At 41.3% G+C, this 72,089-nt stretch overlaps 1 protein-coding gene across 1 annotated transcript; it reads left to right on the top strand.

Annotated features, from left to right (window-relative positions):
- The first annotated feature begins 16,115 nt into the window (after nt 1-16,115).
- Nucleotides 16,116-66,966, top strand: EMB1241 (Co-chaperone GrpE family protein). The gene is made up of 3 exons (XM_010247490.3): nt 16,116-16,559; nt 52,900-53,415; nt 66,500-66,966. The coding sequence occupies exons 1-3, from the start codon at nt 16,320-16,322 to the stop codon at nt 66,725-66,727; spliced, it is 984 nt and encodes a 327-aa protein (XP_010245792.1). The 5' UTR covers nt 16,116-16,319; the 3' UTR covers nt 66,728-66,966.
- The last annotated feature ends 5,123 nt before the right edge of the window (nt 66,967-72,089 follow it).

The raw sequence follows: 72,089 nt of genomic DNA, 5'->3' as shown, positions 1-72,089 counted from the left end.
ACTTAAAGATTGTCTTTTCATACCTAATTTAAGAAGAAATTTAATTTTTGTCTCAAAGTTGAGAACTTGAGACAAATTCATCGCATATGGAGAACTTGAAAATGGTCTCTATGTTCTTCATCCTTATCTGTAAACAAACATTACCGGAACTACGTCAGAAATTATCCCCAATAAGAGAACTTGTAATATACTTACTCCCACGTGCCTGTGGCATTACCGACTTGACCACATTAATATAGATCGTATCACAAGCTTGGTAAAGGATTGTCCTTTAGATTTTCTAACTGTGAAAGATCTTCCAACTAGTAAGCCTTGCCTTCAGGGGTAAGATGACGAAACGGCCATTTACGGGACAGCCTGAAAGATCTACAGGCACACTTGACCTTATACATTCTGATGTATGTGGTCTCATGAATGTTAGGACATATAACCAACACTTTTATTTTATAACACTTACCGATGATAATTCATGGTATGGTTATGTGTACCTAGTGAGATATAAGTCTGAATCTTTTGAAAAGTTCAAAGAGTTCAGATAAGTGGTCGAGAAAACAGTTAGGGTGAGAAATTAAAGCCTTCGATCAGATCGAGATAGCGAGAATCTCTCTGACGAATTCAGGGACTAAAGGAAAACGGGATTGTATCACAACTAGCTTCTCCTGCTACACCATAATTAAATGGTGTGTTAGAGAGGATAAATCGGACTTTATTAGATATGGTCCGTTCACTTCTTGTCCACTCAGAGTTACTCACATCCTTTTAGGGTTTCGCATTAGCGATTGCAATTTACGTGCTAAATAGGGTTCCAATAGAATCCGTTCCAAAGACTCCATATGAGCTATGAATCGGTAAGAAATCAAGTGTGAGACACTTGAAAATTTGGGATTGTCCGGCACATGTTAAAAGAACTAGTACTGACAAATTGGAATGCCTATTTGTTGGTTACTTCGAAGGCTTTGTAGGTTACTTGTTCTATGATCTAAAAGAGCAAAAGGTGTTTTGCAGTCAAAAAACCTACTTCTTAGAGGAAGATTACTTCCTGGATAATCTTCAGAATGAAGTTTTTCTTGATGAGGAGAGCCCAGGGGTAGTGGGAGATGTCCCACGAGTTGCAGCAGAAAATAACCAACCTATAAGATCTACTCGGGTTTCCAGGCCTCCAGTTCGTCACGGCTATGACCAAGAAAGGTATTTGGTGGAAGCCACGACTAGTGAGGAGGATCTCATGACTTATACAGAAGCTATGTTGGATATAGATTTCTTAAAGTGGGTAGATGCCATGAGAGTTGAGATGGACTCAATGGAGGCCAATGGAATTTGTACTATAGTAGATCTACCCCCTGTGGTAAAAGCGATTACTTGCAAATGTATCTATAAGAGGAAGAAGGACCCCGATGGTAAGGTTAAGACCTACAAAACTCGTCTTGTTGCGAATGGGTACACTCAGAAAGAGGGAATAGACTTTGATGACACATTTTTGTCTGTGTCCATGCTTAAATCCATTAGGATCCTACTAGCTATAGCAGCATACCATGACTACGAGATTTGGCAAATGGATGTCAAAACCACGTTCTTGAACAGAGATCTTGCTGAATATATCTACAAGTAGCAACCGCAAGGATTCATTGTTGCAGGTTAGGAACACATGGTATGTAAACTTAATCGATCCATACATGGTTGTAGGAGCTGGAATATCCGGTTTGACTCTACCATCAAATAGTTTGACTTTTAGCAGAATCTAGATGAGCCCTGTGTTTATAGGAAGACAATGGGAGATAAGGTTACGTTCCTGATACTGTATGTAGATGACATCCTACTCATTTGGAATGATGTAGGGATGTTAACTATGGTGAAAGTATGGCTTTCACAACAATTCTCCATGAAAGATCATGGAGAAGCTTCCTACATCTTGCGTCTTTGACTGTATAAAGATAGATAGAAGAGAATAATATGATTATCACAGTCTACCTACATTGACAAGATTGTCAAAAGATATAGTATGGAGAACTCCAAGAAAGGAAATGTTCCTTTCAGGCATGAAGTCACTCTCTCCAAGGGTATGTCTCCCAAGACTCCCGAGGAGATTGAGGTCATGAAAGAGATTCCCTATGCCTCAGCCGTAGGGAGCATCATGTATGTCATGCTGTGCACTCGCCGTGATATTGCTCAGGTAGTGAGTGTAGTAAGTAGATACCAATCTAACCCAGGACAGGAGCATTGGAAAGCTATGTAACACATACTAAAATGCCTTCGAAGGACAAAAAGAGTTTTGTCTGGTATTCGACGGTAGTTCACTACAGATTGTCGGGTATACTGATACTGATTTCAAGTCAGACCCAGATGATAGCATGTTGACATCTAGTTACATCTTCGCGATGGGGTCCTGAGTAGTAAAAATAGCAGATTCCACAACCCAAGTGGGGCACATTACCGTAAATGAGGCTGCCTAATGAATGAAGGTGTTCATTTTAGAATTTGGAATTCAGCACATCTCCCATTCCACTATTGTGTGACAACAATGGATCAACGGGAGATTGAAGTTAAAAGGTAGCATCAGCGGAGAATGTGACAGACCCATTGACTAAGCCAGTGATACAGAAAGTGTTTGAGAAACACGTGGAAAGTATGGGACTCCAGCTTATACCCGATTGGACCTAAGTGCAAGTGGGAGCTGTTAGACAGTGTATGCCCTTAGCTCCAATCAAATTGATGTACATAATGTCATTTATGAAAAATGAATAAAGTGCATAATTGATTCTTGTGATTTGGTGTGTTTCTGTGTAATATGCTTAAACTAGACACTTATGATACTTGTATTAGTTTAGAATCTTCACAGCCATTGAATAGATCTGGGGATATTTATCCTGCCAAGGCTGACACTGATGTGCCCCCAAGTTGGTTGGAATGGCTTGTCCCAGCTACTAGGGTGAGACCTGAGGTACATGCAGTGTGGGTTTTCTTAAAACCTTGAATCAGACCAAATTCTAGAATTGGCTTGGACCTTGGAGATAGATGGGCAAAACTAGAATGTTACACCTTACCCCTACACTCGATTATGGTACTACACAAAGTGTCAGATTGGACTGTCTTTGTTATGCCAATCAGTGAGATCCTTAAAGGTGGTCAAAACCTAGGTATGTTGGAACAATCCAAGAATTCACCTGAGTGGGTGATCATAGTGACAGGATCAACACTTTGTCGAAAAAAGTGAATGATCGGGGAATGCACTCTCTCTGATGGAAACCTAAACTGTCGATAGTAGATTTTAAATATGTTTGAACTTTGGTTTTTGCAAAATATATTTATATAAATACATACTTATATATTATGGTTTCAAAATGTTTGTTAAAGGTTTTAATTCCCGAGATCCATGTGAGTAGAGAGTGCAACACTATACCTTGCAGCCGAGAGAGAGGTCATCTCTTGTCGGGTAGTGTTTGATCATTACGGGCTGAGAGGTTAAGTGTAATACCATTGAGGATAATGCCTGATGGGCTAATCTTGCATCCACCCACAGTTCTTGGGTTTTCATAAGGTGGCTGCATCCAAGAACCATTTAGTGTAAATCTTGGGCCCACTCAAGGGTTCACTATCTCCTATAGTGAATTCGGCCAAGCCTTGTAACAAAGGCTGGGTTAAACTCATGTGGCTGATTTGTATATCAATGTTAGGGTCCCACACCATACAAAGAGCCAACTGGGCAGAAGGTTAAGGAGTAAATGAGTGCATAAGCTTAATGGGCCTAAGGCCCAATTCAATCTGGGCTTAAGTTAGTTAATTAAAAGGGGGCAAATTCAGTTTTTAAACTGATTACGATTATCTGAAGGATAAGATAAGTTTTATCCATTTAAGTGTCCATATCCAAATACAAGATTTGGATTAGGAAACTCTCTCCTAATTATATTAGGCGGTTGATCCAAGAATGCTATAAATTTGGGTCGAATTCCTATGATTTTCACAGCAGCAAATTGCAGAATTCTTCCCATGTTATAGCCGCCCCTACCCAGTTCAATCTCCACTTGTGGATCTGATCGAGAAGAGTTGTTGATATTGATTCTTGGTAGAAGAAGCAATCTGAAATCGGGCTCACTAACCCTTGCTTGATTCTTGCTGAAGAATTCAGATTCTTGCTGAAGAACCATCCTGATAATCCTGCTTCACTACATACTGTGTCATCTTCAGTGGAAGCGGGTTTTGATCTTTTCTTTGGGCGTGAACACCTGCGTTGGGAATTACTGCTACTTCATAATAGGTATATCCCTCACTTCCTAATGGTTTCAGATTTGCTCCGGTTTTGGTTTCAAGAATGAACCTTGAATACGCAATTTTCTAAATTAGGGAATGCAATTACCGGATGGGAGAGAAAGAAATTTTTGAAATTTCGCCCAACTTTCCTGCAAGGTTCGACCATCCATATGATGGATCTCCCATCCCTTCAGAATCTCCTTAAATAGGAGACTTTCCTCAGGAAAGTCTTCAGTTGGGACTAATTTATTGGCAGAGGCAAGTCTAGGATGGGTTTAACTTTGTTCTCGTCCGGGTGTATCCCGGCTTGGCCTACTCGGTAACCGAAGAATTTGCTTGACTGTACTCCGAATGCACATTTCAATGGGTTCAACCTTAGTTTGAACTCCTTACATCTAGTAAAGATTTTCCTCAAGACTCTAAGGTGCTCCTCTTTCTTCTTAGCTTTAACAACTATGTCATCCACGTAGCATTCTATTTTCTTGTGGATCATATCATGGAAGACACTACTCATTGCCCTTTGGTACGTGGCCCCAGCATTCTTTAACCCAAAGGGCATCTTTTGGTAGAAGAAATTTCTTATGGGTGTCCTAAAGGTTGTGCGAGGCGCGTCCTTGGGATCCATATAGATTTGGTTGTACCCGCTGTAAGCGTCTAGGAAAGAGAAGATTTTGTGCCCTGTCGTTGAATCTATAAGAACTTCAATATTAGGGAGAGGGAACTCGTCCTTGGGCAAGCCTTGTTTAAGTCTCTAAAGTTGACGCAACATCTTAGCTGCCCGTTTTTCTTTTTTACTTGGACCACGATGGATAGCCACTGGGGGTGCGCTATGGGCTTGATAAAACCTACTTTTAGAAGCTGCTCCACTTCCTCCTTTATTTCCTTGCAGCCGAGGGAGAGTCCTCTCTTGTCGAGCAGTGTGTGATCATTATGGGCTGAGAGGTTAAGTGTAAGACCATTGAGGGTAATACCTGATGGGCTAATCTTGCATCTGCCCACAGTCCCTGGGTGTTACAAGGTGGCTTGGCCCGGGGACCACTTAGGGTAAGTGTTGGGCCCATAGAGCCCATGTGATGGGTTTCAGGGGGTGCACTGTCCATAACAGTGTATTCGGCCAGGCCTTGTAACAAAGACTGGGTTGAACCCATGTGGTTGATGTGTAGATCAATGTTTGGGTCCCACGCCATACAAGGAAGCCCAACTGGGCAGTAGTTAGGAAGGCTAAGGGAGCACATAACCTTAATGGGCCTAAAGCCCATTTCGAACTGTGCTAATTTAATCAGTTAAACAAAGGGGGCGAATTCTAAGATTGGATTAGCAGATAGGATTGTGTCTTAACCCTATCCACTCAGAGAGACCAGATATAAATGAGATTTAGATCTGGAAACACTTCTAATGAGATTAGGAGAAGGCTGATCCAATCTGCAGATAGGATAAGGGTTTACCCTCATCACTTAAAGGGAATTCTGATCCAAATATGATTTGGATCAGCAACTCCTAATGAGATTAGGAGCTGATCCCTTTAAGGTTATAAAAGGAGGAGGGGGTGGCAGCCTTTGGATACATCACAGCAGTTCACATCCTGTCTTCAGAGCTGAAATTACAGAAAAGAGAATTCAGCACATCTACAGAAATTCTCTCTTGTCGCCTCCTTCCTGCCGCCGCCTCACCTGCCAGTTCGATCTCCAGTTCAGTGGGAGAAATCAAGATTCGATCTTGACATCAGTTTCTTGTGAAGGGGCTGATAGGAAGCTGTGCTCACGTGCCATCCTGTTAATTCTTGTGAAGGATTAGGTTCTTGGAGAGAACACTACTGATTCTGCTCCATCCTACACTGCGCCATCTTCAGTGAGAGCAGTCTTTGGATCCTTCCTTGGGCGTGAACACCTTCGTTGGGAGATATTATTTCTCTGTATCAGGTATAATCCTCTTCTACTGCTTCTGTTCAGATCCGGTTCGGTTTATGGTTCAAGATTGATCTTTGAAAAATGTGATTTTTCTAAAATAGGGAATGCGATTCCTAGTTGAAGGGAGAGAAATTTTTGAAATTTGCCCACCCTATTCCGCAAGATTTGGGCGTCCATACGATGGATGTCTCATCCCTTCAGTACCATGGCTAATGCAGCCCCCACATTGCTCCTCAAGCGTCTCAAGGCCAAGATTTATCGCATTTCTGTTCCATAGAAGTGGATCCGACGCCTCAGCTGGGGTCTGACGTGGTGGTGGTGTATCTCGTGACAATGCTAGTAACCCTTATGGGGGGTTTACCCACAGTCTGGCTGTGATGATATGCCAATAGCTGACTTTTCCGAAGACCAGAAACACTGTTCAGGGAATGAGGATGTGGAGGGGGAGTTTGCTTCCCCCTTGGAAGGGTTGTACGAGGAAGAGTTAGGACAAATACGGTAGCAACTATTGGGATACCGCGAGAATCATGATATCCTATTAATGCACTTCCCATTGACGGATCCTGTGTATGTTCAAGGTAAGGAGGTGCGTTATAGTGTCTCCAGTACGGTTGCCCAAGTTGGAGCTCTACGCCTCCAACTTGCTAATGGAAGTGGCAAGTTGGCTGATTTGGTTCCCCAAATTCTGAATGTTGGCTCTTGTTTCCTGCTGAAATTGCTGAGTGTTAATAGCAAGAGCCTTAACGATTTCATCTAATGACATACCTAAACTTGAGGGTTGACTTTGCGCTGTGATAGGTGCTGAATATTGGGGCTGTCGATTGAAATATTGGGGCTGATATCTCTGCTATCCTCCTTGGTTCCTGTAGCTTAGATTTGGATGATCCCTCCACCCCGGATTGTAGTAATTGGAGTAGGGGTCATAATTTCGTTGGGGCTGCCCCGGGAATCCTCCTACGGCATTGACTTGCTGCATCGAACCATCTTGCAATGATGGGCACATGTCCGTAGGATGCCCAGGAATCGAACAGACACTACATACCCTAGCTGTCTGCAATTGTCCTGTAGCCAGTTGTCTAATCAAAGCAGTTAGATCTGAGATTTGATTTTCTAAATTAACATGACTTACCTCATTAACACGCCTAATATTGTCATTTGTTCTTGCGCCGAACTGTTGTGAATTTTCGGCCATGTTGGAAATTAATTCCCTGGCCGCTTCGGGTGTCTTGTTCACCAAGGCTCCTCCATTGGCTGCATCGACCATACTTCTATTCGTGGGTTGTAGCCCTTCATAGAAGTACTGGATTAACAATTGTTCGGGTATTTGGTGGTGTGGACAGCTAGCAACAATTTGTTTAAACCTTTCCCAATATTCATATAGTGTCTCACCACCAAACTGCCGAACTCCACATATTTCTTTTCTTATATTTGCAGCCCAGGATGCAGGAAAATATTTATCTAAAAATATCATATTCATCTCATTCCATGTGCGTATTGAACCGGGAGGAAGAATATACAACCAATCATTTGCTTTATCTCTTAAAGTAAATGGAAAGGCTATGAGTTTTACCTGATCCTCGGTCATACCTTGGGGCTTCATGCTCGAACAGATGACATAGAATTCTTTTAGATGCTTATGAGGGTCCTCACCTGGAAAACCATGAAATATAGGCAATAGTTGAATCAAACCAGATTTGAGTTCAAAGGCTACCTCAAGAGTGGGATACGTTATGCATAAGGGTTGTTGGTTCGAAATCGGTGCAGCCAACTCCCTCCATTTCCTCTCTCTGTCAGCCATTCTTTCTCCTTCGAAAATGGGTAGATCACAAGCTGGTAGATCGAAATCTGAATTCACCCTTTTAGGTGAACGATCCTTCATTTGTTTCGCCTCCTTCCTTAAACGACGGGTAATCTTCTCAATTTCGGGGTTGTATTCGAGTTCACCTCGTTGAGAAGCACGAGTCATAAAACAAGAAGGTTAACAAAAAGAATGTAATAGCTAAGAAATTAAAGTTGCTCCCCAGCAACTGCGCCAAAATTTTGACGGGTTTGTTGAAGCCCTCAAAATTAGTACTAGTCCCATAATAAGATATTTGCAGTAAAAGTGGTACTAGGTCGAATCCCACAGGGAACTAACAGTAATCTCTTAGCCGAATGGATAATATTACTGAGTGGGAAAATTAATTACTGAATTAAAAGAAGAAATAGCAAACTTAAACAAACAAGAGAAATTAGTCTTACCGAATTCTGGTTCAGGGGTTCGGTTTAGCCAATTGGCCATCGATCATAGGTATCCCTGGTAATCTTGCATTTCAAGCATTTAATCTTATATTTATTAGGATAGCCATAATAAACCTTGTGTTTTCCTAAATCAGCTGACCAAACCCAACATTCGATCAACACTTATCACTAATTGACTGGGTACCATAGCGTTCCATATCAATTAGTGATAGCATTAAGCTTTGTTAAAACAGTTAAACCAAAACAACAATAATTGAGATAGCTACAATTATCGAATCTTGTTCCATCGATTCCCTTAGGTTAAACCATGCCAATACATTAGTCAAAGTCTGTCACGAACAATTGACCCAAAAAGATATTAACCTAATTGCTACTTGTACCACTATTCGTGACAATTACGGATCACCAAAATCATGGATAGCAGTAGGAAAATCTGTTAAACAGTTTTTTTGCCCTTAGTTTCAATCTGAATTGATGTACTTTTATATTTAGTGTAAATAAATAAAGTGCATGTTTGATTCATGTTGTTTGGTATAATTCTGTGTAAAACCCTAAAACTGGACACTTATTGAGACTCGTGTTAGTTTTAAATGTTCACAGCCATTGGATGAGTCTGGGGAGATTCATCCTGTCAAGGCTGATGCTGGTGTGCCACCAAGTGTTGGGATGGTTTGTCTCGGCCACCAGGGTGAGACCCAAGGCGCATGGAGTATGGGAATACTCGAATCCTTAAATGGGACCAGATTTCCAGTATTAACTTAGACCTTGGAGACAGATGGGCAAAACTGGAAAGTTACACCTGACTCCTAGACTCGATTATGATACTTCACTGGGTGTTGGATCGGGTTGTCTTTGATATGCCAATCAGTGAGATCCTTAGCGGGGGTCAAAACCTGGGCATGTTGGGGCAGTCTGAGAATTCATCTGAGTGGGTGATCATAGTGACAGGATCGGCCTCTTTGTCGGACAAAGGTAATGGTCGGGAATGCACTCTCTCTGATGGAAACCAAACTGCCGGCAGTTGATTTCAATCGTTGGAATTTTGTTTTGCAAAATTAATATACATATATATATATATATATATATATGTACGGTTTCAAAATGTTTGCAAATGGTTTTAATTCCCAGGATCCATGTGAGTGGAGAGTGCGGCATTGTTCCTTGTAGCTGAGGGAGAGGTCCTCGCTTGTCGGACAATGCTTGATCATTATGGGCTGAGAGGTTAAGTGTAAGGCCATTTAGGATAATACCTGATGGGCTAATCCTGCACCTGCCCACAGTCCTTGGGTTTTTATAAGATGGCTTGGCCCAGGGACCACTTAATGTAAGTGTTGAGCCCATAGGGTCGATGTGATGGGCTCAGGGGTTCATTGAGTTTTACAGTGAATTCGGCTGGGCCATGTAATAAAGGTTGGGCCGAACCCATGTGGCTGGTGTGTAGAACAATGATTGGGTCCCACGCCATACAAAGAAGCCCAACTGGGCAGCAGATTGGAAACAAGGAACAGTGCCGCACTGTTCGACAAGATCTCTATGTCGGCTTGGATAGGTGTTTCTGTCTCAGGTTGGTTCTCAACTCTGGGATTGTCATTCTCTTGAACGTCGTTTAGTTCCTCAGGGATGGTAATAAGGTTGATTTTTCTTGAGGCCATCCTTCGGGATCAAAGATGAAACCAGAGATTCTACTGTTGGGAGGGGGTGTTAGGCTGGATTGAAAGTGGTCTCTCTTTGAAAGATGAAGCAGAGCCTCTAAAGGGAACAAAAGTCTTCTAGTATGTGTTGGAAGAAGAATGAGAGGGTTGCAGGGGTTTAAGGGTATCAGTAGTAGAACGCTTAGGATTCGACAACCTCTGACACGAGGGAGATCCTCTATTTATCAAGAAGATCCCGAGATCCCAAAAGGTAGGAGATGAGGATCTTCGCTCCGTATCAGGAGGGAAGTACATCCTTTGCTGGCAATCATTGGATGCGCCACTAGGCATCGCAACGTGTCTCATGAGGATCTTCTCAAAGTTCGCCACATCACTCATCGGAGGCTGATGTTTCATCGATGCTTCATGGTGATTCACGTAGTGCTTTGTTGTCATGGGTTCACGTATGTCTGGGCACAAGCGGGCCTCGCCATGGGCTCGGCCTACTGTCCTCTCCGACCCGTTATCCAAAGTAGGTCCACAGGCTATGGGTTTATCGTAGATTTGCTTAGCTTGTTGTGGGTTTATCGCAACATGGGGGTTGATCGTAAGCTGTTCGTGAGTGCTTCCGTGGTGTTACTCTTGGTATACAAGTGTTCTTTGAGGGTCTGAGTGAGCTATACATACCTACAATTACTACTACTACCACTATTACTAAAGTTTGTAATATTTAATGTGATGATTATATAACATTAGTTATGTTCCGAAATTTCTTTGACAAAACTCTATATTTTTTATCTTTTGTGTTTTATCATTTTATTAAATATTTATTATTCAATTAAGACATCATGAATTTCTTTGAAAAGTTGGACCATTGACCCACCATTTAAATAAGAAAATAGCTTTGCTTTCAGATCAATGACCCACCATTTAATATATAATTTTTATATATTCTTTTGATTATTTGTACTTTTTTATTATTTTTAAATATTTATTATTAAAGTATTATATCATCGATTAATCCATTTGACCTAAATGACTAGCCCATGACCCAAAAAGAAAAATAGTTTGATTTCTAGGCTAACATTAAATTTTGTATAACATTTCCATTATTGATAAAATTATATCTTATATATAATATTTGTTTTTGTGATTCTTTGTATTTTCTATTTTAAAAATTTTATTATCTGACCATGACATCATTTCATTTCTACGTTGATTTCAATTTTGGCATTCCATTTTCATCATTTACAAAAATACTTCTTACATTTTAAACTTATTTTTGTTCAGTATAATGAATATACAATATTAAGGACATGCCCAGTTCTGCTTTGTATTATATATTTTATTTATTTTAATATTTAATTAATTAATAATGGCATTATTTATGAACGGATTTGACCTCAAATCGTTGAATTGCTTACCCACCATAGAGAGGGAAGAAAATGGTTTTGTTTTCAAAATATTTTTTTTATATTATTAAAATTAATGTTATGGATTTAATTAGTAGAGTTTAATGTTGAGAAAAATATATATAAAACATTTCATATTTATAATTAATGTTTTCAACTTGTTGTTGACTTGCTCGATTGAACCGTTTGAACTATGACTCGGCCTTGATTCTAGGTTTTTTTTTTGTTGAAACTCCCCCCACCTTTTGGTTAAAAACCGTCTAACTTGGGTGGTTCAACCATTGACCTCTTTGACCCAGTAAGCAAGTCATAGGTTGCGCACTTAATTATGTGCAAACTTTTGAAAGTCATAACTCTGCACTTCGATGTTCGATTGGGGTTATCTTTTTTTTTTATTTTTTAGTAACTTTTCAAGATCTATACGTTCCAAGGGCATTATGTGTCTTGCCTTGCTATTTTCACAAAAAAAAACCCATTTTTTGGCCCTAAATTATAATTTTTAATATTTTATAAATAAAAAATTAAAATGGAATTAAAAAAACATAAATAAATGTAACATAATACATATATTGTGTGTAATATATGTAAAACATAATTATAAAATATATGTAAAACATAACTATGATATATGTAAAATATAATTATACTATTTATTAATAAAATATATATTTTTACACACACACACACACATAGTGATGATGCAGAGCAGTTTGACTCGTTTGACCTTCATAGTCGAGCTGGTGGCCTATGACTCGAAGGCAAAAGTGGGTTGTCCTCCAGGGTCGGTTTTTAAAACATTGTTTATCATATTTATTATTGTTTAATTTGTCAAATATATGATGTTAAAAACATTTTCATTTTTTTAATTTCTATATTTATCATTTTATATATTTTTTCATTTTATTATTTAAGTGTGGCAACATGTATTTAACCATTTGACCCAAATGGTTTAATTTCTTACCACCACCTAGATGAAAACGCTATTTCTTACCACCACCCATAACTATAATTCGTATTGCCTTTTGCTAATTTCCTTCCTGTCAACAGCGAGGGGGCTGGAACACATAATTAGTGTGCGACACTAACTGCCGCCAGAAAGCAAATCACCAAAAGACAGGGGGCTAAGCCATAGATTATAATGAACTGTCAAATGCGAACACAAGGTACACGGGATTTACACAAAAAATATATGGCAGGAAAAACTCCAGACCCAACACACACAAGCAAATTTATCACAAAATCCAAAGACGAATAGACAATGTGCTTATCGATAAGCTTCCACTTACTGATAAGCAAGGGGGCTAATGTAGGTATAGCGCTCACTCTGACCCTCAAAGAACATCAAACATCAAGATTAACACCACAAAGCACACGTGAGCAACTAACAACCAACCCCCACGCTGTGATGAACTTGGAGCACACTAGCATCCCTGCAATGAACCCGAAATACGTATCACAGTAATCGTGATAAACCCGCGGTTCACCGAGTAAAGTTAGTGTTAGAACCCAAAGAAACCACAGCCAAACCCATTCGAGAGTACCATGCCCACAAGAATGTGCGATGAAGCCACACCCGCTAAGGCGTGCAATGAACCCACAACCCATGAACGCGCTTGTGGCAACGGGTCAGGGGGACCCATGGCGATAGACCCTCAGAGAACATCAAACATCAAGATTAACACCACAAAGCACACGCGAGCAGCTCACAAGCAACCCCCATGCTGCGATGAACTCGCAGCACACCAGCATCCCTGCGATGAACCCGAAATACGTATTGCAGTAATCACGATAAACCCGTGGTTCACCGAGTAAAGTCAGTGTTAGAGCCCAAAGAAACCACAGTCGAACCCATCCGAGAGTACCAAGCCCTCAAGAATGTGCGATGAAGCCACACTTGCTAAGGCGTGCGATGAACCCGCAGCCCACGAACGCGCTCGTAGCGATGGGTCAGGGGGGATCCAAGCTGAGCCCATGGCGAGGCCCGCATATACCCGAAGGCATGCGGAACCCACGACATCAAAGGATGAAGAGTTTATATACTCTATAGAAGAAGTTAGATACCAAAAATGGTATTCAAAGATTACCATTAGAATTAAAGCTTTCAATCTTTCAGTAATGGCCTTAATAGACTCAGGTGCGGACATTAATTGTATTAGAGAAGGAATTGTGCCTTCTAGATATTTTGAAAAAACAACCCAACAAGTTAATGCAGCGGATGGAAGGAAATCGGAGATAAAGTATAAGATCCCCGTAGCCCATATCTACAACCAAGGAACTTGTCTAAAGTCCACCTTTCTTATGGTAAAAGACCTAAGACAAGAAGCTATTTTGGGAACTCCATTCTTGTTAGCCATCCTTCCTTGCCAAATTGACCCTGCAGAAATCACAACCACAATAGGGGAAATTTCGGTAACTTATAAGTATTGTCAGAAACCCAAAACTTCATCCATCAATACCCTTAAAGAAAATGCAAAAGGCAAAGTAAAGCTTATAGCAAAATTACAATCCGAAATAAAAGAAAGACAACTAATTAAGTAGCTTGAAAAACCAAAAATGCAATTAGAGATTGAAAACTTTCAAAAAAGGATCGCATGCGACATTTGTACTGAATCACCCAACGCCTTCTTGCATAGGAAAAAACATACAGTAGAACTACCGTATGAAGAAGATTATAGAGAATAAAAAATTCCTACGAAAGCCAGACCAATCCTAATGAACAATAGATTATTAGAAATCTGTAAAAAGGAAATCCAAGATTTACTGAACAAGGGTCTAATTAGACCAAGCAAATCTCCTTGGAGTTGCCCTGCTTTCTATGTGAAAATGCAGTAGAAATAGAGAGAGGAGTACTAAGACTCGTTATAAATTATAAACCTCTTAACAAAGCATTAAGATGGATTAGATACCCCATTCCTAATAAGCAGGATTTAATAAACCGATTATATGATGCAAAGATATTTTCAAAATTTGACCTAAAGTCAGGGTATTGGCAGATTATAATAGAAGAGAAGGATAGATATAGGATTGCATTTACAGTACTCTTTGGTCATTACGAATGAAATGTAATGCCTTTATAGCTAAAAAAGGCATTACATTCTTTGGAATGAGAAACAATCTTTGAACCTCACTGCGAATCTGCAACCCCGTGAGTCTGCAACCTAAGGCATTACATTCTTTGGGCTAAGAAAGGCATTAAATTCTTTGAACCTCACGAGTCTGCAACCTAAGGAAGCTCCATTGCCACTACTGTCATTGCACGTCACTGCGAGTCTACAACCTAACTTGAATCGAAACTCACTCCGAATTTGCAACCTAACAAAGCTCCACCGCTTGCCACCGCCGTTGCAACTTGCAAGGGTGGTTCCTTCTTTCTCTCTGTCTCTCTCTCCTGCCTTTCCGTCACCGTTGCTACAAGTTGCAGCACGACGATTCCTTCTCTCTCGCTCTCTCTTTCTCTCCCCTTTGTCTTCTCGTCACCGCTACTGCAACTTACAATAGCGGCGGCGGTTCCTTCTCTCTCTCTTTCGCCCCCCCTCTCTTGCCATCGCTACCGCTGCAAGTTGCACTGGTAGTGGTTCTATGGTTCCTTGTTTCTCTCTCGCTCTTGCTCTCGCTCTCGCTCATTCTCTCTCTCTCTCTCTCTCCTATCTTCTCGCCACTACCACTACCGCTGCAAGTTGCAACTTGTAGCGACAGTTCGGTGAATAGTAATAATAATAATAATAGTATTATTAATTATTTTAATGTTTTTTTATTACACATTCATTTTTTATTAATTATTAAATATTTGTTTATTAATGATTAATATTTAATAATTATTTTTTATTAAACATTACTAATTATTAATTATTTTTATTAACTAGTAACTTTTAATTATTTCATTAATTTTTAAAAATTATTTTAATTTTTATTTGTATAAATTATTAATTATTTTAATATTTTATAGTCATTAATTATTTTTTTTAATTTTAATCGTTTCATTTAATGATTAGTAATTATCAATTATTAATTTATTATTTTTTATTTGTATTGTTACAATATTATTTTGAGGTTGAAAATTAATTTTTATGAGAAAATACAAATTGAATTCAACATTTCCAACTAGTATATTATAGGGACAAAATAGTAAAACAGTAAATTTATGATAAAAGATTGATTGAATACAAACAAACTTGTAGATTCAGAGCCTCTAAAAAGTAGAAAAACATTTATGCCCTATTTTCAGATTTTAGACATTTTTAATATCTTTTTAACTTTTGAGACTTCAGATTTTAGATTTATCAAATGCCACCTAAGAATTTGCTCGCTTGCGAAGCTCACATTGCTACTTCGGATTTCTTATCTTTTAGCTTTTCTCCTCTCCCTCATTCTCTTCTTCTTGTTTGTCTTGTTGACTTATGCGTTGCATTACCCCCGTTTTGTGTAGTGTTCTTTGGTTTCCGGACATAATACCAAGCACCTACTATTAATTCGAGAAGAGAGGTTAGTTAAACAAGTCTTGGGATATGGTTGATCGTCCGTAGGTTGCAAAATGGTTCCTGAGCTCGGGTTTTGGGTCGGATCCAATAAAATTTTAATCCTAATCCGCCCAAATTGCACCCCTAATTCACAGCGGATCCGGATCGGCTGGTTCTTGCGGCTGGATTTTTAGTAGAAACGCACTTTCAAGCGTGCAAATGCACACATCCAGAAAACACTTTCCGGAGAAAACGTTTTCATCTTCAAGAAGCTTCCAAGCTCCGATAATCCAATCAATTCTAATCTCCACTATTCAGTACTCCCCACACCTTGTAACTTTTCTAGCTTCGTCTTCCTCTGCGTATGGACATATAACCAATTAGCCATTCGTCCTTGCTCGTTCTTTCCTTCCATCTCTCCTCCCAATGGCTAACGCAATCTTTAGAACCCCTGCCTTCTTCGTGCCTCTGTCTGATCTAAGCACCACATCCTTGGAAACCCCGAGATTCTTACGTTTTTCTTCTAAACAGAGAAGTAGAAGACTTGTCCAACCAAACATTTCTCGTTTCTCCAATAAATTATCACTTCATTTTCCAAAATTGCTACCTTTTGCTGCCTCTGGAGAAGCTACGGAGACCGACCAATTTGAAGAAATTGAAACAGAGGTAATGAGTCTTAGCATTCTTGTTTATATATATTCTTTAGCTTTATGGGTAAGATTTGAAGTTTGACAAGCGCTTAACTGGCAGCATTGAACGTCAAGAGTAGTTCGACTATGATATGGAAAAGATATGATAACTGAAAAACAACTGACCAATAACACAGAATCTTAAACGTGGTTAGGAACATGGTGTGATTTATCAAAATTCATGGGTGGGTTTTGATTGGTCAAAACTCTTTCCATACCATATCTTTTCCATATCATAGATTTTCCCATTTTAAACATAAGTGGTTTTATGTTTTATGTTGTAGGTTATTGTTCTTTGGAATTTTCTTTTAGTCTCGAGAGAACTAGGGGTTGTTATCTGTTTTTTTTTTTTTCATGAACATTTCTATTATTGCTGTTATTTTTATTTTGGGTTCTATTTATATGAGTAGCTTCATTGGAAATGTACGAGCAATGTTTATGGCTTTTGGGTGCAACGGAAGTTGTATTATTCTTATAAACTCAATACGGTACCACCAATAAAAAGAAAAAAAAACCTTAATACGAACCTTAATGTTTATGGCTTTTGGAAATGTTTTGCCTTATGCCCTTATCTATTTATCTTTAGTTTCTAAAGAGGCAAAGGAGATTGAATTGTATTAATGAGGAAAACGACTGTATATTAGAGTATATACAATTGCGTAGAACTGAATGATTGTTTTAGAATATAGATTTTTATGTCCCTTTAACTTTCTTTTCTGAGATTTCACATGAATGTTGCCTTTCTTCCTGAATTAAAGATTTGATTTTTTTTAGTAAAATAGTTTTTTGTTGCTTTCTTTTTCTTTGTATCTATAGTTCTTGTATTGGGGGCTATCGCTTGTTGTAATTGTAAAATCTCTGGATTGCAAGCATGAGAACTTGAGTTCTAGTTGGAGGACGGCAACTTTGTGTGAAAAAAATGCAAAGGTTAGGACTATACCCAATCTACCCCTACCAAGACCCTTGATAACCGGGAGTCTGGGACAAGCGTTGGGTAATGGCCTTTTTTATTCTTGTTCCATTTCCCTTTTGTGAAGTGGTAGCTACTCGTGTACATATAATTCGGTCTGAACTAGATATTTGTAGTAGGACCATACTAGAAAAATAAATTAGTATATTAATAAAGTATGGTTCTGTTACTTGAAGATATCTCTCTTCTCTGTCATAATTTATTTTTCTAGTAGGACCATACTAGAAAAATAAATTTGTATATCTTCTTGATTAATAAAATTTAAGTTACCAGTAAAAAATGTATGCTTTGAAACAGAAAACTCATAAATCTGTTCCTTTATTTACTTTTTTTTTTCCAATTTAGAGACATTCCTTTGATTTCATAGGTGTTGTATGGTTAGAAGCTTTTGAGTTTTATTACCTTGTAGAGCTATCCATAAGAAGTGATAGGCTATCATGTATTGCCAAGGATTTATTGATACCATTAGGTTGGTGATCTTCTAAAGATTCTGTTGATTGTATGATGTGCAATATGGTGTCATGAATATGAAATGAGCAAGGTCAACTGTCAAAATTTTGAATAGCTTCTTTAACTTTGAATATATGATTTTTGTAGATCCATTGCAGTGATGTTGCTTCTATCTGCATGAATATGATGAACAGGATCTAGTTTTTGTAGATCCATAAATTTTCATGATATATTTTTTTAATAAGAAATAAATTCTTGTTATCTATTATTTTCTTTTTTCAATAACTAGAAGATTGTATTGCATATAGAAGACTAACCAGATACGTTGGCAAACTTAGGTGTGATTATAGAAAGCTTATTTTTGGGAATGGGGTGAACTTAGGTAGAAATTAATGGGGGTGATTTGAGATGATGCCAGTTCATCTTTATCTTTGGTACCTTGCCACTTCAAAATATCTTGGTTCCTGTTCTTTAATCAATAAGTTCTTTCACTTGTAAAGAAAAAAAAATCCAAGGCTTAAAAGAGAGGGCCAAGGAGAAAAGCACATGACCATTGGAATAAGGAGTGGTGAAGAAACCAAAAAGATACAGGAACAGACACCTTTGCTTGGAGAATATATTCAATCAGACTAAAAGGATAAAAAAATTATTCATTTGGTTCATGTAGACAAGGCTTTATTTCATTTGAAGGATGGTTTATATGTGGCAGGTCAGTTTAACAAGTTCAAAAGGGTATATATCAGTGGAAGGGTGAGAAGGATGACCCCTTGTCACGGGGCTAATCGGCGAGGCCCCGTGCGGCACTCGAGTGGGTCGAGTAAGCCTAAGAAAGCAAGCAGACACACACAAAAAGCAACAAAGATGGCACACGAATTAGTAAAAAGGCACTTTATATTGCAATAGATGGCAAGCACAAGCACACAAGTCTGTGTCGAGGGGACCTCGTGCTTAACCTTTACACGGTCTTGGCACCTCTCAACTACTCACCTCCCCTCAAAGAGTAGCTTAAGGTTTTGGTGCTCTGACAAAAGATTACATGGAAATACTGGAAAATCATACTACATAATTACAATAATGCCATCGGCAATCCCCCCATACAAAGTACACAAGTTGCCCCACCCAAGACACACTAGACGACACTCCGTTGGCGAGGCATGGGCGCAATGAAGGCACTTGATGGCGCGACAAAATTGTCACTTGTGACAGTCTCCCCCACTCAATTTAGTCTTCGTCCTCGAAGACCAGCTTCAGCTTGTGACTTGAGTCCGATGTTGGTGAAGGAAGGTTCTTCTGCTGCTCCACGAACTTCTTCTCTTCCAAGGCCTCAACAGGTGCTTGGGTAATAGGTTTGAGGACAGTTAGGATGATGGGGAAACCTATGGCTAGGTCCTAAGTTAAGTCCTTGGCTAGCGGCTTGGAGATAAGTCATGCATGGCTTAGATTGTTTTATGCTACTAGCTAAGGTAGGGATTTGTGCAAAAGATGAATTTTGGTCAAAAGGGTGTTGGATACTGAGGGGTGTCCCCCAAGGTTCTCTCCTCACCGGACTACTATGTAGGTTAGATGGAGGCCAAATGCTGGAATGGCTCCTAGAGCAAATGGGTGGCTCTCTCTTCCCCGGGTTATAGGTACGACTGATGTTGGAGTTGGCCTTGGGTCTTCTCTTGGGCCCGTTGATTGAGGGCGCTGGCGTCTTTTGCTGCAGATGAAGCTTCTGCTGACGTTGTGGCGATGATGGCACTGTCTTCTTGTAAGAGATGTCACAATCACTTCTGACTACGGTGACGGTGGTTGCTGCTGCCGAGCTCTTTGGTGTCCCTTGATGTGGAGGTGGAAGTTGGAGTTGCAAGGTTGAAACTTGCTTCTTCTTCAAATCACCAATTGTAATCAGGTCGACCATGCAAGGTGTCTGCTCATCCATGATCAACAAGGTGTTGAGGTGAGGCGCTAGTGCAGCTTTTGCCTGGGTCAGGAAGTCCATACCAAGGACGATAGCAAAGTCATCCAGTTGTGCTACAGAGAGGTCAATCTCCTGGTTCCAGGTGCCAACTCGGAGTCCAACTCGGCGAGCCATGCCTTCGATTGGTTTTGCACCTGTGTTAACAGCTTTGAGCCAGTCTGGCTCTCTTGAGATGGCCAAATTAAGTCTCTTGGCCTCTGCAATGGATATAAAATTGTGAGTGGCCCCTGTGTCAACTAGGGCCCGGGTTGGCTTCCTGCCAAGGTATATGTCAACGTACCTCAGTCCTCTCTTGACTGAGGCGGGCTGTTTGGAGGTAGCCCCTTTTTTCACCATGGCATTGAAAAGTTGTAGGGCGCCCACTCTTGGCGCCTGGGTACTCCGTTCCCCATCACTCTGCTCATCATCACTTAGTTTGGCAATGAGGTCATTCAACTTCACTCGCTTTGGGCAATTCCTGGTCAAGTGCTCCCCCCACAAATGTAGCAAGTGGGAGGACGGCTGGGTCTCCCTTGATATCTGTTGTTGTAGTAGCTTCGTCTTCCTTGTGGCTGCTTCCCTTTGTGGTGCTCGACTGGTTTGTGGTTGAAGGGCTGCTTCTCTTTTGGGGGACTTGGTTGTCTATCTCCCCCACTCGAATGTGTGGTACGTGGGCTGGCTGGTCTGCTTCCTTCATCATCCGACAGTCTCCGTTCACTAAGTTGTTTAGCCACGGCCATGGCAAAGGCAAGGTCCTAAACATTACGTCGTTGGAGCTCGAGCTCGGCCCAAGGCTTTAGGCCATCCATGAAGTTGAACAATAAGTCCTTGTCTGACATATCGGTGACTTCTAATGTGAGGGCTGAAAACTCTTTGACATATTCATGGAGCGAGTTGCCATGCTTGAGAGTCTTCATTTTGCGACGAGCGATGTACTCCACGTTCTCTGGGTAGAACTGTCTCTTCAGCTCTTGTTTAAAGTCAGCCCAGGTACGAATAACACACGTACCACGTTCTATGTCAACACACCTTCTGCGCCACCACAACATAGCGACATCAGTCAAATACATAGTAGCAGTACGCACCTGAGTCGTTTCATCAATCACATTAGCGGCGGCAAGGTACTATTCCATTTTCCACAAGAAGTTGTCAAGCTCTCGTGCGTTGCAGGTACCCGAATAGGGTGTTGGCTCCCTAATCTTGATGTGGGAGGGAGTATGTGCAAATGAGGTGCTGGCTGGATTGGCGACGACCCTCTTCAGGATTGCGCATTCAGCTTTGAGTTCCTCTAGTTGAGCTTGGATGTCGGAGGAGGCACACGTGGCTGACTTCATTGAGGCCCACTCCGCTTTCATTTCATCTAATTGGGCCTGGACGACCATTGATGTGGAGATGGTTCTTCTCCACGTTGCCTGTTCTTTCTTCATCTCATCGAGCTGGGCTTGAAAACTGTCAAGCCTGTCTTGGACCTGCGAGTTGGATGAGCTTGCTTCTTGTTGGCGCGCATTGCTGCAAATTTCCTTGAGCGTGCCATTGATTATGTCACGGACCTCGTCCACGACTCCACTCAGGCGACCATCCATCTCGACCAATGTAGTGTCCATGGCTTCCATGTTTTGATGCAACCCGTCTATCGATTCTTGCATGATCGCATCTCACCTACGGTGGCTTCGCAATGTAGCATGCGCAAGTCAATGGCTGCATGCCTGTTGGAAGGTTTCTCACGTTTGCTGGGCTTCAGTGCCTTGTCCGTGCCGATGTCGTCGGCGGGTGCATCGTCGGGCTCATGGGATGTGGAGAGTCCATGCTCAATCTCCTCCATGATGTCCCTGTTGTGCTTCATGCTGTCGCTCGCGTCACGGGTCGAATATCTAGGAAGGAGCTCCTGCTCTGATACCAACTGTCACGGGGCTAATCGGCGAGGCCCCGTGCGGCACTCGAGTGGGTCGAGTAAGCCTAAGAAAGCAAGCAAACACACACAAAAGGCAACAAAGATGGCACACGAATTAGTAAAAAGGCACTTTATATTGCAATAGATGGCAAGCACAAGCACACAAGTCTGTGTCGAGGGGACCTCGTGCTTAACCTTTACACGGTCTTGGCACCTCTCAACTACTCACCTCCCCTCAAAGAGTAGCTTAAGGTTTTGGTGCTCTGACAAAAGATTACATGGAAATACTGGAAAATCATACTACATAATTACAACAATGCCATCGGCAATCCCCCCATACAAAGTACACAAGTTGCCCCACCCAAGACACACTAGACGACACTCCGTTGGCGAGGCATGGGCGCAATGAAGGCACTTGATGGCACGGCAAAATTGTCACTTGTGACACCCTGGCAGCTCAAGGTTCAAAGAAAAATCCTGACAACTGATCATCTGCATAAACATTCTGTGGTGCCTCTTTGGAGATCGATTTCAAAGATGCTTTGGTGGTTGTAGAAGATAAAAAAAAATGACTTAGAGGAAGATGAGGAGCTTACTGCAGTATGTGGGGAAGATTATGAGGGGAATTTTGATAGTTGAAAAGGAAGTTCTAGTAAAATTTTGGACCTTTTTTCTTGGGAGGTGAGGAGTTTGCTAGAAAAGCTTTCACGGAATTGGAGAAGAAGGATCAAGCTGCAGTTGTGATTCCATTTTCTGAGCCTGATGAGGTGGGGGAAGGTAAATAATATAAATGATTCAGAGCTGATGGTGAGTGTTATGAGCAGTCATTGGAGGATTGGGGGGGGGTGATCATTGTCTTTGTTATGCAGATGGGAGGTACTTGGTGGTGTTGTTTGAGAATCATGGTTTGATGTAAAGTTTTTTCCCCCTCTTTTCTGCCAAAGGATGATTAATTGGGATTGTTTTTGTGGAGTTTTTATATTATTATTATTTTTTTATTTTAATTAAGCCTCCATAGACCTAGATAGGAGTATCTGATCCAGTAACACAGAAAAATCTTCTTAGATCGGAATCAACTCAACCAATATTGTCTATTAAGGGTTTTCATTATGCACACACGCAGACAAAAAGATGACAGTTTCAGGTGTTGTGGTGAACGATTTCAGGAAGTTAGAAGGGTAACTGGAGGTGCTACAAGCCTGCTTAGTTGCTATGATGCACTGTTCAACAGAACAAATTTTGTTCCTTTCTCAATACTGTAGACCTCCAAAATTTGAGTCTTACCCCTATGTTTAGTGGGGTTTTGCTCAAAAACTTGTTTTGATCTCCCTTTGGATCTATACTTAATTGGGTTGAGATTTAGAAAGAACCAAAGCAAGAGATTTTCCTAAGAAGTCTTAGGAAGATGAAAACAAACTAGAAAGAAATCCAAACAATTTTTTTTTTATCAGAAAAGAAATCTAAACAATTACAATAATGTTTAGAGGTGCAAATTAAGTTCCCTAACAAAAAAAAAATCCAAAACTCAGAACATGGTTTTCAAACAAAAACAACATTTTCTGTACAACTTTGCAGTTTGTCATATGGTTGTTATGCATAGAAGAAAAACAACATTTTCAGGCATGGTTATTGAAGACGTTGGGAAGATTGAAGGAAGGATGGCGATGCTAGAAGCATGTTTTGTTGGAAGATATCTTGATTCAGACCTAAACAAAAAGACATTGAATACTAGGCATGGTTCAAATGGAGGAAGAAAGGGTTGCAGAGGATTAGGAAGTTGTATGTTTGTTTATTTTGTTTATGTTCACAAAAAAGAAGAAACTATTGAGATTTTAAAGGAAGAAGCAAGGGGAAAATATAGATACCTAGAGCTGAGATTGGGAAGATGGTATCCCATGATCAGGCAAGTGTGAAACACTAAAGGAAAATGTTTTGTTTAAATCAACATATATGGAATTCCATTAAATGCATGGTGCATCCAGACTTTTAAAGCAACTAGAGAAGCATGCGACAATGATTTCCAAAGTAGGAAATGGGATGATCTCTTTGCAAGAATTTTGGTGGAAATCGAAAATGCACAGGAAATACCTTCAAAACTTGATTTGTATTTTGTAGGAGAAATGTATGAAGAGTAATGATTGGGGGGGGGGATGGAGAGGATGACAAGGGGAAACAGGGGGAGGAAGGTGAATAGTCGGGCAAGGAATGAAGGAAGAAGGCGGGGGGGGGGGGGGGGGGGGGGCGAAGAGTCAAAGAGAGAGAAGGGAAAAGATGCCATTTAGGGTAAAAGAGGGATGTTCATCATAGTTTTCAAGGCGTCTAGGCGATTTTGGGCGACACTAGGGCTCCTAGTCACCTAGGTGATAAAAATTTTATAATATGAAAAACTGACTTTTGGCTAGTTTCCTAGTTTTATGTACCATTCAGCATGTATGCTAATTGAAAATAACAACTCTCTTTATTAAGAACATTAAATTTCCTCTAAAAATGTGGCAAATCATCACATCTAAAAGATAAAAATCTTTTACATATATTAATTTCATTATTTTTAAAAATAATACTACTATAATAAGTATTTAATAGGGCAAGTTCATTTTAATTAGCAGCTAGAGAAGGTTATTAACTTTATATGATAAATATTCAAGATGGAAAGTGATGGTGCGCAATCCAGTCACTCTTAGCTGGCACTCACGTGGCTCATGGAAGATACCTGAGATGGAGAAGAAGAAGAATCCCCAGGGGTTTACCCGGTGGGAACACTCCAATGCTTAAGTTAGTACTCTGTAGGAGAAGCAAGGAGAAGACGAAGGCTAAGAGTGCAGATAGCGCGAGTGTAGAAGGTGATACTTATCCTCCTTGATATAAAGTCCCTTATAGCTGAAATTCGTTGCCTCTGGCCCCATGGCTTCTGACAGGGCGGGTATAACCGCCACTGTCAACCTGCCGCAGCTGTTATTGGCAGGGTGAGGTGGCACGCGTGGGGCCGTCACCGCAGGGTACGTGCCTGTCAGGTGTAAGGCACCTTCTAAAGGTGGTAGGCACAATGCTGCCTGACGAGGGACATGGCTGTTGTCCCCAGATTTGTCGGGTACGGTGGTCGGGCAAAAGATCTTCCTGCCCTCCACTTCTGCAGCTTGCCGAGCTGCCACATACCGGGCTGCTTGGGGCAGATCTGTCCCTGCCTCGAAGCACCGAGGTGTTCCCTCCCGGGGGGGGAGGGGAGCTTGGGGTTCCTTGGGGGGAGCCCGGGCTCTCCGAGCTAGGCAGGAGGCTGAGTTACCGAGGTGTTAGTCCTCGGCGAGTTGTTAGTCCTCGACTTGACGTGTCCTTCCCGCCGAGTTGAGATCATGCTGTCCGGCTGAGCTGTTCACCAAGCCAGGTTATGCGCACGTGTCCTTGGGCCACGGGGTCGGGCCAAATCGTCTTCCATCAATTGCCCCCCACTCCCCGTGCTGGGGACGGGGCCCCAGTGCGAGGAGTTCATGATTTGCCGGGCGGATTTGGCTTGACCGGTTGGGTATTCGGTTTGCACGGGAAAAATCCATGTCTCGTGCAATTCACGCGCGGACGTCACGCGCTTTATGCTGCACGGACGCCAAAAAAACGCGCTAAATCAAATTCGCATCGAGAATCTCGTAGCCGGTTTCTTTGAGGTCCGTTGGATTGATTCAATCTTGACCGTTGGTCATTGGGCCCTGTGTCTATAAATAGCGGGATTCTGGCCACTTTCTTTCGCTACTAAGTGTTCTTTGCCTTGAGCTCGCGTCTAAGGTCTTCAGCTCGGGTCTTTCAGCTCGGTTTCGTCTATTTCTGGTGAGTCCCTGAGTCTTTCCTTCTTTCTTTTTTCCTCAGTCCGTTCTCCCTTATGTCTAGCGAGAGCAGTTTCTCGGATGAGCCCGAGGCGGGCACCTCGGGTCATGGTAACCCTTTTGCGGCCCGGCCTTCCCGCGAGGCACGGGCAGCCTCGGGTAAATTGGCGTCCACCTCTCATCGAGGTCGGGTGCCGGACCAGTTCGGTCCCTCTACCCTGACGCCAGGGAGGCTTCAAGACCTCATCCAGCAGTTCAACCTTCCTTCAGAGTACTCCTACAACCTTTCTACCGGCAATTTCCCCTGGGAGCACGGTCCGGATGAGGTCGTGATCTTCAGAGAACAGCTCATCGGTGGGCTTCGTCTCCCTCTTCACCCCCTTATCCCCGAGGTGTTGGGGTGTTTCAGCATCACGTTGGATCAGCTTCACCCCAACTTCATTCGGAATTTGGTAGGAACCATTTCCCTCTGTCACGAAAGGCGGTTCTCTTTGGACGCGGACATACTCTGCTCCATACTGCTGATAAAAAAGAGCGCCTCTAGCGCTCCCCCCAAGCATGGGCAGGTCTACTACTTGTCTCCTCGCCCAAGCTTCAAGCTACTGCACAAGTTCCCGAGCAAGGTCCTAACTTGGAAGCGGGACTACTTTGTGGTCTGGGCTAGCACAGGGTGGCCCTTCCTCACTAGCTGGAGGGTGGCTACCCAGGCTACCAGCATCGCCCTCAACCAGCAGATGTGGGAGACCTTCCACTCGTGGGCTCAGGCTAAGCTCGATCATCGGGAGTACATCACCGAAGAGAAGCTCGTTCAGGCCGGTTTGAGCCCGGGTAGGTCTATTTCTGTCTTTTGGCGCTTTGCTTTTATCTGCTTGTTATCTTCGGGTTTGCTAACGCCAATTTTGTTGTAGGCCCCATGGACGAAGAAGAAAGGATTACGGCTACCAGGCTCCTCAACCAAATGAAGAAGAGGAAGAAGCGGACTGCCAAGAAGGCAGCCAAGAAGGCTCACGTGGAGTCGCCGAGGGCTCCCTCTCCCGAACCCGATCAATCTCGGGCTCCCGCCCCTGAGACCGAGCTCAACAATTCCCCTCCAGTGATAGATCTGGAGGGTGATTTTCCACCCCAAAAGCCTGAGGCTGTGGGGGGGCTGGAGGACGAGCCAGCCGGGGCTGCCGCTGAGGCTCCGAGTTCTGCTGGGGCGGCTGCTGAGGCCATCGAAGAGTCGGCTCAGCATGCTGCAGAGGCGGCGGCGTCTAGTTCAGGGACTGGAGAGGAGTCCATCTTGGATCCTGAGGTCGGCCTTGACCGAAGTAAGAGGGGCATCATTAGTGCAGAGGTCGTGAGTTGGACCGAACTTTCCCCAGGTCAGCTCGGGGGCCGCGCTGCAACCCACATCATGGTGGTAAGTTCATGTTCCGTGAACCAGCACTCTATTCTCCCCCCTTTCTTTCTTTTTTTTTTTGGCTGACCAGTTTCCTTATGCCAGGCGAACACCCCCGTGCATGCCTTGACTTTACAATTTGACAGACACCTAAGGCGCGCTTTGGCTGCTGAGGAGTCGTCCCGCGTGGCTCATGCCGAGCTGAAGGCAACACAGGACAAGGTCCATCAGTTGGAGAGTGCCGCTGCCGCTCAAAGAAGCCTGAATGATGCCTTGGCATTAGAGAGGGAGGATCTGGCCCATGAACGAGACAGGCTGAAGGCCGAGGTGACAGGCTCCGAGTTGGTCAGGAAGCTCTAAAGGTCGAGGTGGAAAGCCTCAAAATGGCCCAGAAGGCTTCACAACTCGAGATGCAGGCTCTCAAGGAAACCAAAGAGGCCTTAGAGCGTGAGGTGGAGTCTCTTAAGGCTGATATAAAGGAGAAGACGGAGATCTTTGACGACGCTTTGGAACAGACCAAGGTTCAGTCCGTCGTCGACTACGTCAAGTCTTCGAGGTTCGACAATGTAATGTCAAAGGCCTACCGTAGGGGGTTTAAGCTCGACCGATGGTGGATAAGGCGTGCCTACCCCAACTTGGATATAAGCGCCTTCACTTCTTTCAACATCACGGATGACATGGCACGCCAGGCTGCGGATGACCCAGACTCTGAGGATGATGGCGGCAACGGGGAGGTTGACGCTACCGATCTGACTAATTCTTCCGAGGAGACCCCTGAAGAAGCCCCGAGTAAGGCTGATGAGCCTCCCAAATAGTCGGGTGCTCCTTGTACTCTGGGCCTGCGAGCCCGATTCCCTTCTCTTTTGTACTAAGCATGTTTAAGTAATGAAATTTATGTAATGAAGCCTATGTAATGAAGGGATATTTTTTGCCAAGTGTTTGTGCAATTTATTCTTGCTGAAATGGTTGTCTCACTCCAAGCTATTATCCTATCGAGTTAAATTCCCGAAGTGGGTGTCCCTTAACTGTTATCACCTCGAACTGTACTCCAATACTTGGTAGGGGTAGCCTTGTGTACACCGAGGCGAGTGACATAGTAGGGTACATGCCCGACCTGTCTGCACCCGGGTTAAGTTGACATCAGTTTGTCCTTTACGGGTTCAATTTGTTGCATGCCAGGGCAGGCTATCCGTCACCAGGTTCTCGCCCGAACTGCCTGTGCCTTAGGCATCGCAAGTATTTAGCCTATGCCGACGAGGTAACTAGGTCTTGTATGCTGTCGAGGTCTTTCATTAGCTCGACATTTTAGCCCTTAGGCTGGGGGAGTGTCTCGTGGCCCACTCTTGGAGTTCACCCATGCCATAGAGGCGACTGGGTCCTGTTGTGCCGAGGTCATGTTAGCTTGGTATTTTGGCCCTTAGGCTCGGGGAGTGGCTCGTGGCCTACTCAGTTGTTACAGATAGTATTGTCTTAAGTTGACAATATTCCATGCCCGAGGTACTTGTTTCCCTTCAAGGGTCTCGAGCTCGTACGTTCCTTCCCCGAGCACTCGTTTCACTCGGTAAGGACCTTCCCAGTTAGACCCAAGCTTGCCAGCGCCGGGCTCAGGTACCATAACCTTACGAAGAACTAGGTCGCCAACGCGGAGGTTCCGCTTCTTGACCCTGGCGTTATAGTACCGAGCTACTCTCTGCTGGTAGGCTGCGGTCCTGATGTATGCGAGGTCCCTTCGTCGAGCAGATCGAGGTTGGTACGGATCTCATCTTCATTCGTTTGGTTACTGTATGCTTCTAGTCGTAGCGTAGGGACTTCGATCTCTGCGGGGATGACTGCTTTGGTGCCATAGGTGAGGTTGAAGGGTGTTTCTCCCGTGGCGGTCTTCTCCGTGGTCTGGTAGTCCCATAGAACACTGGGTAGCTCATCTGCCCACAACCCTTTAGCTCGGTCCAGCCGTGCCTTCAGTCCGCGGAGGATGGCTCTGTTCGTGACTTCTGCCTGACCGTTTGCTTGAGGGTGTGCGACTGAAGTAAAATTCTGTCGGATTCCCATGTCTTGGCACCGGTCTTGGAATTTGATGTCCTCGAACTGCTTGCCGTTGTCAGAAATCAATACCCGAGGTAACCCGAAGCGGCACACAATGTTCTTCCAGAAGAAGTTTTGGATGTTCCGGGCTGTACAAGGGGTTCGGCTTCTACCCACTTGGTGAAGTAGTCCACTGCTACTACTAAGAACTTCCTCCCACCCGTTGCTGGCGGGAATGGCCCGAGTAAATCAATCCCCCACTGTGCAAAGGGCCACAGGCTGGTGAGATACTTGAGGTCGGTAGCGGGTTGGTGGTGAATATTGGCATGCCTCTGGCATTTGTCACATTTTCTAACAAGCTCAACAGCATCCGCCTTCATCGTTGGCCAATAATACCCCTGTCGAAGTGCCTTTTGGGCGAGGGCCCTGCCCCCCAAGTGCCCGCCACACTACCCCTCATGAGTGTCGCGGAGTACGAGCTCGGCTTCGGTAGGTCGCAAGCAACGCAGGTAGGGGAGTGTGTAGGATCTCCGGTATAGCCGTTCGTCTATCATGACATATTTGGTTGCCTGGCGCTGCACCCTTCTGGCTGCATTGCGATCTGCAGGGAGGGTCCCGTGTAGCAAGAAGCCCGCAAGCAGGTCAATCCAGCTCGACTCTGCTTGAACGACGGGAGCAACCTTCTCTGCCCCCCCGAGAATGCTAGTTCGAGGCAGGTCCTTTATGTACACAGTTCTCATGGTGATGTCGCTGGCGCTGGCTAATCTGGACAGGGTGTCGGCTTCAGCGTTCTCCGACCTAGGGATTTGCCTGATAAAGTGTGACTGGAAGTTGAGCAGGGCTTCTTTGACTTTGGCTAAGTAGGCGATCATGGTTGGCTCGCGAGCTTCGTATTCGCCAGTGACCTGGTTGACCAAGAGCTGGGAGTCATTGCAGATAACGACGTGCTTGGCTTTTACTTCTCTGGCTAGAGCTAGTCCAGCTATCAATGCCTCGTACTCCGCTTCATTGTTAGATGCCGCGAATTCGAAGCGTAGTGCGTACTCCAGTTTCGTGCCACTTGGGTCGTGCAAAACTATTCCGGCTCCACTGCCCTGTTGGTTCGAGGAGCCATCTACGTGAAGGATCCAGGGCTCCTCATCCCAGCTCGCGCTTGGCCGAACTAGGAGAGATGCCACATTGGCTGCTACCTCACCGGGCTCGGACTCGACCGGCCTGGGAGCTTAGGGCTCACCCGAGCTGTGAGCCTCGTGCTCAACCGGCCTGGGAACTTTGGAGTTGAATGTGCACTCGGCGATGAAATCTGCGAAGGCTTGGGCCTTAATGGCAGTTCACGGCCTGTACTGGAGGTCGTACTCGCTGAACTCAACGGCCCACTTAGTCAACCGACCAGAGACCTCGGGCTTATTTTAGACTTGCCTCAGAGGTTTGTCGGTGAGGACGATAACAGTGTGAGCCTGGAGTACGGGCGGAGCTTCCGAGTTGCAATTACCAGTGCGTATGCTAGCTTTTCAATCTCTGGATATCTCGTCTCTACTCCCTGCAATACTTTACTAACATAATAGATGGGTCGTTGAACTCGATCTACTTCCTTTATTAGTACCGAACTGACCACTTTGTCGCTTGCCGAGTGGTACAGTTCTAAAACATCGCCCTCCTCGGACCGGGTTAAGATCGGCACACTAGCGAGGTATTTCTTGAGACGAGCTGTCTTGGGTCCATTCAAACCCTTTGCTCTTGATTGCCTTAAAGAACGGCAGACAGCGGTCTGCCAATTTGGACATGAAGCGGCTCAGGGCGGCTGTGCGGCCATTCAACCTCTGAACCTCCTTCAACTTCCGGGGTGGTCTCATATCTAAGATGACCTTAATCTTATCCGGGTTTGCTTCAATGCCTTGCTGGTTAACGATGTATCCTCGGAACTTGCCCGAGGTCACATCGAATACACACTTGTTTGGGTTTATTCTCATATTAAACTTACGCAAAATTTCGAAAACATAATGCAAGTCTTGTATTAGTTCATGCGAAAATTGAGTTTTGACGACCATGTCGTCTACATAGCATTCTACTTTTCTGCCAATTAATGGCGCAAACAACTTATTTAAAAGCGTTTGAAGGGTTGCCCCTGCGTTTTTCAACCCGAAGGTCATAACCTTGTAACAGTATAGACCGAACTCCGTGATGAAGGCAGTATTTTCTTCGTTTGCCGGGTCCATCTTGACTTGGTTATAGCCTGAATAGGCGTCCAAGAAACTTAGCAACTCATGCCCTGAAGTCGTGTCTACCAAGCGGTCAATTCTGGGGAGCGGGAAGCAGTCTTTTGGGCAAGCACAGTTTAGGTCGGTGTAGTCGACGCACATGCGCCACTTGCCATTGGCCTTCTTTACCAAGACGGGGTTGGCTACCAAGCTCGGGTAATGGACTTCTCTTATGAAGTCGGCTGCGAGGAGCTTCTCGGCCTCCTCGTCAACCGCTTTCCACCGCTCCGGGGCTAGGTTGCGTTTCTTCTGTCTAATGGGCCTAACTACAGGATCAGTATTCAGCTTGTGAGTTATAAGGTCGGGGTCTATACCGGGCATCTCTGCCGCGGACCATGCAAAAATATCCAGATTTTGAAGTAAGAAACTTACCAGTTTGGATCGTAGAGGTTCCTGGACGAAAGCACCAATTTGAAGCGTCCGAGCTGGGTCTGCTGCTAAGATCGGGATTGCGATTGTTTCTTCCGTGGGCGCGGCTCGTTCTTCGCCTTGCTCCGTAGGCCGCTCCAGTTCGAGGTCGTCGGCCACCTTGGTCTTTCCCATCAGGGCGGCGACATAGCACCTGCGGGACTCGAGCTGGTCGCCCCGCGCTACCCCCACACCGAAGTCTGTTGGGAACTTCATAGCCAAATGATAGGTGGAGACCACCGCCCGTAGGATATGGGGAGGGGGTCGCGACCACCAGGAAGTCGTGGTTGAGCCTGACTACGTAGGGCCATGTGCCGACTTCCACAAGTACTGTTATTTTCCCAAGGGGCCGGGATATCGGCCGAGCTGGTCGAACGCAGCTTTGAAGAGGATATCGGCCGAGCTGCCCGAGTCAACAAGTACGCGCCTGACCTCGAAGTCGTTGATTCTCAGCTTTATCACGAGTGCGTCATCATGGGGATAGTGGACCCCTCGCGCATCATCTTCCGTGAAGAAAATTGGCTCTTTTGTCCTCGGCCGCTTTGGAGGATTCTGTTCTTCCCGGGCGGCTTCACGAACTGACGTCTGAGCTGTTGCTGAAGTGCAACCCGCGACGATTGAACCTCCCACTATCACGTGGATGGTGCCCCGAACTGGCCTCTCTGCCGGAGGCTGCCTCTGTGACTGTTTGGCTGGCCTGCTACTGGACTCGGGAGCATCCTTACCGTGCTCCCCTTGCTGACCTGTTTTATTATTATTATTATTTTGTACAAAGTTCCTTAAATATCTGCGACGGATGAGCTCCTCAATCTCGTCGCGGAGGTTTTTGCAATTTTCGGTACTGACCGTGATCTCTGTGAAAACTGCAGTACAAATTCTTATTTCTCTCATTGGGATTTTCCCTCAAATGGGGTGGCCACTTCACATACGGGGCATCCTTGATCGCCATCAGGATTTCGGCCCGCTTCGCGTTCAGTGGGGTGTAATCAGTTCAGTCCGCTACAGGAGCTCGGAACGACTGACCCGACTTTGCCCCTCGAGCTGCATCCTTTTTCTTTCGGCTGTCCCCTTGACCAGAAGGCTCTCCTTCCCTTTTCCTCTTTTCGGGCGCACCCTCGCCCTTTTGGCTGATCTCTTCTTCGGTGGCTATAAACCTGTCAGCGAGCTTAAGAATTCAGTTATGGTCGCCGGTTGGTTGACGACCATGTGCCATTTGAACTCTTTGTGCGTCACGCCTTTCTTGGCTGCTGCGAGGCGCACGGCGGGGTCCAGGCGCGGTATCTGCATGCAAGCATCGTTGAGCCGCTTGACATAGCTTCGGATGGATTCTCCCTCTCTCTGCACTATGTTGAGGAGGCTTTCTTCAGTCCGCGGGCACTGCTTGCTGGTAACAAAGTGGGACATGAAGGCTTGCGCGAACTGCGCCCAACTTCTTATTGATCCGGGCGCCAGGTTCCAGTACCATGTGCGGGCTACTCCTCTGAAAGTGGTGGAGAAGGCCACGCACATGCACGACTCACTGGCTCTTGCCAGGTGCATCTGCGACTGGAAGGCATCTACGTGATCATTTGGGTCGAATGACCCGTCGTACTTGTTAAGAGGGGGGAGTTTGAAATCTTTAGGCATTGGGACTGCCAGGAGCTCGGGAGATAGGGGGGATTGAACTGAAAGGATGGGAGCCTTGACTTCGCCCGAGCTTACCTCTTCTTTGCCTCCGAGCTCGGGCAGGCCGTGGGTGGGAGATCGGAGAGCTCGGCGGCGGCGTCTCTGCTTCTTGGCGGGCTCGGCGTTTGTGCTGCTCACCTCCGTGCTGTCAGGAATGGTGTGTGCAGGAAGTAGCTCAGGCCGCTGGTGATGGCTGCGGACAGAGGGATCCTGCTTGGAGCCTGCGGCCAGGATCTCGAACCGGTTCTCTAGGAACGGGGTATCGGGCTTTGAGGGCTGAGGCGACGTGGACCTGGCGAGCTAAGGTCCTCCCGACCTGACTGCTCGCGGTGAGACTGGAGTGGCCGGTCTTTCTTGTCTGCCGTGGGAGGAGGCTTGGCTCCTAGGAGGGTTCTGGGGGGCCTCTCCTTGGCGAGAAAGGTGTTCCTCCTAACGGCGATACCTAGCTCGCTGCGAGGTTGGGTGCCGAGGGGGGAGCTGCGGCTGCTGAAGCTAAGGTTGAGGCAGTTGAGGGAATTGCTACTGATACTGGTACTGGGAGACCTGGTGTAGCACCTGTTGCTTATAGAGCTGGAACTGTTGAAATTGCTGCATTTGAGTCTGCATGGCCCGCATGCACTACACCAAGTCCTCCAGTTGGTTCGGGTTGGCCGTTGGGGGCACAACCGAGGGTTCGGTGAAGGTTGCTCCGATTGTGGTAGGGAGTGGAGCAATGACGGGTGCCCCTGTAAGAGGCACGTTCAAGCTTGGGATCCCGTCTGCTGAGAGGGGGACGGTGAACTGTCAGATGCAGACAGTAGGAAGTTGGGGCTGTTCCCCGGAGTTATCCATCTCCATGCTTCGTCCGATGTTGCTTGAGGAAGCCATGAGTGTTGAGTTTTCAAGGAAGAAAGAGCTGTGAAAGTTTAGAGAAAGGCTTTTCGAAGCGTTTCCCACAGACGGCGCCAAATGATGGTGTGCAATCCGGTCACTCCTAGCTGGCACTCACGTGGCTCCTGGAAGATACCTGAGATGGAGAAGAAGAAGAATCCCCGGGGGGTTACCCGGCGGGAACACTCCGATGCTTAAGTTAGTACTCTGTAGGAGAAGCAAGGAGAAGACGAAGGCTAAGAGTGCAGATAGCGCGAGTGTAGAAGGTGATACCTGTCCTCCTTGATATTAAGTCCCTTATAGCTGAAATTCATTGCCTCTGGCCCCTTGGCTTCTGATAGGGCGGGTATAACCGCCACTGTCAACCTGCCGTAGCCGTTATTGGCAGGGCTGAGGTGGCACGCGCGGGGCCATCACCGCAGGGTACGTGCCTGTCAGGTGTAAGGCACCTTCTAAAGGTGGCAGGTACAATGCTGCTTGACGAGGGACATGGCTGTTGTCCCCAGATTTGTCGGGTACGATGGTCGGGCAGAAGATCTTCTTGCCCTCCTTCTGCAGCTTGCCGAGCTGCCACATACCGGGCTGCCTGGGGCAGATCCGTCCCTGCCTCGAAGCACCGAGGTGCTCCCTCCCGGGGGGGGGGGGGGAGCTTGGGGTTCCTTGGGGGGAGCCCGGGCTCTTCGAGCTAGGCAGGAGGCTGAGTTACCGAGGTGTTAGTCCTCGGCGAGTTGTCAGTCCTCGACTTGACGTGTCCTTCCCGCCGAGTTGAGATCATGCTGTCCGGCTGAGCTGTTCACCAAGCCAGGTTATGCGCATGTGTCCTTGGGCCACGGGGTCGGGCCAAATCGTCTTCCATCAGAAAGTAAAATAGAAAAAAAAACAAGGATTGAGTTTCTGTTTTATTTAATTAGAAATAATAGAAAAAAAAACTTTATTATTCTATTGTTACTTTCCCCTTTCTTTTCTTTTCTTTTCTTTCTTTCTTTCTTTTTCTCTTCTTAAAATCCTTTGATCTTTTAAATTTCAATAGTAAAACAATAAAACAAAATATAATTGATATATATATATATATATATAGCATATATAAAATGTACTAACACGTACATTAATAAGATACAACAATATAAATGATATTATTAAAAGGTGCCTGCCTTGTCCTTTTTGTCACCTAGTTGGGCGCTTAATCGCCTAGGCGGGCGCCTAGTTGCTAAAAGTCAAGGCGTTTGGGTGAGGCGCCCGGCCAAGGGCGCCTAGTCACCTAGGTGGCGCCTTGGCATCTATGATGTTCATAATGGGGATAGGTGGCTTTATATTAATAAAAGGGGGCTAGCAGGTGTAAAGTGGGTTGTACTGTGTCGGTATGACACCGATTTTGTGAACCACCTGTGCCTTAGTGGGCCATGTCGTGTTGGCACACGGGCCTAAGTAGGCCATGCCTGCCTGGCCTGGAACCCCTAAAAGGTTAGGCTTGGCACAGTCCATGACACAAGCATAGGCAGGCCTATGCCAAGAGAGTCAGCTTTTTTTTGTTTTTTTTTTTCATTTTTTTGTAAGTCTAAAGATGATACTAACTTTGGGAAAAATAAAAATGTAACCAAAATGTAGGAAATTGTGGACCCCACATTAAGTGTATTCGTGTGACACCCTGAGATGTACTTAGATTTAATTGATTAGGATCAGCTTTCCTAGTAGGATTAGTTTTATTCTATCTTATCTAGGATTAGTTTTATTTTAATCTTATCTTTTGTTGCCATGTAAGCATTAAAGTTCTTTTACAATTAGGAAATTATGTATATAAATTAAGGAGTGGGGCGGCTGTTTTAAGCACTCCAACCACTCTTCTTTCAAAGCTTCTCCCACGAGTGCTCCTTCTCTATCTCTCTTCCCTTCTTTTCTTTTTCTTCTTCACTTTTATTTTCTGTTCAAAACCTAAAGAGTCTCTGTAGTCTTGTACGACTACTTGGTATCAGAGCCAAATTTTGGGCTTCTCATGTGAGTTTGATCCAGCCGACCACATGAGAACTGCCTAGGGCTGGAAGAATAGAGAAAGCTCCCTTCAGCTGATTCTTGGAGGTTATCTACAACAGCAGTCCAAAGATTGGATCAGATCTTTGATAACCAGGAAGAATCAGAGGAAGAGAAGAGGATCAAGATCAGTTCTTGATCAAGACTAGAGGTGGCGATAAAAAATTCAGAAGAATTCTGGTTGAAGATCGGTTTTTTCCTATTCAAGACTGAAGTTCGATCAAAGTTTCAGAAGAATTCTGGTTCAAGATTGGTTTTTCTATTCAAGATTGAAGTTGATTATCAAGATCAGAGTTTCTCAGAAATTTCTGGTAAGTTTTCAAGCCTTTCTTGAAATCAGCAGCAAGGATATCTTGATATAAGAGGTACGGTTAAGAAAAAAAAACCCTTCCTTTCTGCATTCCTTTTAGGGTTTAAGAGAAAACCCTCAAGTTTCAGGGCTGTTATTGCTTCAGGGAGGTAATCAGATTTGTCTCCCTTGATTTTTCCTTTGCTCTTTGGAAGATCCAGTAGTTTTTTTTTTTTTTTCAACAGGACTGATACAGTTCAGTCTCAATAGGCTGGCTGTCACATGAATATACTTAATGTGGGGTCCATAGTTTCCTACACAAAAAATACAAAATAGACAACAAGTCGAAAATAAAAATTCAAAAATTTTATTTCATTTGAATTTAATGAATACAAAGTAAAAAAATAAATTGAAAAAATATAATGGAATATTGGAATTACAGTAAAATATAAAAATAATATAATAAAATTAAAAATAAAAATTATAGTGGTATTGAAAAAATCACTAATAAGTAACAACTTTTAAATAAAATTGAAAAACAAAATTTACAAAAAAGATATTGACTTCATTATTTTCTTCAAGTTCCACTTCCATCTCCTTGACCTTGATGTACATTATGCCTTCCTTGATCTTGTAGTCTATCCTCAATATCCAACCAATCCTTTAAGCATATACTGCTCTGCTTAGCCTATTGAATTTAGTGGTCTTAGGGGGGGGGGTGGTTCATATTCCAGAGTGTGGGCACTTAATCATTCAGGGTCTTTTTCTTGCAAATCCTTTCTGAATTCTCTTGTAGCCACCTACCCTTCTCCTTCTTTCCTTGTAAAGGAGGTTTGGTCTCAACCTATTCCTCCAAAAGTCAATGCTTTTTGTTGGGAAGTGTATCATGGCTCCATTAACACCTATGATTTGTTCCCGAGAAAAAGATCAAATTGGTGCTTGTCCCCAAGCTGGTGCTTCTTATGTTAAGTTGTATGGTGAGACTACTTTTCATTGTCTAATTTCTTGTCTTTTTGCTATCTCTATTTGGGAGTATTTTTCGATTTTATTTGGTTGCAGATGGCTTCCTCTTGATAGTTTGGAAGTGTTGAGGATTATTTAATTGTTATTTTATAGTTGCTGTTAGTGGGTTGTCCTCTTAAGATGCTGTCAGTTAGTTATTTTCTTTCTTTCTTATTAGTTTGTTTCTAGGGAGTGCCGCCAGGGGCATACTTGTAATTTCCATTCTTTTTATATTAAGTTAATATAAATAATGAACTGGCAGCAGCCATAATTAGGTTTTCTTTTCTCTCAATCATATCTTCCTCTTTTTCTCTTTCTCTCTCTCGTCTCTCTCTCCATGAATGATTACATGGTATCAGGGCAAGGTTCTGGACTATAAAAGAATTTCGGTCTCTCCTATTTGAACCTGCTTTGTCCTCTTTTCCTTCTTTGATTTCTTGGACGTGGAAGACAGAGAAACCCTAGTAGACTACTTGCGGCTCTTCCTTTGGGCTCTTCCTTGGTCGTAATATCAAGGAAACCCTAGTCGAAGAAGGGCGATGCAGATAGAGACTCCCTTTCTTCTCTGTTCGATGCTGTGAAGTCAGTTTCTGGTTGGCACCTCCGTATAGGTGCTGGACAGGGTATGTGTTCTTGTTTTTTTGTTTTTGGCCAATGGTGTGAAGGCCTTATTCCTTGGTTCTATACATTCGTTTGGATGCTGGATTGTTAGACTGTATGGGCTGTAGTTGGATTGATAGTATACTATTCTAATGTCTGCCTTGGCTGGTGTTGGACTGATTACCGGGCTGGTTTAATGACTGAACCATCACAGAGTTGATTTCAACAGTTTTTTGTTTTCTTTTCCACATCCCAGAAGTAAATTTCTTGAGGGTTGGTATTCTGTTTGTGGCTGTTGTGTAGTTGTGTGGGATTTGGACTGATTTCAGTAGTACTCTATGGAAAACTATGATTCAACTGCATCGGGGGTTACACCGACCCGCAGCACAGCTGGTATGGGAGGTGAAAACATGATGTTTCCCATGCCCATTACCCCTTTAAATGGTCTAAACTACCTGGAGTGGGCTAAAAGTGTAAAACTTTATGTAACGACAAGGGGAAAAGCTGGTTACATAAATGGAAGGGTGAAAGAACCCAAGAGTGAGACAGCTGAACATGATAGGTGGGTCCAAGAAAACAGTATGGTGATGTCTTGGCTCCTTGCAGCCATGGAACCTAATGTGAAGAACTTTATGTGGGCAGACACCGCTAGTGAGATTTGTAACAGACCAAAACTACCTATTCTGAGCAAAGGCATTATGCCAAGGTTTACCAGTTGCAAGTTGAATCTTCAATCTGTAAATAGGGAAGTCGTAGTTTGTCTTCCTATTATTCAGCCCTTACTTTCATATGGAAAGAATTGGATCATTATCAGACTATAGAGTGGAAACATGATTACGATGCTAAGGCCTACAGGAAGCTGGTTTCTCAGCAGTGTGTGTTTTCCTTCTTGTTGGGACTGAATCCTGCCTATGAACCCTTGAGAGTTCAGATCCTAGGAAGCAAAGAGTTGCCGTCAGTTCACGAGGTATACTCCTTTGTTCAATCGGAAGAAAGTAGGCGGAGTGTGATGGTTACAGCCGAGGGGGAGCAACAAGTTGCTTTGGCTGCAATGAGTAATAACAACATGGGGAAGAAAAGTGACCCCAAGAAGGCTGATGATAAAGACAAGTTGTTTTGTACCCACTGTCGGCACTCACAGCATACACGTGACACATGTTGGGACATTCACGGGAAACCCAAATGGGTAGTGAAGAACCAAGAACAGGGTAAAGGGCATGGTCAGAAGAAGATGAACACATCACATAATGCAGCACATGTGGCAACCCAAGATACTCAGGTTGCCGGTACTACTCGGGACCACCTTAATAATTCTGACCCCAAGGAAGATATAATGAATTCCTTCAGAGACCACTTGGAGTCTTATGGTAGGGCTTTGCGATAGATGGATAGCTCAGTCACTGGTACTCCTACTTCATTTGCATCTACATCAGGTAATACGGCTTCTGCATTCCATGTCACTCCCACTGGTTCCCCTTGGATCATTGACTCAAGGGCCTCTAACCACATGACCGGTAAGCCAAACTTGTTTCAGACTTACAACCTTTTGTCAGGAAGGGATAAAGTGAGGCTTGCAGATGGTTCATTCTCCTCCATTGTAGGCCAATGATCAATATCTCTTCCCCATGGCCTTAACCTGAATTGTGTATTGCATGTCCCTCAACTTCTTATAAATTTGCTTTCAATTAGTAGTATCACAAGCTCTTTAAACTAGTGTAACATTTTTTCCTGGCTCATGTGTTTTTCAGGATCTAACTTCTGGGAGGACGATTGATAGAGGGAGCCTAGTGGATGGTCTCTACATTCTCGACAACAAAGCTGGTCTCTCGGTGTCATCCTCAGAGTCACATAGTCAGTCAAATAAGAGTCAAATTTTTTTGTGGCATAGTCGGTTAGGTCATGTTTCTTTTGAAATAGTAAAGTCTTTGTTTCCGGTTTTATTTAAGTCATGTTCAGTGTCAGAGTTCCAGTGTCAAACGTATCAGTTGAGCAAACAATGTAGAACAACTTTTCACTCAAATAATAAAAGATCAAGTGTTCCTTTTCATGTTGTGTATTCTGATGTATGGGGGCCTACTACTGTAATCTCTGAGGGCGGATATAAGTACTTTATAACATTGATCGATGACTACTCTCGCTATACATGGGTATTCCCTATGCGTAGTAGAGACGAAGTTCCAAAGATTGTGAAAGACTTTCAGAGGATGTTATTTACGCAATTCCATGTTAAAATACAAATCTTCCAATCCGACAATGCAAAAGAATACTTCCATGGTGAGCTCAATGAGTTCTTTGCCTCTCACGGATCTATTCATAGGAGCTCATGCGCCAGAACACCACAACAAAATGTTGCAGAAAGAAAAAACAGACACCTCCTTGAGGTAGCTCGCAGGATGATGTTACACATGAATGTTCAAAAAAGGTTTTGGATGGATGCTATACTTGCAGCTGCTTATGTCATCAATCACATGCCCTCCAAAGTGCTGAACTACATAGCCCCTCATCAGTTGTTATTCCCTCAGTCCCCTTTATTTTCCATTCCCATAAGAGTTTTTGGTTGTCGTGCCTTTGTCCATGATTTGTCTCCGTCTCGAGGTAAGTTAGACCCTCGGTCCATTCCTTGTATCTTTCTGGGGTATCCCTCCTCTCAAAAAGGGTATCGATGCTTTGATCTCGTTAGTCATAAGTTTTTTGTGTCTATGGATGTGTCCTTTGAGTCTGAGCCATTCTTCCCTGCTTCTCCTCAGGGGGAGAGTAGTAGTGTGGAAGAGGAGAAGCAGGTTCAGGTCCGCCAAGTCTCTCTTCCTTCTATTCCGGACCTTGCTCCCTTTTGTGTTCTCCAACGTACACGTCGTAGAGATCAGCAATGTGATAGAGATGTGGAGCAGCCAAACATTGAGCAACTGACACCGTTAGACTCCCAGGAGGTAAGTCCAATCCCTGTTGCACTTATTGATACCCCTACTCCTACTGTGGATGACCTTGACATTCCTATTGCTCAAAGAAAGGGAGTCAGGTCATGCACTACCAAGCACCCCATTACCCAGTTTGTCTCCTATGATCACATTTCCCCCTCATACTGAGCCTTTCTATCCGCAGTTGATTGCATCCATGTTCCCAGAAATGTTGCAGAAGCTTTAAAATGCCCTGAATGGAAAAATGCCATGAAGGAGGAGATTAATGCTCTTCATAAAAATCAAACTTGGGAAGTGGTGCATCTTCCAAAGGGGAAAGACCCCGTGGGGTGTAAGTGGGTGTTTACAGTTAAACACAAGGCAGACTGAACAGTTGAAAGGTACAAAGCAAGATTAGTAGCCAAAGGGTACACTCAAGTGTACGGGGTTGATGAAGGGATGAGAGATCCATCATATGGATGGCCGAACCCTGCAGGAAGGTTGGGCGAAATTTCAAAAATTTCTCTCCCATGTGGGAATCACATTCCCTATTTTAGAAAACTGCATTTTCAAGGATCAATCTTGAACCCTAAACTAGACCAGATCTAAAACCAAAAGGTAGGATAGGGAAATACCTGATATAGAGTAGTAGTAACTCCCAATGAAGGTGTTCATGCCCAAGGAGATCACCAAAGACTGCTTCCACTGAAGATGACATAACGTAGGGTGGAGCAGAATCAGCAGGTCACCAAGAATCTGATGGAGGGCGAGTGAGCACGACTTCAGATAAGTTTTTCTTCCAAAAATTGATATCAAGAACCTTTCTTGATCGCTCCTACAGTTGGAGATCGAACTGGCAATCGCGGCAACAAAAGGAGAAGGCAAGAGCAGAAGATGGCGTCAGTCCAACTACAACTGTCTTCTCTCTTGTATCAATAATCTGATGGATGAATTAGGGTTCGCCCTCCTCCTTTATTTATAGCCTTAAAGAGAGGTTCTCCTAATCCCATTAGGAGTTTCCTAATCCAAATCTTGTATTTGGATTTGGACTCTCTTTAAGAGATAAGGATAATCCCTTATCTTATCTGCAGATAAAGATCAACCCTCTTAATCTAATTAGGAGTTTCCTGATCCAAATCTCTATTTGGATCTAGACTCTTTGAGTGGATAGGGACAATCCCTTATCCTATCTGCTGATCTAAATCCCAGAACCGCCCCTCTTTAGTTAATCATATTAAACCAGTTCGAATTGGGCTTTAGGCCCATTAAGTTCATGGGCTCACTTTTTCTCCAAACTGCTGCCCAGTTGGGTATCCTTGCATGGCGTGGGACCCAAACATTGATCTACACATCAGCCACATGGGTTCAGCCCAACCTCTGTTACAAGGCTTGGCCGAATTCACTGTACGAGACAATGAACCCCTGAGTCCATCACCATGGGCTCTTAATGGGCCCAACATTTATACTAAATGGTCCCTGGCTCAAACCACCTTATAAAAACCCAAGGATTGTGGGCAGATGCAAGATTAGCGCATCAGGCATTACCCTCAATGGTCTTACACTTAACCTCTCAGCCCATAATGATCAAACACTGTTCGACAAGAGAGGACCTCTCCCTCGGCTGCAAGGAACAGTGTTGCACTCTCTACTCACATGGATCCCGGGAACTAAAACCGTTTGCAAACATTTTGAAACCATAATATATATATGTATATCTTTATATAAATATATTTTGCAAAACAAATTTCAACGGTTGAAATTGGCTGCTGGCAGCTTTGGTTTCCATCAGAGAGAGTGCATCCCTGATCATTCACTTTGTCCGACAAAGGGGCTGATCCTATCACTATGATCACTCACTCAGATGAATTCTCAGACTGTCCCAACATAGTCAGGTTTTGACCCCCTCTAAGGATCTCATTGATTGGCATATCAAAGACAGCCCAATCCGACACCTAGTGCAGTATCATAATCGAGTCTAGGGGTCAGGTGTAACATTTCAGTTTTGCCCATCTATCTCCAAGGTCCACGGCAATATTGGAATTCTGGTCCAGTTCAGGGTTTCAAGAAAACCCACACTGTATGTACCTCAGGTCTCACCCTGGCAGTTGACACACGAGTCTCATATGTGTCCAGTTTAAGGGTATTACACAGAAACACACCATAATAACATGAATCAAATATGTACTTTATTCATTTACATTAAATGTCATAAGGTACATCATTCTGATTGGAGCTAAGGGCATACACTGTCTAACAGTTGACTATGATGAGACTTTTGCTCTAGTAGCTAAGATGAACTCAATTAGGGTTCTCCCGTCATTAGCTGCTAATTTTGACTGGGAATTGCATCAACTGGACATAAAGAATGCTTTTTTGAATGGTGACTTAGAGGAGGAAGTATATATGGTTCAACCCCCTGGATTTTGTGCCAAGGGAAGTGAAAATAAGGTGTGCAAGCTGAGAGAGTCTCTTTATGGTTTAAAACAATCTCCTAGAGCTTGGTTCAGTAAGTTTCACATGGCAGTTCAGCAGGTGGGTTTCAAACAATGTCAGTCTGATCATACACTCTTTGTGAAGAGATGTTAGGAACAGGTTGCTGTATTGATAGTGTATGTGGATGATATCATCATTACAGGAAAGTTGGAGTTCAGAAATACAAAAATTGAAACAATTCCTTGCATCTAAATTTGAAGTGAAAGATTTAGGTCCCTTGAAGTATTTCCTTGGAATTGAAGTCGCCCGCTCAGAAAAGGGTATCTTCATTTCTCAAAGGAAATACACCCTTGATCTATTACAGGACATAGGCAAATTAGGTGCAAGGTCAACAGATACTCCCATGGATGTTGACCACAAGTTGGGTGACTGTGATGGTGAACCTCTGAAAGATGTGAAACAGTTCCAAAGGTTAGTGGGAAAGCTGATTTATTTGTCCATGACCCATCCAGACATTGCCTATTCAGTTGGGGTTCTAAGCCAATTCATGCACTCTCCTAAGAAACCACACATGGAGGTAGCAGAGAGAGTTCTTAGATACTTGAAAAAGTATCCCGGAACAGGTCTACTATTCAGTAAACATAATCACCTAAAGGTGGAAGTCTTTATAGATGTTGATTGGGCAGGTGCTGTGGATGACAGAAAGTCCACGAGTGGGTATTGCACATTTGTGGGAGGAAACCTAATGACCTGGAAAAGCAAGAAACAAAGTGTGGTAGCAAGGTCAAGTGCTAAAGCTGAATATAGAGCTATGGCACATGGGGTGGCTGAAGTCCTTTGGTTAAAAAATCTTCTAGGGTAGCTTGGAGTTGTTGTTCATAATCCTATGTCTCTTTACTATAACAATAAGGCAGCCATAAACATCGCCAACAACCCTGTCCTACATGAGAGGACCAAGCACATTGAGGTGGACAAACACTTCATAAGGGAAAAATTGGAAAAAAGGGAAATCTGCATCCCTTATGTCAACTCCAAGGAACAACTCGCTGATGTCCTCACAAAAGGGCTTCCATACTCGCGGCACAATGAGTTATGTGACAAGCTGGGTATGATAGACATATTCAGCCCAACTTGAGGGGGAGTGTTGTGAGGATTATTTAATTGTTATTTTATAGTTGCTGTTAGTGGGTTGTCCTCTTAAGATGCTGTCAGTTAGTTATTTTCTTTCTTTCTTATTAGTTTGTTTCTAGGGAGTGGCGTACTTGTAATTTCCATTCTTTTTATATTAAGTTAATATAAATAATGAACTGGCGGCAGCCAGAATTAGGTTTTCTTTTCTCTCAATCATATCTTCCTCTTCTTCTCTTTCTCTCTCTCGTCTCTTTCTCTCCATGAATGATTACAGGAAGGACTATTTAGCTCTTATATTTTTCTCATCAAAACTTGAATAATGTTAAGAATTAGAGACTAGGGAGCAAGATATTAAGAGAGTATGATAGTGTGTATAAGAGAGTGTATGAGAGTATGAGAGAGTATGAGAATTGGTGTGAGAGTATGAGAGTTCTTGGTGGAATATGTAATTGCTGATTTGGTCAGTCGGCCTTTCTGGGACTGATCTCAGCTTGCTTGTGTATCTTTTGATTCAATAATTATTACTTTACCTTTTTCCAAAAAAAAAAGAATTGGTGTGATGAGTAAGGGGTAAGGGTGTTTATAGCAGTTGGAATTGATTCAATTGACCAAAATATCCTTAAAAACTAGCCATTTTATAGTTGTTAGGAGGGGTATTTTGGTTTTTCAAAAAGTTAATTATTACTTTACCAAAATCCCCCCAAACTAGCTGTTATATAGATATTGGAGGGCATTATTGTCATTTTCCTCCCCTAAAGCCAAATACACAAATATCCCCCTAACTAGCTGTTGGGGGGTATTTATGTAAACTCCCCTACCAGGCTGTGGGTCCGTGCTAGCATTGTCCTCTTTTTCTTTCTGTGCCGTGTTGGCTTGCGGTTCTTAAAACCCAAGCCTAGCACAGCTCGGGGGTATGGGTCGGGCTGCAGCAAGACCTGATTGCTACATTGACTGGGTTGTGCCCAGACGATCCATATCGTGCCTGGCCATGCTGGCCCGTATGCAGCATGGTCCACTTTACAATACTACCCAAATTGATGTTGAGATGAGCAAAAGGTGGAGTGGGGAAAAAGGACTTTAGGAGTTGGTCGTATGATAGTTTTGGACCAAATTTTGGTTCTAGAGAAAATATTTGCAAGGTTGCGTTGAAATCGAGTAGGAAAGACAATAACAAAAGGGGAAGAAAGGAGTACGTGTGGTCTGTGGTGTGTAACGAAACATGTTTACGAAGGTAAAGAGCCTGAGGAGAAAGGAAGGAATACAGTCTTGAGGCAAAGCGATTTTAAGCTACCGGTCGAGAAGGGTGGAGAACTAGAAAAGAACTACAACATGGCATTGACTTCAAAGGAACAACATGAGGAAGTAAGCAACACTTTTTTCTAGTGAAAAGGGAAGTGTGGTAGTCCAAAATCCGAGGAAGTCGAACTAGATACAACAAATAATGTAGGGGAGGACAATGTTGTCAATCTCCTAGTTCGAATAGAGAGAACATAGTTTCAGGGGTGTAAAATGAATCAATCAACCCCACCCAAACACATATATTAAAGAGAATATGTTATGAACAATTACGAAAGTGTCCTTGTAAGGCTGAAAGAAAATAAATCTGCATGTTGTTTATGTTTAAAATTTCAGAGTCATTGCATAAGTATGATTAGAGTTATTGAGTCTTCTTTGAATTGAAATAGGATATGACAACTTAGTTTGAGTCCTACTAGGATTATTAAGTCTAACAGTTTGACTCCTAAGACTATTATGAGTCTAACAATTTGACTTCTAGGATTATTATGAGTTTAGAGTCTATGGACGTTTTACTCAAAGGCAATGAATCATATTGAGTTTTCTTCAGCTTATGCTAGCTATAGTGAGTGATTCCCATGCCCTAGAGTGATTCTAAGTACCCTATGAGTGATTCCAGGTATTTTCTCCCTTCTTTCTATCCCTATTTTCTCTCTTATTCCTTCAAGAAGCCATTACAGCCATAAAATTCTGATCAAAGAAGACCATTCAACATTCTTTAAGGACTAGAACTGAGCTGGTCCTACATCACCTTCATTCCCATTCTTTAGCAATGTGGGACTTCAAACAACACTAAATAGTGAGTGCTACCATTGAGTTTTTTTTCCAAGTCCCACATTGCTTAGGCAATGAGAATGAAGGCCTTTGCCTAAAAGGACAATTCACATACTTGAGTTGGCTCAAGTGTTCACACAAGTATTGATCTGTCAACTTATTAATATTTATTTATATGCCAAAACTTAAAATTTTTATATCTTATATAAAATAATAAACATTTAGTATAAACTAAAATATACTTGAATATATATAATAACATATATAATATCATAGTTTTCAAGGCGACGCGTAGGCGACAAGGCGCCTTTGGAGGCTCACCTCGCCCAGTCGCCAAGCAGTTTTGCATACTGTGTAATAAAATACTTTTATATTGTTATTTTTTTGAGATTATAATTATAAAATAGACATTATTAAAGAAAAATATTCATTTTTTGTGTTTATAAACTAATTTCTTTTTATTATTTTTTTATTTGTTAGGATTTAATCAACACAAACATTGCTAACTGCTGTATTGAACCCTCAATGACTTCAAAATCCGAACCAATAAGTAAGGGAAGAACTTAAAATTTTGTCCATTCAACACATTTCTTCTTCCACCTTTTCTTTTCTTCTTTTCTTCTTTTCTTATAACAAAAATAGGGGTTCAGCCCCTATATTTTTTGAATTTTCTTTCCTTTCTTCTTTTTCTTCTCATAAATATGTTGATTTTCTAGACTTAAACATAAAGTTTATAATTTTCTTATGAAAATTATGGATAGTTATTAAAGAAAGTTGGTTATGGAACCTAAGGAACTACCCTAGGATATGTGATTTTTACATAAAAAAATCCATCGCCTAGGCACCCCCCTGTCACCTAGCCTCGCCTTGGCGCCTTGAAAACTATGTAATAATATAATGTAATATATATATATATATTATGTGTATGTATTTAACTATTTATTACATGATGTATATTTAAAAATATATATTATATTATATTGCAGGTTGGATCGTGCCCAAGCCCAGCCCAGAACTTCCTAGGCTTAATGCAGACCCGGGTTGGGTCGGGCTTGCACACAAAAACCTGGGCCTAGGCCTGGACATTTGCAGACTGGGCTGGGTTGGGTTTCTAGGTCAGACCAAGAATGATCACCCCTACTATTAACTAGAAATGATGATGATGGAATTCATGAGCTAAAATCCCTTCATAATTCTTTTCATATGAAGGGCTTAGGTCCTCTCACTTATTTCTTGGGTTTGGAAGTTTGGTGTAGCGATCGAGGATATTTCCTCTGTCAACAAAAATGTCATTGATCTTGTCAAACTAGCCAACATTATAGATGATAAGCATGTTGTAAGTTGATTCTTTTTTTTTTTAGCAAAGAGAAATTTTATTATAAGATTAAGGATAAAAAGTAATACAAAGAGGAAAGACTGCCACCCCAAAAAGGTAAACTCAATATTACATAGCAGCCCAGAACAAATGCTGCCTCATAACACCTTGATTAGCAAGGGAATTAGCTAACCCGTTTCCAGTCCTTCTCACCCATTTAAACTTGGCAATTATGTTCTTGGCAATACTTTCCACATCCCTAAAAGCATGTCTAAGAGTCCACGGAGTCTAAATGCTACCATTAGCCCATGAAACAATTAAGTTTGAATCTCCTTTCCACCTCCACGTGTTCAATTCAATCCAAATCCCAAGTACCATCACTATGCCATATCATGACCTGTTGTAAGGCCTTCTTTCTAGAATAAGTCTTCAAGGGTGCTGATTGATTCCTACCAGAAGGTCTTACCTTCATCTATAAAAGGATAGGTAAGTCAAGCCAAACCAACTCTAAGAATTAAATGTGGCCCATGCCTTTTTTTGTGTGTAGGCCCAAAGTTGAGCCAAGCCCAATTTAACTTTGGCTTGTCCCATATTTTTTGCATGTCTTACATTTTATTTAATTTAAAAATTTAAAAAATTAAATTTTTACTAGTGGATGTCATAGGCCTAAACTCATTACTCATTAGGCCCGAAAGCCTGTAAGCTCGGGTTGTGCCTTGTAGGGCCGATCTTGGGCTTGCAACCTAGGCCCTGGGTGTGGGCCAGGCTGGGCTTAGGCCTAGGTTAAATCCCTTATCATTAGTGCTAAACCTAGCTGGGGCCAGCTTGGCCCATGATCACCCCTAGTCAATAGCATATCATTAACATATAATAAGAGGGGATTAATACCCTAAGGTCTCCTATGAACAGAGTGACTACAAGAGCACGAAACCTTTCAAACTATGCTTGAGGAGCTTGCTTCAACCCGTATGAGGACTTCTTTAGCCAACAAACTAGAGAAGGATCACTACAATATCCAAGAGGGGGCTTCATATAAACAATTTCCTTATTGACCATGAAGAAAGGCATTCTTCACGTCCAACTTGTAAATGGACCAAGACCATACAATGAACAGGGCTAAGAGGATAGGGACTGTGGTAATCTTAGCAAGTGGAGCAAACATCTCTTTATAATCAATTCCATTCTCTTGACTATATCCCTGAGCAAGCATCTAAGCCTTATACCAGTCAAGAGAACCATTCGACTTCAATTTGATAGTATAAACTCAACGACTCCCAACAATAGAGACATCTAGAGGGACAAACACAAGATCCCAAGTATCATTTTCATATAAAGTGAATCTCTGCATCTATGGCTTCTTTCCAGTGTGGACTACTAATGGATTGCTGGTATGAACAAGGAATACTTGTGAAGATAAGACAACAGAGAGAGCTATTGTTTGAAGGAAAACCATAGTGGTTAGGTGGTTGAGAAATACGAGTAGAACAACAAAGAGGAATGCCATTTGTAGGAGGAACAAAAGGATGATGTTCTGGACTGGGAGGAAGGGGGTTGTAATCAAGGTTCAAAATATTGATATAGGCCGATATGTTGGTTGGGGTGTATCAGATTGTATCTTGGCTTGCTTTTTCTTTTTCTTTTTTTTTTTCTCAAACTAGTTCATGGGGTCATTTTAAGGCCCGTTTACCCCCTAAACCAGGTCAGACCCCAGAACACCCCTTGTAGGGACATATCGAGAGGCCACCGATACATATCGAAATTTTGAACCTTTGATGTAGGTGTAAGGTTTGGAGCACGTAGCTACTTACAAGAGAACAAGAAGATCCTTCATAGCAGAAGGAGAAACATCCACCGAATCAAAATTGGGTAGGTGCATAGAAGACCATCAACTGTGCCAGTTGGAAGAAGTGATTTATTACACATTGAAGGGGCTAGAAGAGCTCAGGGTAGACCAAAAAGGACACAAGTAGAAGTGGTAAGAAACGATTTAACAACTAAAAACTTAACAATGGATATATGCTTTAAATAGAATGGATTGAAACCGGATTCATGTAGTTGAGCCCATATAGTTGGGACAAGGCATGGACGATGACGATGATGAAAGAAGGAAATTGGAGAATCATGTTGACAATAATCTGGTGTGTAATGTTGGGGGAGTTGGAGGGATTAAAGAAAGTGAAAAAAATCAAAATGAAAATTTTAAGGTTTATGGAGGAGATCTAGGATTAACATTGAAAGTAGCATGGTGGGTGGGAGGGAATAAGGAGGCAAGCGGAATAGAAGGTAGCCAGAAGTACATAAAAGAGGCAGCCCAGTGCGTGAAGGTCCTACCAATGTGGGGTGAAGGGAGGGGCAGATGTGTGCAACCTTACCCTTGTAGACACAAAGTGGTTGTTTCCAAGATTTGAACCTTGGTCACTAGGTCACAATGGAGCAACCCAACCGTTACGCCAAGGCCCACTCTAATATCTGAAGTGGCTGAACTGAATGGCTAATTTTTTGTCTTTTAGTGAATAAGTTATTGTGTAGATTCTGGAGATCTGAGTTAATTGTTGAAGCCGTAGTTAGGCTGGTGATTATGTGTTTGAATATTTTTTTATTTAATTATTTTATCCACTATAAAACAATGCAATAAGTCATTCAGTGCAGCCATTTCATCTGTTATCAAGCAGCTCCCAACCATATGGGGTCGGCTACATGAATTCTTTTATCTTGTGAAATTTAATTAAACTTATAATATAGATTTTAATAGTACTTGTTAAAATATGACACTCTACATATTTTAGTGTGAATGTTGTAAAGTATATTCAAGAAGTGTACATGCAGTATTAGATGTCATGCTGGGTACATATCTTGTTGACACTGATATGTCAGACTTGTACAAGGTCTGGGTACCATAGCATGCTACATGTACAGAGTGATGAAGTTTTCCCTAGGGTGACAACTAAGGTTGCAACTTTGGATGGGTTGGTCCGAAAGGCGTGAGAGGTGTACGCTTGGAGGTGTGCCTCCAGGTGAGGCGCCTCCAAAATGCCCTGAGGCGTATGCCAAATACACTTTTTCATGAGGTGTGCTTGAGGCGTACGCCTCATGCACCTCATATAAAAAGACAAAAAAAAGGAAAAAAGAAAAAAGAAAAAAAGGAAACGGAAGGGAAAGGAAAAGAGAGAAAAGAAAAAAAAAAGAAAATGAAAGAAAAGAAAAAAAAAGAGAAAATGAAAGAAAAGAAAAAAAAAGAGAAAATGAAAGAAAAGAAAAAAAAAGAGAAAATGAAAGAAAAGAAAAGAAGGTTTACGCTTTCTCCTTCCTCTTCCTTCCCCTCCTTTTAAGGAGGCTTATGCCTCCTTATGTTCGGGAGGCTTACGCCTCTTACGTTCTGAACTATGCCTCAGGCCTCTAGGTAGTGGAATGCCTCGCGTCACACCTCCACGCTTTAAAATATTGGTCTCAAACCTAACCTAACAAGTGATTTAAAAGGGGCGCCTAGGCGCATAGGTGAGGCGCATTTTGGGGTATGCGCCTCGCCCAGGTCCTAGGTGCACCCCTTTCAAAAGGTGCACACCTTGATGCGCCTGATGTGCATTGCGCCTTAGCCTAGACGTGCACCTTTTTTTGGCATTTTTTGAAATTTTTGACTTTTTTTTTTTGTAATTTTGCACCTTGCTTAAAATTAAGAGGTTTTAAAAAAAAGGGTGACTCCAAGGTGGTAGTCGGTTGGCTACAAAATCCAGATTCTGTAGTGTGGTGTTATAACTACAAAATTAAGAGGTTTAAATGGCATACAAGGGGTTGGACTGTGAGAATACAATGGGTTGTGAGACCAGCCAATGCTCTGGCAGATTTTTTAGCCAAGCAAGGGGCAGCAAAAGATCATTTATATTGGGCACAATTGTAGTTTGTTTTTGTTAACTAAGGAGAGTACGCAGCTCGTGCCTCTCCAAGAAAAAACTTGTATCAGTATTCTCCTTAATATAATAATAAATCAATTTGTTTATCAAAAAAGTTATTGAACAAAAGAGGTAATTTTGTTCTTTTTATCAAACAAGCGCTATGTGAAGATGTAAAATAACAATTTTCCTTCGCTTGTTTTCCAATTCAAACTTTAGAGAGGGTGCATTTGTTGTCCAATGAAAATTCCAGAAGCCAGGGACACCTATTCACAGTTTCACACACACATATATATATATATATATATTTATTTATTTATATATATAAACATGTATTTTATCAATAAAATAGTGTTTAATTATATTCTACATATAATATATGTACATATATGTATTATTTTATATTTAATTTATATTTTTTATTTCAGCTTTTAAGTTTTATTTATAAAAAAATGCTATTTTTTGGCAAAAATAACAGGGCAAGATGCCTTTTGGCACCTTGGGACAAAGAGGTCTTGAAAAGTTAGTCCAAATCAATATAAAATCACCCCAATTGGACAACTGAGTGCAAAGTTATGGCCTCTGGAAGTTTTAGTGTGTAACCCGATGACCGGGTTGAACAGGTCAATGGTTCAATGACCTGGGTTGGACAGATTTCAACCAAGTCAATAGGTTTTTGAAGAAATTCTGGGTTTTAGGAGAACCAAACCCAGAATTGAGACTGGATGACGGTTCAAACAGTTAAATTGTTTGGGTAAACAATGGGTCGAAAACATTAGAAAAAAACAGCCAAGGCTGTTTTGAAGCTTCATGTGCATGACATGTTAGCATGGAATTTTTAAAGTGCAGGAAGATTCAAAAGAGCCCAGGTTGCTTTTTCCATACATCCAAGCTTTTCTTGCAAATTCTGATATGCAATAGAAAAATTAAATTGCTATCCAGTGTCCTATTATTTCCTAGGTGGATTTTTCTTGTAAAAATTTCATTGCTAATAGATCCATTTTACAGGAAAACTTCGATGATGAAGTTCTGGTTGAGAATGGTGCAAGCGATGGTGGCATCACTGCTGAAGAAAAACCAACATCAGCCATTTTGCCATTGTTAGAAACATATAAAGAAGCTTTGGTAGGTAATGATGAACCCAAGGTTGCAGAAATAGAAGCCTTGCTTCAATCCATTGAAGACGAGAAAATATCTCTTGCAAACAAAGTAGCCACTTTGTCTGAAGAGATGTCTATGGAGAAAGATCGAATTCTTAGGATCAGTGCTGACTTTGATAATTTTCGGAAGAGGACGGAGAGAGAACGACTTTCCTTGGTGACAAATGCGCAAGGAGAAGTTGTGGAGAGTCTTTTGCCTGTTTTGGATAACTTTGAGCGAGCAAAATCCCAAATCAAGGTGGAGACTGAGGGAGAGGAAAAGATCAACAACAGCTACCAAAGCATATGTAAACAATTCATCGAGATTCTGGGATCATTAGGTGTTGTTCCTGTGGAGACAGTAGGAAACAATTTTGATCCATTGGTAAGTTCTTCACTTGTCTTATGGTTAGTTGAATGGTGATATGCTTCCCCTATCTGTGTCATATTTGTGGAACATATCTCATTTGTCTGAGATTCAAACACAATGGTTCTGATAGAGAATATATCCTTATCTGAAATGATGATGATGATGTTGTTGTTATTGTTGTCTAGATGGTCCATTATGTTTTTCTTCCTGTCTTCATTCTTAGGACTTTGTTATTGTTATTGTTGTAGCTGTTTCTGCTGTTTTATTGTTGTTGTCAATCCTATTTGAATTATGCCTCTAGCAGAGACCATGAAAAATATTGGATGTACAATAGACATACTTTTTAAAAATATGTTTTCATTTCTTTTGTTACCATACTTTTAAAAATGTACTCTGTCGGAAATCAGTAACAATTTCACAATTTTTTACTTGAAAAGATGAGAAGTGTTAAAATTGCAGATGAAGCAATTAAGATACAAAAATAATGAAAATGAAGTTTATCTATGGTTTGAAAGATATGAACTATTAACATTGTCATGTGAAATAAATATATTGATAACTTGAGAAGTAGCAAAGCATGGGAAAGATTATATTTTACCAAAATAACATGTGCATGTCTAACTTCTTTGATTGGTATATTTTCCATTAGTTCTGGGCTCTACCCCTCCCATGACCCAGAAGCTGGGACCGACACTGGGTAGTGGTCTTTTTATATATATTCCACATTTCCAATAGTCTACAGAGTGGATTTACATTATATATATATATTATATTTTTGAATGTTTTAACGTTTTTCAAAATTGTTATTAATTTCTCAGCCTTTCTATTGCTTGGGCTAGTTATGGTTTGGATATGTAATGATAAATACTGACACAAATGTTGAAACTGATGTTGTGCCAGCATTTAAGTTAAATATTTGAAACCGGTCAAACATTAAAGTGAAAAACTCACATTTTATCATCTTATGTTGAAAAGGAGGACCTTACATATATTTATAATCAAAGTTGAGGAAGGTTAATTTTTCGCCTTTTTTTTTATAAATAATTTAAGATTTCATTAAGAAAAGAGCTGGAAATACAAACTTCCCGTGAGGAGGCGCGAACTGCGTCATCTCCAAAGAACAAGAGGAAAAAGAAATCAGAAAAAACAAATTCAGACTACAGATGAGCCCAATACAATTGTTCCCATGCCCTTGCTTTGCTAGACAGTCAGCCAAAGCATTAGCTGATCTCCCCACCCGTTTAATATTAACAGCCAAGCTCTTTATCAGCCATCTAAATTTTTTAATTTCATTCTTAAAGCTCCACACAATAGGCTAAAGGTTCTGTAGCTAGCCCACTATCACCTTGGAGTCCCCTTCTATTAGTAGTTATTGCACACCTAGCTGAACTACAAGCTGTACTCCCTGGATGACAGTTAGCAATTCTTCCCTTGTAGAGTTCCCAATCCATAGGGGACCCAAGTAGAGGAGAATATCATTCCTCAGTACCCCTCCCATTCTAGAGGGGCCTGGATTACCTTGACTGCACCATCGAAATTTAGCTTCAGAAAACCTTCGGGAGGGGGGTCCCAACTCATACCAATTCTAATCTTTAAATAGGAGCTGTTTGCTACTGCTGATCAATTCCTCCATATATCATTAAAGGAGAATTGGTTGAATGGATCCAGGGATTACAGCCACCATATTACCTTATGCAGAATGCACTCCTTCAATTCTTGCATTTTCCTCTCCTCCTGGAAGATTCTAGCATTTCTTTCCTCCCACACTGTCCAAATCAATGCGGCTCTAGCACACCTCCACATGATTCTTCCTCTTTTTTGATGCCATGGGAAGGTAGAAGGATGAAAGGTCAAGCTTACTTCTGCTGGCCTATTCCACCTGCACCCAAACAACAAGAGCCACTCCCATAATTCTGCAGTAAAGGAGCAAGATATTAGTACATGGTAACAATCCTCTCCATGAGATCTGCAAAGGATACACCAGTTAGGTGATACAAAGGAAAGGTTCTCTTTTGAAGAGTATACAAGGTGTTTATTTACCCATAATACACTTCCCAACGAAAAGCCAAAATGTTGGGGGGAATAGGTTTGCACCATATTTCCCTAATGGGGAAGGGCTAGATAGAAGGGGACTGAGAAAGGGATCGTAAAAAAGAAGCACACGAAAAAGACCCAGTTGGCTGGGGTGTCCAAACACATTTATCTAGATCTGAAGGGTCCAAGCAAACTTTGTCAAGAAGGCTTAGTAGACTAGGTAGGCAATAAATTTCTTCCTCCCTTAAGCTTCTACGAAACCCAAAATCCTAGTTAGGTACCAACGGATTTTCCAGGGGGGAGACAAATTTAGAGACAATATCTTTTTTATGTTGAGAAACAGAGAATAGAGAGGGGGAGAGATCCTTTAGAGGAGCCTCTCCTACCCAAGTATCCTCCCAAAAAAGAACAGAGTTGCTATCACAAACATCAAACCTGATAAACCTGAGAAATTAAGGAAGAGTACCATGAATCACTTTCCATGGAGTTGCTGATGTAGCTCACTGAGATACTCCACGGAGTTGCCATAATCTTTCTCTCCAGGGGCCATCTCCACAACCACTTCCCTAGTAACGCTGTGTTCTTTTGAATCGAATTTCCTAAACCAACCCTCCTTTCTCTTTGTTTTGACATACGACTTCCCACTTTATCAGATGATCCTTCTTGCTTTCCCCTGGTTCCATAGAAAATCCCTCATCAATTTCTCTAGTTTGGTGGCTCCCCTAGGTGGGATTCTAAAGACGAATAGAAAGTAGGTTGGTAGATTAGCAAGCGTGGCTCTTATCAAAGTTATTCTACCCCCCAAAGAGATGTAATTCTTCTTCCATGAGGCAAGCTTTTTTTTTGAAATCTCTCTACCACTGGACACCAAAAGCTACTCTCCCTAGGGTTTGCCCCTAATGGAAGCCCCAAATAAGTCATGGGATAAGAAGAGATAGAACACTCTAGGCTTCTAGCAATTAGCCTCCACTTCGCTAGCCCTCATGTTGATACCAGCTACACAACTCTTTCCAAGGTTGATTCTCAAGTTAGGCAGACCCTCAAAGTTTCTGACCAACTCCTATTTTTTGATCATCAAAGGAGAATTTTATTTGAAATTAAAGTTTAAAAGTTTTACAACTTTGTGTATGGGACTAGAAGTCCCACACTATTACATATTTCTGTCCCTTTTTGCAATGTAGCCCAAAACAATTGTTGCCTCAAAACACCTTGTTTAGCAAGATAATCAGCTAGCCCATTTGCACTCCTTCTAACCCATTTGAATTCTGCCTCTACCTACCTTGCAACTTTTTCCACTTCCCTTATCACTTGTTTGAAAGTCCACGAAGTAGTTCTATTGTTTTTAGCCCAAGAGATGATCACCTTGGAATCCCCTTCAACCTCAATATGCCTCATCCCTAGTTTCTTGGCTATCTTCAATCCTTGTAACAGTGCCATTACCTCAGCTTCTAGAGAGTTGCCCATGCCAATAGGTCAAGAGAATAATGCTAATATTCTCCTTTCAGAATTTCTGATTACTCCCTCGATACCTGACAATCCCGGATTTCCAAATGAACTTCCATCAAAATTCAGTTTAATTCTATTACCATTTGGAGGTTTCCATTCCGTCCTTATTCTTTCACTCTTGAAGATTGTGCTACTTCTGTCCAGGATCTTATAATGTTTGTGACTGAGAACTCTTGGAAAATATGCAAAGAACTTACCCAATGAGCTACTTTAACTTTGATTGTGTCAATTACCTCTTCCATTGTTCTACTCTTGTCCAAGAATATTCTGTTATTCATTTCTTCCCATATCACCCAACAAATAGCTGCCTTTGTATCTTTCCACATAACCTTCCCTCTTTTCTTTGATTGCCTTAAAAAGTCTCGGTTGAAAAGTCCTGCCACATCTTGAGGGCAAACCCACTTGCAACCAAAGAGAAGACAAAAAGATTCCCAAATATGATGCACAAAGGAACAAGATAATAATAGATGTGTCAAGGTCTCACCACTTTCCTTTCAAAGGGAGCGCATGTGAGGAGAAAGGCAAGCATAAGGCCTTCTTTTCTGTAGCATTAACACGTATTAACCTTGCCAAGGAAAATTTCCCAACAGAAGGCTTGAAATTTTGAGGGGATAGGCTTACTCCAAATTTCTTTTACAGGGAAGTCCCCAACCGGGTTGCTAGGTGTGGCAAGAACGTTAAAGAAAGAGGAACAAGAGAAGAGGCCATCTACGGAGCCTTTCCAAATTCTGGAATCTTCCAAGGAAGGGTCCAAATGAACTTGTCCTATTAGATCCAACAATTGAATTAAAGAGGCACATTCATTTTCCCTAAGGCCCCTCCTAAAACCCAGATTCCACTTGACCCCACCTGGGCCAGGATTACCCAGAAAGCTTATTGTTTCCCCTTTGAAGTTTGACAAAGTGTATAGGTCAGGGAAGAGGTCTTTGAGTGGACTATCTCCCACCCAGAGGTCTTCCCAGAAACGAACTTTATTACCCTGGCCCACATCAAACCGAATGGAGTTAAGGAATGTTGGGTAGATTTCATAAATTGCTTTCCAAGGAGAAGATGAGGAAACACGAGGGGCAACTTTTGCATCCCAACCATTTCCATCCAAACCATGAATACTCACAATGACTTTGTGCCACAACCTATCTCTCTGAAATGAGACCCAAACCGACCAAACCGATCAACTCGGTCCGATCCAATCCGAGTTGGCCGGTTTTTCTTCAGCATCGGTCGGTTTCGGGTTAAAAAAAACATAAACTAATGGTTTGGTTCGGTTTTGGTTTTCATGTGTGAAAACCGAAACTGAACCGACCCAAACCGACTTAGATATATATTATATATATAATATATTTTCAGATATTATATATATATATCTGATATATTTCAGTTTTACTATATATATATTTCAGTTTTAATATATATTTCAAATATATATTTGTGGAAATATATATATATATATATATATATATATATATATATATATATATATATATATTCAGCTTTATTTCAGAAATATACATATTATATATAAAATTTCTGATATATAAAATATCAGTTTTAATCCATCAAATCATTTTTAATTTTTAGGCATCCAGCCTTTGTTTTCTTAGACTTGAATCCTTTACCATTCATACCGAGAATATCATTCACAAAACCGACCCAACCCGATTCAATAATATATTTCAGATATTATATATATATATCTGATATATTTCAGTTTTACTATATATATGTTTCAGTTTTAATATATATTTCAAATATATATATTTGTGGAAATATATATATATATATATATATATCTATATATATATATATATATTCAGCTTTATTTCAGAAATATACATATTATATATAAAATTTCTGATATATAAAATATCAGTTTTAATCCATCAAATCATTTTTAATTTTTAGGCATCCAGCCTTTGTTTTCTTAGATTTGAATCCTTTACCATTCATACCGAGAATATCATTCACAAAACCGACCCAACCCGATTCAAACCGATCAGGTCGGTTTTACTTAGTACTGGGTCGGTTTCGGTTTCATTTCTAGGTAAACCAACCAGGTCGGGTCGGTTGGAAAAATGCCAGTAAACCGACCCAACCCGACCCGTGAACAGCCCTATTCCTAATAGAGCTGAGTTCCTAAGTGAAATATTTTCTATTCCCAAACCCCCTTTATCCTTGGGCTTTCTAACTTGATCCCAATTAATCAGGTGATCCTTCCTCTCCTCTCCTAGGTCCCAAAGGAAATCTCTCGTGTATTTTTCTAATCTCCTTGCCACTCTACAGGGTATTCTAAAGGTTGAGAGGAAGTAAATAGGGAGGTTTGCCAACGTGGCTCTAATCAGTGTTATCCTTCCACCAAGAGAGATGTAATTCCTCCTCCACAGAGCTAGCTTCCTAGCAAATCTTTCAATGACTGGCTTCCAATAACCTTTTGACCTAGGGTTACCACCTAAAGGTAACCCCAAATAGCTAATTGGCCAACTTCTAATCTCACCCCAAAATCTCTGCAAATCTATTAAGTTCCCCTTCCTCCAGATTGATCCCTACAATGCCTGTTTTGGTCCAATTTATCCTTAAACCTGTTATCCCCACAAAGTTATCCAGTAGCATCTTTAGATTAACCACACCTTCCTCGTTACCTCCCTCACAAAAGAAGATTGTGTCATTTGCAAATTGAAGGTGGGTAACAACCTCTTGATTTCTACCAATCCTCCACCCCCTAAACAAACCTTGGAAGTTGGCTTTTGCCACCATTCTGCTGAACACCTCAGCCACTAAAGTGAAGAGAAAAGGGGATAAGGGGTCTCCTTGCCTAATTCCTTTCTCAGCCGGAAAGAAATCCTTTGCTACTCCGTTAATAAGAATTGAATAGTGGGCAGAGCTTAGACATCCTCTGACCCAAGATCTCCACTTGGTTCCAAAGCCCAACCTTTCTAACATTCGAAGTAGCACTTCCCAATTAACCATATCATAAGCTTTCTCTAGGTCCACCTTACACACCAACCCTTTTCCTCTACCCTATCTTTTTTCTGCAACACACTCATTGGCTACTAAGATTTGATCCACAATCTGCCTACCTTCCACAAAGGCACCTTGGAATGGTGAAATGATCGATGGAAGTACTTTTTTTATCCTTTCTGAGAGAACCTTTGCAAGAATTTTATATAAATTCCCAACAAGACTAATTGGCCTATAGTCTTTAGGAGTTCTGGCCTCCCTCTTCTTCGGGATTAAAGTGATAAAGGTGGCATTCACCCCTCTGACCAACTCCTTGAGATTGTTTACCTTCTCAGCTTCACCCCCATCACAGAAAATCAACAAATCATCTACAAATTGGAGATGGGTAATTGGGGTGCCATCTCTGCCTACTCTCCAACCTTGTACTAGACCCTCCCTATCAACCTTTGATATCATTCTGCTAAGTACATCTGCTATTAATATGAAGAGGAAAGGTGAAAGAGGATCCCCTTGTCTAATTCCTCGGCATGCTAGGAAGAAATCCTTCACCCCTCCATTGACCAAGATAGAGTAGTGATAGGAGCTAACATATCCAAATATCCATTTACACCACTTGTCCCCAAAGCCACAATTTCTCAAAACTTGTATGAGAATGCTAGTCCACCAAATCTTATGCCTTCTCTAAGTCCAACTTACACACAAAGACTTTTCTTTTGGATCTTCTCATTTCCTCAACACACTCATTAGCAATCAGAATCTAGTCTGTTATTTGTCTCCCTTGTACAAAAGCTCCTTGGGCTTGACTTATTAAGCACAACAGAACTGCTTTGAGCCTCAAGGACAAAACCTTAGCTAAGATTTTGTGAATGCTAGTCACCAAACTGATTGGCCTAAAGTCCTTAGGGTTAACTGCATTGGGCTTCTTAGATTCCGGACATCACTACATGGTTATCTACGAATTCCTTAAGGGTGTCACAAAGATCATCTTTCAAAATATCCCAACAGTCTTGGTAGAAAGCCATGGTAAAACCATCTAGGCCTGACGCCTTAGATCTATCCATCATGAATACTCTTCTCTTAATCTCCTCATCTTCAAGATTCCTTTCTAGCCACCCTATTTTTTCCTCTCCCAAACTCGGCCACTCCAATCCTTCCAAAGATGACCTCTCATTCACTGGTCTTCTAAAAATAGATTTAAAATGGTCCACAAATAATTTAGTAATTCTTCCTAGATGGTAATCACCTGTCCTTCTGATTCTAGCTTGGCCACTAAGTTCTTCCTCCTTCTATTTGCCAGATCATGGAAAAACCTAGTATTTCCATCGCCTTTCTTAATCCACTTATGCCTTGATTTTTGCTTCCAGAAAATCTCTTCTTTGAGAAGCACATCTTATAGTTGCTTTTTCAACTGCCTTCTTGCTTCTCTATCATGTTCATTCGATAGCCCTTGGGATTCCTTCTCATCCAACGTTTCAATTTGCGTGATCAGATTGATTTTTTGTTCCTCAACCCTGCCAAAACGATCCCTATTCCATTCCTTCAACCTTGCTCTTAATCTCTTCAACTTCTTATGAAATCTAACCCCTTTCCATCCTATCCCCCCTAGCTCCTCATTCCACCACTCCTTCACTAAACTCCCAAAGTTTGGGTGAGTTAACCACATATTTTCAAACCTGAACGGTAGGTCCACTAATCAAGGATTCCAAACCAATCATAATGGGGCAATTGTCAGAAGTGACCCTAGGAAGAGCTTGAGAAGCCAAGTTTCCCCAATAGGTCTCCCAGTATAGGTTGAAAAGGAATCTATCCAGCTTTGAGCACTGCAGGTTCTCTTGGAGATTGGACCAGGTAAATCTAGTTTGCAGCAAAGGGATCTCCTTCAACTCACAATCTTCTATATAGCCATTAAATTTCCTCATGCTTGTTGTAATTGACTGTACGAGGTTACTAGTTTCCTCGAGTATCTTATGACATTAAAGTCCCCTCCTAGGCACCAAGGCCCATCCCATAAGCCTTGAATTGCATACAGTTCCTCCCACAATTCATTCCTTTCCCTAGAGGTGTTAGGTCTATACACATTAGTAAGCACCCAACAGGTGGACCCAAGACATGACAGTGAGGTTTCAATGGGTAAAGAGGTGTGCTAATTCGGTTGCAGATGCACTAGCCAAACAAGGGGTGGGAAGAAATCAATTGTTCTGGGCTTACATGTAATTCTTACTTTTTAATTTTGGGGGAGTTAAGAGAGTTTATCTCCCCTGCTTTGTACCTTTGCTTTTCTCATTAATGAATTGGTTTTGTTATAAAAAAAAAAGTAAGCACCCAACAAAAGCCATCTTCCACGTTTTTGAATTTAAGAATCTCCATATTAATTCCTCCACTGTTTCCACTACCTCACCCCTTCAAACTGTAACAATTCCCCTAGAGGCTCCCCAAGACGGAGCCAAGGACCAACTTACTCCCTTGGACCTCCAAAAGCTTCTAATCCATCTTCCATCAAGATTAGGGAGCTTTGTCTCTTGCACCATCACTATGTCCGGTTTTTCCCTCTTCAGTAAATCCTTAATTACCCTCCTTTTCCTAGCACTTCCCAATCCTCTCACATTCCAACTGATAATTTTCATAGCTAGACTTGACAGATCAGCCCTCCTTAACCAAACTTCTCACCTGGAGTACTTTCTCCTCTCTCCCCTCCCACTGTACTCTAGGTCTCCCTTAATGTCAGAGATTAGTCTTTGTACCTCAATTCTTTTCTTCCTTTCTTTTTCTTTTTTTTTTCCCTCCAGATTTCCTATTGTAAGTTTTAACTGCTGTCTTGCTCACATCTGATCCCACCTTTGGATTATCTGTTTCAGATCTAGGGGTCAATTCTATCCTTTTATAGCCATCCTCTACAACAGCCTCACCTTCCTCACTAGCCAATCCCTCCTTTTGGAGGTTTTCTTCCATACAACCTTCCTTCTGCCTAAATTCCTCAAACTCTGTACAGATTAAAACTCCAGATTCTCTCCACCTCCTCTCTTGGCCCCTCTAAGAGTTTTAGGTCGTCATTCTCTTTAATCTCTTGGCTACCATCCTCAAACCCTCCCTTGGCTGCCAAAACTGCTCCTTCAGGGTGAGTTGCTAGAGTATCTGCAGTAGGCTGAGTACACGGGTTGGTAACAAAAACCGAATGGACACCCATACTTGAAGACAAGGTAACTGGACGTGGAGAACTGGGGTGTTGCAACTGGGAATTTACAGCTGATGTAAGGTTCTTCCTCTTATCAGGCTTTTGTGTTGAGGAGATTACGGTACAAGATATGGCAGATTTAAGAGAAAATACAGGAGAGGATGTAAGCTCACAGCTAGAAATCAGAGCTGTCTGACAAACAAAGATGATGAAAACGGTTTGCTGTGGATTCAGATAAGAAGGCTCAGAACACTGATTTAAATTATCAAAGAGGGGAGGCTCTCACAGGGGAAAAGGAGGATAAGTATAGGTTAAAGGATTATGAGAGGAATCTGGAGGAAGAGAGAGATAGCAGGAAGGAGGCTGAGGAGAAAAATAATGAAAATAGTGAGGGGGAAAAAGCAATAGGAAGGAATAAAGCTGAAGAAATTCCTTAGGCAAATATAACGGAAATAGGAAAAGTCAGCATTGATCAACTAGTAGATAGACAGTTGGTAGTTGGTAAATCTCTTGGTCTTTTCTTTTTGGGGGGAGAAGCCGTGGTGAGGAAGGCAATTGAACAATTCGAACAGAATAAAGGCAAGAAAGTAATAAGAAGATTGTAGTTGAGGAGGGGGTGAGAAATGGGAGGAGGGCAAAGGAGAAGAGATCGACATCATTGATGAAGAATGAAGTGTTTTCTGGTATGACGCAGGTGAAAGGGTGAGGCTTGTGTATCTGTGGTTGTTTTGCTTTTGGTTCCCGGGCTTAGTTTGTGTTCTCTTGTGGATTTTGCAATTTTGGGTCTTGTCTTTATGTTTCTTTTGGGGTGGTTGGCTTTTGTAAGATGTTTGAGGGGTGTTGTGCTGGGATTTGGGTGAAAAAGTCTTTCATAGGAAAGTGCTTTGGAAGTTGGCCTTAGCTTTATGTGGAGGTGTTCTCTCGACACCTATCTAGGTTGTATTTGCCTTTTCTTTTTACTTATCAAAAAAAAAAAACCCTTGTCTATTCTAATCACCGGAGAATTCTGTCCTTGTACGTTCCTTCTTAGTCTATATTCACAAACTGCCGGAGAGTCCATTCCCTCTGTACTAGAATCATTTCCAAACTAAAGAGATGTAGCGGCTCCTTCGAAGAGGGGAGATGTAGTAAGCTTGGCATCCATTGTCCTTTTGGTCTTCTGCCCCTTACTAGACTCCCCATCAAAGCTTCCTTCTTCTAGAAATAATATTTCCGTTTTGAAACTCTCTTCCTGTAGTAAGTCCACATTTCCTTGCAGATCGGTGCTTCCCAAACTCACTGTGTCAGTGGAATCCAAGTTATTGCTACCCTCTTTGCTAGACCAGTCACGATCTTCTAGTGAATCCAGATCTCACCGTTTAATGCACCTTGGGTTACATCTGTCCGGGGAGAGGACCTTCGCTTTCTTGGTCGGGACCCACTGCAAGGAGCTGCTTGAGTGCGGACCTGCACCTGGAAGTTGAGAGGCTGAACTCGAAGAAAACGAAGATAGATGGATCTTTCCATCTATTAGAGCTCCCCCCCTCCGGTCATGTGCCCTTTAAGTGAGTCACATGCTAAGCCTCTTGGGTCTTCAATCGTGGGCCTTTTAGCTAGGCCATAGGTTGTTGGATGGGCCAGTTCAAGTCTTGACCCATCACTATTAGATGCAATGGGCCTAGATGGTTTTGTTTGCCCATTCAACACCATCTGTGCTGGCATGTGAGACTTTAAAGTATCACACACTGTTTACCAGTAAACAAACACAAGAAAGGGAGAATAATTCGGGAATATTCCCTTTTCTCATCCCTTTCTCAGCAATCAAATAGACCCTTAATGTTTCGCCTTTTTTCCTACTTAGAACTATAACTCTGCTGTACTTGTAAGTCTTACTCACTAACACAGCTAATCTATTTAGTAAAGCTAACTCCTAGTACAATTGGGAAAGCTAACTCCTAGTACAATTGGGAAAGCTAACTCCCAGTACAATTGGGAAAGCCAACTCCTAATGCAACTGGGAAAAGTACAAATAACTCAAATGATCAGAAAATAACTACCGACAAATTATGATGGTAACTCTACTATCAAAAAAATACAAAAGAAAAAAAAAACATAAATTCAAAATATCCCTAGTCCAACTCATTTGCTATTGTATTGTAGTAATTGATCTCCCCATGATATACCAAAATGCTGGTACTAGTCCTGATATACAAATTTTACATTTTGGCTAGAGGCAAGTAGAGTTCCTTTTTCTGACATGTTCTTTCTTTTGACATTTTAATACTTATTCAGCATAACCTGTAAAATTACCAGAGAAAAGAACTTGTTGAAGTAGGATGGCTTTTTTCTGGTATTTCATGGCATAATGTGAAACTCTGTTTTTAGTTTACCTTGGAAGAAACCCTAGAACTCTTAGTTGACAAGATTATTCTCTAATAGTTGTTTTAAGTTACTGTTTTTCTATGTTGAATTAAAAAAAAAAGTTTTTCTTTCATAAGCATGTGACAAAGACCTGGGGGCTGGGTGAAGTGGTCCGTAGTTGTTTTTCCCATGATGAAAAGCAGGCTCTTCCCCTATGATGACAGGACCCAGTCTTTGCTGGGCTTAAGTAAAGTGGTACATGGTTATTTAACGCAATTCTTTTCTTTCTTGAATTAAATGCTTCGTTTTTTTTTCACTGAGCAGCTCTGCTTCTTTCCCTTTGATCAAGTGTTTTAATTCCTTAGAAAGTATTTTGACACAGTGATCCATAGTTGTTTGCCCCCTTTATGTCTCTCTCCTTTCTTCTTTCTTCTTTTCAAAACATGAAAGTGCATCTGTTATTATTACTATTATTTTTATTCTTTGTTATTTCTTTCACCTAACCAGTTGGGTTAACCAAATTCACTGGAGAACCTGTAAACTACATCCTTAAAGTTACTGCCTTTATTGATCAACCCAAATAAATGTAGGTGCAAGACCAAGTCAACTCCAACTTGGTTGAGTACTTGATGACATTTTGAGTACTCAGTTGAGTTTGTTCAGGTTTGTTAACTCAGCCCAGGTCTTGATTGAATTGAGTTCACTCAATCTGGTAAGGACTTTGTTAATCTGAAAATTTGATTACAAATTCTGCTACTAGGGGTTTGCACAACGCCACAGCCATTTTCATCCATTCATTCATTTTATACATATTTTAAAGGGAGGTGTTTGTGAAGTATTAAGTAGCTACACAATTGTTTTTAACTAAGCCCCAACTACTGACCATTAGATCGTGATCTGTAGAGTAATAATAGGGAGGCGTCTATTTCTGAAAACTTGCCATGTTATAGACGTTTGTTTTTTCATCAGTATAATATATGCTATTAAGCCCATGTGTTTGTGCTAAATTAGCAAGTGTGCTTTAAAAATATTTACTTCTACAATCTGTTTTTGACTAGACCTTATTTTTCTTTTTTCTTTGAATTACAAAAGCTGCATGAAGCAATAATGCGTGAAGATTCTACAGAGTTTGAAGAAGGTATTATAATTCAAGAATTCCGAAAGGGCTTCAAACTAGGAGACAGGCTCTTGCGTCCTTCAATGGTGAAGGTTTCAGCTGGCCCAGGCCCAGCAAAGCCTCAAGAAGGGCCATTGGAGGATGATGATGGTAGCAGTGAAAGAACAGAGGAAGGCAGAATGCAAGGAGAATCTGATCAATGATTCTTGGTGACTCAAGTCTTAGATTCAGTTACTAAAAAGAAATTTTTTATATTCAATTTTGTAAAAGCAGTTATTTAAGGTTTTTGTTGGTAAGAACTGCATATTGGATGCTGTCCTGCAGTAGGTCTTTTATCTCCGAGAAAAGAATAGATTGATTAGAGGAATGCACTTGGGCGGAACATTTCTCTTCCTTTTTTCTTTCACTTTAATTAATATGATCGATCTTTTCTTCTGTTGAATTGATGCCTTGGGCTACAAACCTACAACCTTTTTAGCACTCCTCTTCTAGTAGGGTGGCCATGGGCTTGGTTGTGATGGGCCTAGGTCAGTCCAAGGCCAGTCTACAGAATTGGACCGTATTAGTTCTTTTTCTTCAGGGGTTCTTGGGTTTCTAAAGGTAGTTGAATGCCATACTTGTAAGCTCCATTAAGGGCCTTGTAAGGCTATTCTTCAGACTGGTTGAGGCAGTTCTGTGATACCTTTTAGTTTGGTTCAAGATTCTTGTGGGCCCGAGGCAGTTCATTAATTTTGGACTCAGTCAAATCTTTAAGGTGGCCATTTACGAACAATATGGACTAATTCAGGTTTTCTTTTTCTTTTTTCTTTGAAGCTATTATGAACTGATTTGGGGTCGATCTTTGGAATGGTTAAAACAAATCATTCTTTAGGGATATTAATCAATGGTTATATTTTGCACTCTTTGAAACCGTTTAAGAGTGGTGTGAACTTATCATGAACTTTGGGTTTGGGTTGGTTTTAGAACATTTTTAAGGGCAATTTAAGGTCTTGCACGTTTATGATTATGAAGTGGATAGAGATGTTTGCTTTTGGTTTTATAATATACTTAAAAAAACCCATTGATTCATGTGATAACCAAGGTTTATAATATGATACTTATCCACCAATGCAGAAAAATATGTATCAATGTGTATCCGGTGTGTATTGATAGAATATCAAGGAGTATTGGTGTGTATTGCATGTGTTGAACCATGATGGTAGAATTTTTGACGATGCTTTATCCCGTCAACACTTTCCACATTCATCCTTTTACTCGAGGATGCAAGATCTAAAGAGCCAAAAAAACAAAAAAAAATCAAAATTTGATATTTATTTCCTCAAAGTGGATTTAGGTCGAATTTGAGGAAAAATTTATCTTTTTGTGTTCAAATTCATATACTTTGGTAAGTTTACATATTTTGATTCCTGGAATGTATGGATCCGCTAATGTGTTCATGTGCTTCGGAAGTTGATGCCTTTTGCTTTTATAAGTGGATCTATGATTTCTTGAAAAAGTGAGAACATAAAAATCACAAAAATTAATATCCGTCTATGTTTTCATTATCCAATCTTAGGAATTATAATTGGATCTGTAGATGATTTGTCACACCCATGAATCCGTTAAAATTTTATTTTTAAAATGTAAAATTTATTAATATTTTAGTAATCTACCAACACAAAAATAAATGAAAAATAATTATTTTAATAACAAAATTTTATGAATTCCATTTAGCATATGATATGTACATGAGATTAATGGATTTGTGGTTGCTATATCATTATCAAGCTTCAAAGTTTTTTTTTTTTGAGAAATGCCCAAAGTTGGCCATCTAACAAAATTAGATACATGAGCTCAAACTACACTAGCCTTCTTTGTATCTTGTAGTTAAAAAAAAAAACAAAGAAAATAAAGTGTAGATCTGCAAGATTTCAAGGTTTCAAGTATTGTAGTGTTGAATTAAGTAGCAGAAATAAAATAAACTACAAACTTAAAAGGAAAAGAATAAAATCACAAAAGGCACACAAGATTTTTACAGAGGTGCTAACACCTTAACAATTTGGACTTACACAGGTGCTAACAAGACTAAAGCTATAAAATGAGCCATGTTGGGCTGGCATGTCATGGTCCGCGGGTCGTCCCGGGTTATGCCTCCCTCCCTTGGGATAATTTGGGGGTCAGCCTGGCATGGCTCATGGCCCAAGCCTGTGCAGCCCGTGCCGTGTTGTGTCGCGGGCTTGGGTGGGGTGGGTTGTAGACCATACCGTGGGTCTGGGCTGAACCTGGCCAAATTGTATTTTTTTTTGTTAATAACATTTTTGATTTTCTGATTTTTTTTCTTACTAAAACTAAAATACTTAACTTTCCTTTGGGAACTAATTGAAAAACAAGAAATCTAACAAAGAAATGAAAAAATACTTAACCAAATACAAAGTCAAAGACTCAAAGTGGACAACAAATTAGAAAAAAAGGAATTTTATTTCATTTAAATTTGAACGATACAATGGTAAGATGAATGAAATAGAAAATGTAATAAATTAATAAAATATAAAACATACAATATATACAAATTCAAAATAAAAATTACATTGTTGAAAAAATTACTATATAACTATTGAGTATACAAAAAATTTTTGACTTCATCATTTTCTTTAAATTCCACATGCACCTCCATCTCCTTGATCATCTGCTTTAGGTGAAACATCAGGTGTAGTGTCATGCCGTCTTTTGTCTTGTAATCTATCTTTAGCATCTAGTCAATCTTTAAAGCAAATATATATCTCCCAACTTTCATCGCTCATGTAGTTTCTCTTGTCGTCCAACACCTTAATACCTGTACTAAAACAAGACTCCAATGAAACTATATACATTAGAGGGGTTAGTAGATCACGTGCCATGGTGGCAAGGACTGGATAATTTTTTTTTTATATCCACTCCACCAGGCTAAAATATTAAAATTATTCATTTCTCTGAGGCGAAGGAATCACCTAAACTAGAAAAATCTGCTTGTAAATAAAAATTAAGTTCAATAAATGAATTTGTTGATGAAGATGTTGTAGATTCCTGCCTCCTACTTATTAGAGACCAAAATTTTTCTTTTCCACTATTGGAATTAGTTTCACAAGTGGAAGATGCACTTGTACAAGTTGTAGATTTATTATGCCTTGTTATTTCAGATTCAAATAAACTATACGTTTCAAATAATAAAGTATTAATTTCTTATTTTATTTCCAATTTCAATATTCATATTTTCACAATATGTTTCAAGTAAAATATCTAAACCATGTTTCCTAATCCTAGGATCTAATGTTGTAGCTAAGCAATAAAGAGGAGAAATGTTTTCCCAATATTTTTAAAATTTATTTTCCATTATTTCAACAATACTTTTAAATTGTGAATTGTTTCTATATTTTGCAAAGCAATCACTAATCATCATTAATTGATAAGTTAAATTATAACTAGTTGGGTAATAAACACCCGATAATTCATTAGTTGTATCATAAAAATGTTTTAAAAAATCTTTTATAAAAATTGCCATTTCCTAGTCTTCCTTAAATATAATATCATGTGGTATTTTTGCATTAAAAAAATCACTAAAAATTTGTTTGTAAGAAATACAACTTTCTAACATATCATAGGTAGAATTCCATCTATGTTTAATGTCTAATACAAAATGTTTATATTTTAAACCATAATATTGAATAAATATTTAAATTCTTGTTTTCTTGCTCTAGAACTTTTAATATATATAATACAATTTCTAATTTTAGAAACTTGATTAGAAACAATATTTAAAGAATCTTGAATACATAAATTTAAGATGTGACATGCACATCTGATATGAAATAATTTACCATTTAAACATGATTTCAATTGATATTTTAAAATATTTATTATGGAATCATTATTATTAGCATTATCAAAACTAACAGAAGATAGTTTATTGTCAATTCCGTAAGCACGGAAAGTATTTAAAATACTTGCAGTAATAGTTGGGCCAATATGTGACCATTTAAGCCTAGTAAAACTTTAAATTCTTTTTTGTAAAAGCTAGTTTTCATCAATAAAATGACCGACAACACAAATATAACTTATATTAAATTGAGAGGTCCAAATATCAGAAGTAATTCAACTTTGAAATTAAGATTTGATAAAATACAAATTAAATTTTGTTTATATGAATAAATACTTTTTAAATTCATAGAAACTTTTTTAAATTGTGGATTTACAGAATTATGTGAAAATCTTTCAAGTTTAGTATCTTCAGCTAACAAAAATGGTTGTTCAACATGTGCAATTTAGCTGGTACAATATATTTTGCTAACTCTTGCCTCATTTTTTCTTGAGAATATTTAAAAGTACTAAAAACCCCACACCCAATTTGTGTTTGTGTTTTTTCTTTCTTCTTTCTCATGGGAGAGCAAATGTCTGCCCAAGTGGCCAATACCACCCTTACTACAGTAGCAAAAGTATTTCCTACAATTTTGGCAAATGACTATTTTTACCTTCCCCTCAATCTCCTCTACTTTAAATATTTTCCAAACCAGGCTAATAAACTTAGTGGCCTTCTTTTTCTTTTTCCTAGTATCAGCACTAGGAGTGGGAATTCCGTCAATATCAATAGCATCCAAATCGGTACTAACACTATCATGTTGCGATTGAATATTGTCGACATTGAACATGTTGATGTTAGAGAATTTGTTTCAAGAGGAGCCAACCGTTTTTGAAATTCTAAAAAAATAAAAATTAATTTAATTACACTTACCTAGATTGCCGGTTCAGAAACTCAACTTGATTTCAACTGTTAAAATCTTTAAGCCTCTCAATTGCTAACTTTTAGATACTTGAGCAAGCCTTCTTCTTGTTGAAACTTCAATGAAGTTGAGAATTAGAGAGTAGAGAGAGAGTATGAGAATGTATGAGAGATTGAGAGAGTATGAGAATAGAATTGTTTAATTGGTGTGATGAGAATGATGAAGGATAGGGCTATTTATAGGAATTGAAAATAATTCAATTGCCCAAAATACCCTAAAAAATAGCCATTTTTTAGTTGTTGAGTGGGGTATTTTGGTCATTATAAAGTTATTTATCACTTTACCTAAATTCCACAAACTAGTTGTTATATAGTTATTGGGGGGGAGGGGAGAGCATTATCATTTTTTCTCCCTCCAAAGCCAAAATACATAAATACCCCCTATATAGCTATTGAGGGGGTATTTTTTGTAAAAAAACCCAAAAAAGCTAAAAATGGCCATTGGGAAGGGTACCCCCAATGTCTTGTTTCTCGGGCAGGTTGTGCTCATCCCACTTCGGGCTTGCGAGCCGTGTCATGCCGTGCCATGGGCTAGGTCGTATCGGCACACGGGCTATGGGTGGCACGACACATACAATTGTGTCATGCCATGCCGACCCATGGACATGAAACCCCCAACCTGGCATGGCTCACATGATTGTGTCATGCTCGATACAGCCCTCATTTTGTTGTGCCAGGCCGTGCCGGGCCGCGGGCGACACAACCCGTTTTACTATTAGATAGTTTATGCCCTTAGCTCCAATCAAATTGATGTACAAATACATTTATTGTAA

Source organism: Nelumbo nucifera, chromosome 2 (genome assembly GCF_055504915.1).
Source record: "Nelumbo nucifera cultivar China Antique chromosome 2, China Antique-T2T, whole genome shotgun sequence".
Classification (NCBI taxonomy): Eukaryota; Viridiplantae; Streptophyta; class Magnoliopsida; order Proteales; family Nelumbonaceae; genus Nelumbo; species Nelumbo nucifera.
Note: the sequence above shows the minus strand (reverse complement) of the source record. Positions and strands in the feature narration are given on the sequence as shown.

Bases quoted from the DNA above. Each gene is read 5' to 3' on its own strand.
- EMB1241 (XM_010247490.3), top strand. From the start codon at position 16,320: ATGGCTAACGCAATCTTTAGAACCCCTGCCTTCTTCGTGCCTCTGTCT. The intron at 16,560-52,899 runs GTAATGAGTCTT...TCCATTTTACAG, and splicing joins TTGAAGAAATTGAAACAGAG to GAAAACTTCGATGATGAAGT. The intron at 53,416-66,499 runs GTAAGTTCTTCA...GAATTACAAAAG, and splicing joins GAAACAATTTTGATCCATTG to CTGCATGAAGCAATAATGCG.